This window comes from Dunckerocampus dactyliophorus, chromosome 18 (genome assembly GCF_027744805.1).
Source record: "Dunckerocampus dactyliophorus isolate RoL2022-P2 chromosome 18, RoL_Ddac_1.1, whole genome shotgun sequence".
In the NCBI taxonomy this organism is placed as follows: Eukaryota; Metazoa; Chordata; class Actinopteri; order Syngnathiformes; family Syngnathidae; genus Dunckerocampus; species Dunckerocampus dactyliophorus.
This window is the reverse complement of record NC_072836.1, coordinates 6,773,697-6,844,736: the sequence shown is the minus strand read 5'-3', so window position 1 is coordinate 6,844,736 and position 71,040 is coordinate 6,773,697. Positions and strand designations below refer to the sequence as shown.

At 41.2% G+C, this 71,040-nt stretch overlaps 4 protein-coding genes across 6 annotated transcripts; 3 read left to right on the top strand and 1 right to left on the bottom strand.

The window, feature by feature from the left end:
• Positions 1–13,461: 13,461 nt before the first annotated feature.
• Positions 13,462–14,696, top strand: psmg3 (proteasome (prosome, macropain) assembly chaperone 3). Its single transcript, XM_054759564.1, has 3 exons — positions 13,462–13,621; positions 14,016–14,247; positions 14,319–14,696. Exons 2-3 carry the CDS (start codon positions 14,029–14,031, stop codon positions 14,469–14,471), a joined length of 372 nt encoding a protein of 123 aa, XP_054615539.1. The 5' UTR covers positions 13,462–13,621; positions 14,016–14,028; the 3' UTR covers positions 14,472–14,696.
• A 703-nt stretch (positions 14,697–15,399) lies between these two features.
• tmem184a (transmembrane protein 184a) lies at positions 15,400–28,805 on the top strand. Its single transcript, XM_054759562.1, has 9 exons — positions 15,400–15,804; positions 16,680–16,901; positions 20,239–20,404; positions 22,319–22,409; positions 23,471–23,546; positions 25,598–25,689; positions 26,582–26,751; positions 26,824–27,021; positions 27,812–28,805. Exons 2-9 carry the CDS (start codon positions 16,701–16,703, stop codon positions 28,039–28,041), a joined length of 1,224 nt encoding a protein of 407 aa, XP_054615537.1. The 5' UTR covers positions 15,400–15,804; positions 16,680–16,700; the 3' UTR covers positions 28,042–28,805.
• A 1,186-nt stretch (positions 28,806–29,991) lies between these two features.
• Positions 29,992–44,946, bottom strand: mafk (v-maf avian musculoaponeurotic fibrosarcoma oncogene homolog K). Its single transcript, XM_054759563.1, has 3 exons — positions 44,718–44,946; positions 32,893–32,971; positions 29,992–32,813 (listed from the first exon to the last, which is right to left on the bottom strand). The coding sequence occupies exons 2-3, from the start codon at positions 32,935–32,937 to the stop codon at positions 32,376–32,378; spliced, it is 483 nt and encodes a 160-aa protein (XP_054615538.1). The 5' UTR covers positions 32,938–32,971; positions 44,718–44,946; the 3' UTR covers positions 29,992–32,375.
• Positions 44,947–48,586: 3,640 nt separating this feature from the next.
• ints1 (integrator complex subunit 1) lies at positions 48,587–66,962 on the top strand. Of its 3 annotated transcripts, none has more exons than XM_054760266.1 (48): positions 48,587–48,781; positions 49,023–49,142; positions 49,266–49,556; positions 49,629–49,825; positions 49,912–50,049; positions 50,125–50,284; positions 50,359–50,464; positions 50,544–50,730; positions 50,811–50,956; positions 51,987–52,128; positions 52,206–52,382; positions 52,461–52,569; positions 52,634–52,754; positions 52,833–52,910; positions 52,990–53,147; positions 53,238–53,334; positions 53,421–53,512; positions 53,760–53,820; positions 53,892–54,089; positions 54,164–54,293; positions 54,358–54,537; positions 54,615–54,764; positions 54,835–55,014; positions 55,102–55,206; positions 55,893–56,060; positions 56,149–56,260; positions 56,330–56,488; positions 56,565–56,711; positions 57,392–57,490; positions 57,591–57,715; positions 57,797–58,051; positions 58,123–58,282; positions 58,354–58,485; positions 58,557–58,725; positions 58,803–58,926; positions 58,993–59,108; positions 59,173–59,260; positions 59,336–59,586; positions 60,838–60,967; positions 61,422–61,555; positions 61,940–62,132; positions 62,201–62,325; positions 62,398–62,507; positions 62,583–62,696; positions 62,774–62,844; positions 63,439–63,530; positions 64,529–64,638; positions 65,381–66,961. In XM_054760266.1, exons 2-48 carry the CDS (start codon positions 49,088–49,090, stop codon positions 65,491–65,493), a joined length of 6,555 nt encoding a protein of 2,184 aa, XP_054616241.1. In that variant the 5' UTR covers positions 48,587–48,781; positions 49,023–49,087; the 3' UTR covers positions 65,494–66,961. The 3 variants fall into 3 exon arrangements, with proteins under 3 accessions (XP_054616241.1, XP_054616240.1, XP_054616239.1); XM_054760265.1 differs by having other exon boundaries at positions 58,800–58,926; XM_054760264.1 differs by having other exon boundaries at positions 58,803–59,108; positions 65,381–66,962.
• The last annotated feature ends 4,078 nt before the right edge of the window (positions 66,963–71,040 follow it).

The window sequence follows — 71,040 nt, the reverse complement described above, 5'->3', positions numbered from 1 at the left end:
CGCCTTTTAAGGTCATGCCACAGCATCTCACATCAACATCTCAACCTAACATCAACGTTTTTGAATTCTGAAATCATTTAGCCATTTTTATGCTTGAAATGCTTGAAATTATGCTTCACTTAGGTCAAAAATACGTACAATTTTCTTAAATATGCATTTTCTTTACTAATAGTAGGCCATATTCAACCACAATTCAGCGATGATTTATTCATTTGTATTTTTTTAAAAACCGTGATAGAGTGAAGCTGGAAAATTCAAACCGCAAAGTGGCGAGGGACGACCGTACTTGGAATTCAACTACTGCCGTCTTACGGAGTGAAACTACATCAGGAGCTATGAATTATGTGCCTCAGTTCTGACTTGACTTGTGTCCCCTGCTGCACATGCAAATTCTTATTCTAGCATGTACATTAAAGAGAAAGTGAGCAGTATGGCATTTGAACAAGTAAATATTGCAAAAAAAACCCAATTTAACCTTTAAATGAATGCTTTTAGGAAGGAAACACAGCAACTTCATCTCCCAGGACTTCACTTATATTATAAATGTCACCAGTAACATCCTAACCACACTCTCATGTTGACAAGTGTGGAAACAGCAGATTGATGAAAGCCAAAATTCTGCAGCTATATCAGAGTCCAGAGTGCGTGCGGCAAGCACCACCCTCCCCTTCCCCGTGACATATTGTGGTAACAAAGAGCAGTAATGGGGTTAGGGGGAGAGAGGTAATTTGCTACGCTTCACCATTTTTCGCACTGACCTTTTCCCAGGTGTGTGCAGTGTATCCGTGCGCCTCCTGTTGTTCTAAATAATGCCCGAGCCGGATCACAGACCTGCCACACAACCTGCACTCAGTCTGCTCCAAATGCCACCCGGTCATCAAGCACGCGCGCAACCCCAGACTGATGGATGATTTTTGGGCGATCCGCCCACAAATACAAATACATGTCATGTCATCGTAAAATATTGGGCCTATTATGCCTCATGCATGACAATAGCCAAATTGTTCCATCTATCCATCACATGGCAAGCTGAACAGCAGCCATGTGGGATAACGTGGCTTCTGATTACGGTAATGCCTGCAAAAAGTGTAATATGCACGTTATGTTTATGAAGTTTGACTTTGTTAAAAGTCAACAAAAGAGTGAATTGTTTGTGACAAACGTCATCACTTATAGCTTGTAATGGCAGAACAACGCCAAAACACAATTCATGATAATTGTGAATTTTCTTTTAAATAGAGACATTGATATACAGTGTTCCCTCGTTTATCACGGGGGATAGGTTCCCAAAATAGCCCGGAATAAGTGAAATCCCGCAATGTATGTGCATTGAAGTGTTGGCTTACCGCACTGCTGTCTACAATGAACTGCAGGTTGCTCCTTACCGCTATTACAACATTGGTTCTGTTGCTGCTGTGTTGCGTTTGTTAATAAATGACCACATGTTCAAAGAAAACATTTTTTATCTCCACTTTCTCATGCACTCCTGATCATTATTAAAGTGAAGGAATTAAGTTGGTATAAATAAGTTTTCACATTTCATAAATACTGTGGAGCCTTTCTTGTGTGCTGGGTGCAACCAGGTGCTATTTTATGGGGCTTAGACCATGCCCAGGAGTTGCTAACATTTACTTTTCTTAACATTTAGGCCTTGTCTGAGGTCTTTTTGGAGGATTTATGTTGTAATAGCTCTTACAACAGTGGTTCTGTTGCTGCTGTGTTGTGCAATATGCGTGTTAGTAAATGATGCAATGAGAAATGTTACTTGTTATAGTGTATATAATGAGTTGTGTGGGGTGTACGTGCATAATGACACCCAGCCTCGGTACCAACACCAACACCAACACCATCTGCGTCAGGCCTCCTCTCCGGCAGCCATTGCCAAAAACGGAGCGAGGTGCACCATCTAATCTGTGCGGTGGAAATTAAAAGCAGCCGTTCTCACAGAGGCTTGGGCTTCCTGTTTTATTCATGGATTGTTTTGAGCTTCTTGTCGGCAGCATTAAGCCGAGCGCGCAGCCGATCCCTCGGCCCGCATGAAGTATTCACACGTGAATCGCCTCTTAGTGCTAATGCACGGGCGAGCTCGCCCAAACGCGCACGCCATGTTTGCCTTGATCCGACATGAAACACCTCCCTTTTCCCCCCGCCTGGCTGTGACACCTCTTACAAGCTATGCTATCGTGTTTTATGTATTACATTAGCCTGGATAGACGGGCTTTTTTTGTTTGTTTGTTTGTTTGGAGGATGGGAAGTAAACTAAACAGGGATCCTCACCGGTGTCGGAATATCGTGAGTTTCACTGCGACACGCATTTTTAAAGCTCCTTATTCCCCTTTTCTTGTTAAGGATTTGGAAATCTCTCACCTGTTGACGGAGTCAAGAAATACGCTGCCACCTTCAGACTGCTTCAGATTCGCCTGGCATTGAGCTAATCAATGCACACGGTGCTTTGATTGTACCGGCTGATACGTTAAAGTAGGGATGGAACTGTACGCTATAGTCATGGTTGATTTGGTAAGGGGGCAACGTGTCAAACATAAAACTGTTTAGCGTTTGTGTGAGCAGCTTTGATGATTTTTAAAAGGAAACAAAGAACCGCAGGTAAATTCTAAGTCTTTGTTCGTTTACATGTTTCTCAAACGGGAAACTTTGACAGAAGACGGGTTTCAAGCTCTGGCTTCTCCTTGGCACTTGGACGTTATATATATTTCAAGAAAAAACTGCATCTCAGCTCTGTGATGTCGGTGAAACGTATTATTAGTAGTATTTTGCTGCTTTGTTTTTTTATTTGCCAAATATTTCTACTTTATTCTTAAATAATTGTAAATTTTCTTTTTGTAATATTTTGTTTTATAATATTAATATTTATTTCTCATAAGTCTACGACTTTTAAAAAAAATAATTAATTTTTTCTTTAATATTTCAACTTTATGCTAATAAAATGACATTTTTCCTCATAATATTATGAGCTTATTCTTGTAAAATTTCAACTTTTTTATCTTAATGTTTGGTTATGGTTATGGTTGAATTTATTTCGAACAGGCATGCAGTGTACATTGAATGCTTCATGTTACAAGTCACAGTTGCACATGTCCCAAAAGGAGCAGAAGGAAGCAGATCTTATTTAATCCTACCACCTCTTCCTTTTGACATCAATTGCTAATCCATGCATATGTACAGTATAGATACAAACACACACATGCATATACAGTATACACGTACATACATACTGCATATACATACAAATACACACATACATATACAGTATATGCAGTGCATACAAACATACGCACATATTTATATACATATATACATATATAATATATAATAAATAAACTGTCTGGGGTTTTTTATTTTTCAACAGTCATCTTGTAAATTTTCATCCCATAATTATGACTTTTTTTCCCCAGAATATTTTGACTTCACTCTTACAACATAACTTTTTCCGCAACCTAATTTGTTGTTTTGTTTCTGATAATGTTAAGACTTTTTATAAACATTGTTTGTCTTTAATATTTCAACGTTATGCTTCTAATATGTTATTTTTCCTCCGAATATTATCATGTTCTCGTAAAATTGCAACTTTTCCTCAATAGAATACAACTTCTTTTCTCCTAATAGTTTGACTTTCTGCGATTGGCCGGCGACCAGGCCAGGGTGTCGCCCGAAGTCAGCTGGGATAGGCTCCAGCATACCCCCGTGACCCTAATGAGGTGAAGCGGCGTAGAAAACGGACGGATGGATGGATAGTTTGACTTTATTCTTGTCAAATTACTGAAGATTTTTCCATTTTTGCTGTTTTTGCTGGGTTTTTGTTTTTAGTTTTCTAAATAAATTATATTTTCAGAAAGTGTCGCGGGCCAATAAAAAAAACACAGCCATGGGCCACACTTGAACTAGAGCGTGCACGTCTGCCTATGTATTGTGAAGCAGTAGGACACTAATTAACACCAAGTCAAATCACTGGAAGCGTTGAGGCAGCAGCAAGGGCCATGTCGTGCAGGTTTACCTGATATTGCAAAGAATAGTGCAAATAGTAAGACATAAAAGATCCCCTGAGCCCAAGCTGCTGCTATTGTCAAGTGATGCTTGATTGGAGCTTGCGTGTGTACGTGTTCACCGCCTCCGGACATCCTGGAGGTCAAGGTGGTAATGGGGGAGGAGGCGAGCCCGCTCTGAAAGACGGCCCTGACAGATTGTAATGATATTTAAAGAACAGCAAAGCTGATTGGCTCCGGGGAGACACGGGCGGGCGGCAAGGCCATTTATCAAGATTGGTGACATTGCAAGTGTCAATGCTGGGATTTAGACAGCATGCATAAGCAGAATGAACAGCGAGGGCCAAAATAAATACATGGAAGAAATCGCAGGGCACAGCGGATGTTGAACCACAGAGGAATAAAACGCGAGCCTCTCATTATCAACCTTTGCCAAAGCTTCGCTAGCATAGCCATGCATGGCAGTGGTGGAGCTCATGCGCAATTTACTCAAAGTTCAGCACTTTTCTGGGCGAAGGACTGCTTAAATGCAACACAAGCTCCATGCACGTGTGCAAACGCTAACAGTGGCAATGTTCATCTGAGATGAGGGGAAAAACAGAGCACGTCCCCATCACATCCAGCAGATGGCACCGTGTTGATTTGTTGTTTTTTTTTTACAAAGTCTTATAAGGTTATTGAATTGTAAAATGACTCTATACTGTAAACACAAACACGTCCTTTTTCTTTAGTAGCATATTTGCTCAAAGAGTGCCTGATAGGAGGCGTTATTTGCTCAACTACAACTGCACAAAATGATTATATTGTAATATTAGAAGTAGAGCATTTATGAAAGAAAAGCCCTTTATTTGAGCAAACGCATTTTAGAAATCATATTTTCAAATATTATACAAATTTATATAAATGTCTTAACATATACTGTAAATAATGACACTTAATTAGATTCAAATACATCAACCTTGTTTTTTAGCAATGATTTATTACATTTTAACTAGTAAAAACAACCCAGTGACTGCATGAACACAGGAAACGCAAGGATCAGCGTAGACTGCAGGGGCGGCAAACTCCTTTTTGTTTTGTGGGCCGCCTGTAACTGTGGAACCATATGCTATAATTGCCAAATGATGTTTTTACATATTTGATTACCGTATTAACTTTTTGCCAGCGTTTATCTGTTTGTGTTCAAAATAACTTAAATAAATTTTCAGGAAATGTCGGCAATGGGATATGGAAGAACTGATTACATTTTGGGGGAGATCCGGATCACCGTCTGGATCCAGGAATTTTTTTAAAGGATTCATTGTGAGACAGGACCATTTTGGACATTTGTGCATAAAACTCAACAAAAAATGGTCAGAGCGCTTGGGAAAAAAATACAGGAGAAGTTTCCAACAGGTTCTACAAAATATCAAAGACTGATCCAAACAATGTAGGATCATTGTTTTGGTGTGAATCACAATATGGGGGGAACTGTGGCGCTTGGCGGAGGTCTGCGGGGTCTAGTTTTGTAATGTTTTACCAACAAACTTCCATTAAAACCAGAAGTCAAGGTGCCAAGCACAAATTCAAGCATAAAACTATTGGATGATTCATTTCAAATTGACCAAAAAATATGCAGTGCAAATTTTTTTGTCAAAATTGACGGAACAAATACATTTAGCAGGAAAAATGAAGGTTTTTTTTGTCATTCATTTTAAATATTATCTGAACATATACATTAAAAACTAAATAAATAATTAAATAATAAAAAAAATAATAATACAAAAATAAAATAATAAAAAAACTTCTTTTTGATGTGCATTATTTCCAGGCTTTCATGGGCCGCATAAAACGATATGGTGGGCTCAATCTGGCCCCGGGGCCTTGGGTTTGACAACTGCGGCATGCAGGAAAAATACAGTATATGCGACCTGAAGTAAAAAAAATTTTTAAAATCCCCAGGGGTCACTTTTCTTAGCTAACATTTAACAAAATAATGATACTTAATTCAAATTAAATATAAATAAATGTAATTGTATATCATTTGTAGAACAAATATTATATTATGTTATTATATCTTATATATTATTATAATTTGTAGAACAAATATATTATTATTATATTATTTGTATAACAAATATACTGTTTATAATTTTTATAATAATAATAATGATTGAAATTATTAGTATTTTAAAAATAGATCTAATTTTTAACTATGTACAGTATATACTGTATGTGTGTGTGTATATTATGTATATATATATATATAGTAAATAATAGATAAAACATCTATTTAAAACAATAACTTATATTACAATATAACAAATATAAATGTTAAGATATAGCATTATTTAACATTTTGAACGATGCTCATTTAACCGTTGATTCCTTGTCAGTTCTTACATGGAAAGCAACGACTTAAGTTGATGAGGCATCTCAGAAGTCGCAAGTAGGAAAGAACCCCGCATTCGTCACAGGAGAGGCCGAAAACCAATCCGACTTCACACATCTTGTGCATTTCGAGTCGCTTCTCCTCTCAAGGGCGAGATTAATGGAGGGAAACTCTAAGGAGCTCGCTACCCAAGCGCACATTTAGCTCCAAACGCAGAACCACGTGTCTGCTGAACAAACGTCCATCAAGCCTGGTGCTGACACGTAGCCCCTCTCCGCGGTGATGCAACAGCACATTCCCTTCCTTTTACAGAAGGTGTGCGATCATTTGCATGCCAACGCTTCCCCCTTTCTCGCCCCCACGCCCCACCGGGCGTTCTTGAGTGTGCTTCTGGTATAAATGAAATTTTAAAGAGCGGGGTGAATTTTCCATGAGACCGCTTGGCGACATTTTGGGAAACTAATGGATGCCATTTGAGTGGACTTCCTGGGGCATCAAGGAAGTACAGCTCTGTGGAAATATAATGGATGTACTCTTTATGTACTCCCTCCGCCTGAAACTCATTTGTGTGAAGTTTGACCAGATTGGTCAGGTTTGCATATACATATTAAATATATATGTATATTTAACCATGCAATTAGCTGTTAGCATATATTTCATTTCTCACTTAGATGGCAGTGAATGGCCACCTAATGAGGTGCTGCATCACAAAGCAGTCAAATAATCAGCCCTTGCAAATGAACACAGATATCATTGGAGTTAATCAGGAGACACATTTGCTTAAAGAAACCAAACAACACCGAAGAGGCCGGCCAGACGGGCGGCGTATTCCACGCACGTGCCCGGGAAGCGGCTCGGTCTGATTACGGCTAACGAAGTCATCAAGCGAGTCTGCTCAACAGTTTCGACAGCGAAGCTCATTCATCCCCGCTGACATCCGTGACATTCACTCCATCTTGCATGCACTGTTTCATTCTCATAATTGGAAGAAGTTAACATCTAATGAAGGCCTTTTGGCGCATGATGAATAGCCGCAAATGCGAGACGGAGGTCTAAAAACATCTGCTTCCCATGTGATATGTGAAGAAGCTGATAGTTCAAGTTCCCCAAGCCCAGCTACTATTAAGTGAAGTTCAACTTTCAGCAAAAGTACACAGCCGCGGTTGACCTGAATAGCGAGGAGGAGTGAAGGTGCAGCCGGGGCTTATCAGTTGCGTAACACCTTGCAACCCAAATGATGAACGTCTGCTTGCAACATGATGGTAATATGATGTGCACAATACAAACTTCCAGTCATGTTTTACAGGAAGAAAATGAATCTCAACTGCTGGCACGACTTATAAGGAACAAAAGGTGGCATAGGTCACTCCTTCCTCGCCTGCCGCTATTCTCTGTGGCCCCTTGAGCTGTGACGTCAGCCCAGCAAGTCGGCATATTGTTTTCTATGTAATCGTCTGTAAACATCACATGAGTTTTAAGCTTTTTTGGAAGAGAGCATTGCAACACTTTCTGTCGTGGAAGTGTGCCGAGGAAAAAGTTGAGCTAGACAAAAAAAAAAAAGGGGTCATGGAAGTGGTCGTTGTTGTGCTCGGAGCATTTCAACAATGATTGCTTTGAGGAAGGCTGCGGTGTTGCCACAGAGTCGGGGTACAAGGCAAGGCTGAAACCTTCAGCTGTGCCTAGCATGAAATATCCCTCGATGACGTGTACGTCCGACAAGGAAAAGCAGCCACTTCAACCGTCTCAGTCTGAGAGACCGGGTCCGACAGTCAGCTCACCGGAACCTTTGACATCAACACCTATGGCTAAACCAAGTCGAGGCTTTGTTGAAAAGCGAAAGAGATCTAGAACCAGAAAAGCACTCGGAAAGCGCAGACCTCTGCCAAGCGCCATAGTTCCCCCCATATTCTGATTTACACCAAAAATATTAGCCCTGCATTTATTTTATCTGCATATTTAGATTCCTTGAGCATGAAAACATACCATGGAAGGATTTGAATTACTTACAGAATGCTAACAATGCTAATATGCCAACATTAGCATGCTAACACCTAGCATACAAGTGTTTGTATAAGTGCCTACTTTGGAAAATGCTAAAAATGTTAGTATAATTATGTTAGCATGCTAACACCTGAAAAAAATGGCTAAAAATACTACTATGCTAATGTTAGCATGCTAGCAATGCTAACATGAGCATACTACCATTTTTTGCAATTTTCATGAATGTGAACTTAAGCTGACACTTAGCGCTATCATGCTAGGTGTTAGCATGCTTACATAATTAATGCTAATGTTAGTATGCTAACACCTGGCATGATAGTTATATATGTGTCTACCCATGAAAACAGCTAAAAATGCTATAATGCAAATATTAGCATGGTAGCAATGCTAACACCAAGCATGATAGTGGTAAATGTTTATATATGTGCAAACCCATGAAAATAGCAAAAAAATGCTAGTATGCTACATTAGCATGCTAGCAATGCTAACATGAGCAAGCTAACACCAAGCATGATAGCGCAGTGTATCAGGAAGGCTAGATGTCGGCTAGATTTTTTTTTTTGAGTTCTATGTGCAAATGCCGAAAATGGGCCTATCTCGCAATGTTAACAAACCCGACGGTGATCCGGACCACCCCCAAAATTTAATCAGTTCTTCCATATCCCATTTCTGACAATTCCTGAAAAATTCATCCAAATCCATTCAGAACATTTCCAGTTATTATGAACCCAAACAGACAAATGCAGTAAAAACCACAACCTCCCTGCTGTGTGTGCGCTTTGTGCTGCGCTTGGTGGAAGTAAAACAGTGTCATTTTGTGGTTTGAATTATTAATATTGGATGAAACAGTTTACATTTTTGACCAAATAGTTCCTGAAGAAAGTACCTGTCACATGTTTGGATTTCTTTATGATGAGCGAACTCAATAAAAGGCTTCAAAAAACCTAAACTTCAAACAATGCAGCATGAAGCATCCTTTCAGTGTATTGTAGTGCGCCAACAATATGGAGTGACTGATTAGGGTGAGGTGGTCGTCATTCAAATAATGGTCCAGATAGGGAATTGGAGATGTTAGGGCTTTCAAACAAATGCACGGAGCATGTCGTCGTCCCTCCTGCATTGTCTTTTAAAAACACTCAGTGGAAAGTGAAATCTCCTGTGGACTGAGTGCAACTTTCAAATGTCACAGCAAATGGTCCATCTGCAATACAGCACAGCACTCTAGTGGCCACCAGGGTAATAATGATGTGTGTGTGTGTGTAGAAAGTGTTTCTCCACCTCCGTGAACTTCTCCCATTGTTGAGAGCAGGTGTGAGGGTCCGCCGAGGTGATTGGGTAGAATTTTCCCAAAAGAACCCATTTTCGACCGAGGCGACATTTTGACACAGGCGCCTGCAGACAACAGTCATCCGAAAAGATTGGACGTGTTCCGAGCTCCCTTTGAGAGTGTTATTGACTGCCATGGTCGAAGTTTTACTTCTCAACTGCTGAAAAATGTCTTCATCGCCCAAAGAAAAGCTTGCATAGACTCACTTTACAAAGACCAATTGTTGTGGCTTAGCGTGCTGGTATGAAACAATGACTTTACTCAATGCTTCTACCAGTTCCATGCCATCATATTTTCTTGCTAACAATACCAGGTTAGCATTATTCATTTAAAACCAGAGCAAGTGAAATGTATTATGAGAATTTTCGTATAATATAGTTTGGCTATTTTAAGTCATATATTTCAGATTTAGGTATACAGGTTATGTAAAATAAGCGTATTGGTCAAAGGTAAAAGTGTCTATTTTTTGTCAAATGAATGAATTTGTATTTTAATCTTGCGTAGATTTCCACTTTTGCAGCATCGACATTCCTGAAACGGATTTTGTTCAGCATTCATCTCTTGTCGGGTCAAACTGTCGCCCTACAGGTGTAAAAAGAAGATAACGCCTTTTAATGTCAGGATGTTAAAACTATATAATAATTACAATGCAAGCAGATAACACTGTAAAACAGCAAAACAATAAAAAAAAACTATGTAACAAAAAACGATTTAACGTTAAAGACAAACGACAGAGGCAGTGGTGAATTACCAGCTTGCTAACTTCAGGATGAATGGTAACAGTTGAAGAATGTGTTTTCAAATTGCAAACTGTTTTGCAAGTGTAAAAAGAAGTTAGTATTAGGATGTTGGAACAAATGATGAAGGCGCGATTCAAATGTGACCACTTATGAACTGCTGTGCAAGTGTAAAAAGAAGCTAACCGCTGTAAAACGTCAAATTAAAACACACTACACTGTGCAGTCGTCCCTCGCCACATCGCACTTCGAATTTCGCGGTTTCACTCTATCATGCTTTTTCAAACTATATTAATTAATAAATCATCGCTATTTTGTGGCTGACTAAGGCTTATTATTAGTAAAAAAAATACATATTTAAGGAAATGTTGTCTAGTTTTTGCCTAAATGAAGCATTTTCAAGCATAAAAGTGGCTAAATGAAGTAAAATACAAATATGAGGCATTCAGGAGACGCATTCAAGGGTGTTGTGATGATATGTAGTATTCTACACTGGTCACTAGGTGTCAGTAATGTCACTGTAATGTTCAGTGAGACACACAAGCACCAAAGTTGATCACTGGAACAACAGGCTTTTATTGCAGGTTTGAATTATCTCACAACAGGCACGGTAATCCATTCATGACACAGGCTACTGTTACGGCCGTAACCCACACCAAGATAACTATGAAGCCCCGACATTACTTCTGGTCCGCCCCCACTCAGCTCCCCGAGCGGTGGAACGCATTTACAGCAACACACACGAGCATGAGTCTTATTTATGTCTTAGATGTCTTATTTGATGTTAATAAGTCTACCATGTTGGAGTATAAAGGTGTTATGTCCTATTTAGAGGGCTCCAATGATGTTAAAAACATACGAGGGGTTTATGAAAAGTTTAAAGCATCGTGCATAAGAAGCAATGATGCGTGGTCAAATCTATGATTTTTTGGAAAGTTCAACCTTTTGGAAGTATTCCTGCCAAATTTTAAGATTCTAACATGCTTCTTGTATTTTTTGCAGATTTTTGAATAAGCAAGGGTCAAGGATTCAGTGAAAAATGGAGAAAACAGAAATTCGCGCAGTGGCTCAGTGTACTCAGTTATGGATTCCAACTTGTTCCCCATCCACCTCATTCGTCAGACCCGGCCCCCTCCGACTTCCATCTTTTCCCCCAAATGAAAAAAGCCTCGGCTGGTCGCCATTTTGCCAGCGATGATGATGTTATAGCTGCAGTTGATGGGTTTCTTGAGTCCCAAACAAAATAGTTCCGCTACACCGGGATAAAAGCGCATCAGTGCCGTTGGAGCAAGTGTTCAGCCCTTTGTTGAAAAATAAATGATCAAAAATTTCTTATCCCTTTTAGTTTTTTTGATGCTTACAACTTTTCATACACCCCTCGTATTTAGAAGGTTATATAAACACTATAACTATGAAAAGATTCCATTCTTAAATGAGGAATCCGATCGTGGTCGGGTCTGGAAACATTTAACGGTGATAAATGAGGGATTCCCGTACATCACAAAAACTGTGTAACATTCAACGGTAACTTTAAAGACAAACGATGACGGCGTCATTCGAACGTGCCGAATGGCAAGCAGTTGTGCAAGTGTAAAAAGAAGCTAACCACTGTAAAAGGTCAAAAGAACAAAAGTGCGCTGGACAACAAAAATGATATGACACTCGGTCTTAACTGTAAAGACAAACCTTTTTTTAAAGGTGACAAAAACTGCCATTCGAGTGTAAAAAGAAGTTCACCTCATTTGACTTTAGCCGTCCCACTGTATAGAGTTGGTGTATAATTCTGTGAATAGGGTGAACCTTTATCAGCGTGAACTTTAAAAGCTTTTTACTACAGTATAAATACCGAAGCGGAAATATCAGTTCCGAGCACCTGGTAAGTTAAAGTCTCTGCTTTGAAAGACTTCCTTATCTTTTCTCAGTAAAATCCATTCACTAGCAAAATGTCCCGGCGCTTCACACGCTTCCATGCACTACTGCCGAGATGTTGTTTGTTGATATTTGACTATTTCGGCATCAAGATGATCAGTTTTGTCCTACCAGTTCCAAAGCTGCCTGCCACCAGCGCATCGCAATTCTGCTGACTCCAGCCTTCTGTTGTGACATTGTGGATGTGTCACAGGGACGGTCACTGCCTTTCGGATCAGCCTGATGCAGCACTTGCAGACTTCACTTGAGCTTCACATCCACCTGGAATTTAAAAAAAAAAAAGTCTTGTAAGCACTTTTGATGACTGTGAAATTTCCTAGGGTGCTTGTCTGGCATGGAGCTGCGTCTGCTTATCTGTGGCCTCGTTCTGTTCAAATGTCATACAGTTGGTTTTCATCACGTCTGTGTAAAGCGGTTATTAGCCCGCCCATTACAAAAGAAGCCAGCCGATAGAAGGAGTCATGCAGATTATAAATTCTCCTGCCCCCTGCTGTGAGGGGCTGGTTTGTTTTTTTTTTTGCACAACTCTGACGTTAAACAACAAGCCTCCAGTTATAGGTGGACTTTTTTTATTGAAATAAAATGAGATCACAGGCCTCATATGACATCTAGCATTAGCTCAGCTCAGAGCATATCTAAGCATCCTGCCTCTGTGATTTCATGGCCCACTTTGCCAGTATTGACTGAAGTCTGCAGCATCAAGCAAAGTTAGAAAACAGTTTCAAATAGCACTTTCCATGGCATTATGCAAGAAAACTAGCACTTAAACTTGAGCAAAGCTTATTTATATTATTTTTCGCATCAGATATAATTAAAAATGTTAGACATGGTCTTTATGAACAACATAAACTAGAATAATACCTAAAATATAGTTATATTTGTCATTATTATTATGTTATCGTATGTACGGTGACGAAAGCAACCAGAAAATTAGTCGTAATGATGGCAATGATGACGCAGTTGTGCAGTCACTCAACGCGAACAACCAAGAAGAGTTAGAAACCAAGACAAGATCTTAAAAAACAACCAAGCCGTACACATACCATTAAAAAACTTAATTTAAGTTATTTTTATTGTTTATTTGTCTTATTTCGGTTTGGAAGGCAACCCGGAAGTTTGACATTACGTCATTACGCAGCCGCAGCTAGCGAGGAAGCACTCATTGAAACTGAAAGCAAAACAGGTTACACTAACTTTTAATGGAAAAAAACGTGGGCGATTGCTGAAAGTGAAGCCTCCCGGTGGGTTTTAAGAGGTAGGTAATCTCTACATGTAATTCTAAAAGATGCTTTTTTGTTTCTAGTGTTCTCTTTTTAGCTAAAGGAGTCTCGTTGTTAATGTTAGCATGATGAATGCTAACGCGAGGTTAGCACACCAGAGGGGAGCAGATGATAGATTTGATCGAATTATGTGCAGGATGCGTTGTGAAAATGGGTGAGACTTCTAGAGTGCCCCTCCCTTTTCATTTGGGAATCAGCTGTGTAGTTTACAATGCAATGAAAGTAGCGAAGCCTCTTGATATTAGCATTCTTTCTGCTTTGCATGAAGGAGTGAATTTTTAGTAGACATAATGTTTAGGTGCATCATATCACAGACACTGTTCTGTGTGGCCTGCTTAGTAATACTCCACGTGTTCTTTTCCTCCTCAGGATTCAATAAAAAATGTCTGCAGCAGAGCCCATCATCAGGTCCAAACAGATGCAGAAAGAAGTCAATGGCATTTCCACGCAAGTCGTATGCACAGAGTTCAGTAACTACATCTTTGTGGTCATAACCCAGTACGGCAAGATCGGAACGCTGATATCTGTCACACCTGAGTCCAGATGCGACGACTTCAGCACCCCATTATTCTCCACTAAAGTGCTGTTGGGAAAAGACGAGGTACGCTTTGGTTGTATGTTAAAACAAAATGTGCTACTGTTTTTGTTTTAAATATATGTGCTTGTTTTCAGCCTATGACACACGTGTGTGGCAAACACCTGGCAACATTTGTGTCGCAAGAGGCCGGTAACAGACCCGTCTTACTGGGACTGGCACTGAAGGATTCTTCGGTGGACGCTATGAAGCAAATGAAAGATGTCGTCAAAAGTTGTCAAGTGTGGTAGGAAATCAGCAAAATGGACAGGAGGATGACTTTTCTATTTTTTTAGTTATCATCATTAATACCACACTGTCAAAAATGGGTCTGACATTGTACTGTTATTTTCACCAGTTGGCAAAATAATGGCCACTTATTTGTCTTTGGTCATTTCACGTGATTATTGTTATGCTACTTGCAGTGTAAATATCCTAAATGACCTCATAAGAAGAAATGTACATTAAAACGCATAAAAACATCTAAGGTTTGTCTATTTGTCTTTGCAATGTACAGTAATTATACTGAATTCACTACACCAGTAGGTATACCCACGCATTCTGATGAGATCCAATGCAATACTGTATAAATTATTGATATTCTATGCAGGAGTAATGCTAACAAAAGCATTATACAATGACTTAATAAATACACAAATGATAGCCTATTAATAATTCATGAATATGGTTCTCAGCATTCTTGTAAAAAACACTATTTAAATGTTAGGACATACGTTCTCTACTCAGTCTGTTCCATCATTTTTCTTTTTTTTTTTTTTAAGTTTTAAATGTTTTAAAGTTATATTTTCCCTTAAGCCCTACTTTCACTCACTCAAACGTAGAGGTTTAAGAACAGCGCCATCATGTGGTGTATTTGTCAGAAAAATAATATTCTCACCCGTTTGAGTGTAGCGGTTCAGAAGTAGAAGAGTTACACCACGGAGTGTCCTAATTTCCTTTCACATAACTACAGTATGTATTGTTGGGAAGCAGGGTTACTTTAGGTGTTTGCAAATAATGCAACGGCTTCCTGTATGAAGCAACGCCAATAACAAACCTTTTACCTATTATTCGTCACTTTAAATTGTGTACGTAGAGTTTTGTCTTGTCCGAGTCGTCTTTTCGGGCCCTTGAATGCACCGCCATGACGTCAACGCGCTTTAGCTGTGGTCACGTGACGCATTCACCTGTTTCCTCAACCTGTTTCTGTCTCCACCGCCCCTCGAGCAGGCAATACCAAAAACCTGATATTTTTAGTTTATAGTTGGATTTAAATCTACTTTTTTGGGTTGAGAACCCTCAGCCAGTGACGGCAGAAGGTAGAAGGTTTTGTGTTCGTTTCGGGATTTTGGATGTCTTTTGCTTCGGACTCCGACCTCAGTGCAAGCTAGGCCTCCCTGACACAAGGAAGTGTTGGACCTCCGGTTGCTTTGAACTCCACAACATCCTCGTTATTATAAATGACGCCTAATGTGCTCGGGCGGCAACCCTGAAAGGCGATTAAATTTCGATGGTGATCTGTTGACAGTGGACCCGGGACGCTTAAGAACGTTTTGTGGATAGTAAACAGGATAAAGGGACAAGGTGAGCTCCTTGTGGCACGTATAAGTGTATTTTTTTTATTGGCCCTTGACACATTCTAAAAAACACGATTTAACAAGAAAACTAACAAAACAACAGTAAAAATGGAAAAAAGAGCATTTATCTTACAAGAATGAAGACAAGACATTGAGAGAGTGCTGTAAAGTCCTAATATTAAGAGCAAACAATTGCATAAAGTTGAAAAATGTAAGGAAAAAAAGTCTTAATGTCTTAATACATATAGCAACTTATTAAAAATGATTAGACCAGCCTTGTTTCCTCAGTTTGTTGTTCATTTTAATGCCTGATACAACTAAAGGTACATTTGTTTGGACAAATATAACAATGACAACAACAAGAGTTGCGAGATATAAGCTATATATATATACATATATATATATATATATATATATATATATATGTGTGTGTGTGTGTGTGTATATATATGTATGTGTGTGTATGTATGTATATATATGTGTGTGTGTGTGTGTGTATGTATGTGTGTATATATATATATATATATATATATATATATATATATATATGTATATGTGTGTGTGTGTGTGTGTCTGCATGTCGGCATGGGTTGGTTTAAAAAGTGTAAAACTTAGATTTTTCAGTATGTGGCCCTCAGTGGAAAAAGTTTGGACCAAACTTCTAAAGTTTAGAGGGATGACAACAGTTTAGAGAGAAATAGTTTTATTGCTATGCTAAATGTTATAATGGACAGGTGTCCTTAACACAGTGTCCTGTGTGTGTGTGTGTGTGTGTGCGTGTGTGTGTGCGTGCGTGTGTGTTCCTCCAGGTGAGAGAATAATTGTCATACAAGTTGTGTCATCTTAATCCATATGCATTTCCCCTCTCTTTCTTGCTCTCAGGTGAGCATCTCTGTGGAGGACATGGACCTCTCAGTTGAGAACACCTCCATAGTCCATCTGACTGCGCCCATACTCCCGGACAAGGCTGACATCTCCAACATGACCATCCTTCGCACAGGCAACGGCACCATCGTGGAGGACCAGATGTTCTTGAACACGATGCCCGCCCGCGGCCTCTCTGGCATCTTTGTGTGGTCCGCCTTGCTCATCACCTGCCACCAGGTAAGTGTATCCAGGATGCTGATTTGTGCTTATAATCCATTTACACGCCCCCCATAGGATATAATGGGAATGGGGTTTATATGTTCAAGGGTCAAACATAAAACCTTCATTAACTGCACGGACAATAATGAGGAAGAAATAGACAACAGCCTGTGTTCATTCTTCTTCCTCCTATTATTACAGGAGTATTGCTAACCTAGACATATTGTACTGAGCAGCCAGGACAGAAATGGAAAAGGACAGAAGGATTAACCTTAACCTTATTAACCTTGGAACTGATCTGTACCAAACAACCAACCTTGTGGCTAATTTGGTCACTTTTGGAATTTTGTACTGAGCAGCCAGGAGAGGTATCGCTGTTGTTGCAATAAGTTCCATTTCCTGTTCTATGGTTACTATCACATTTTCCTCTGTGTCGGTCGCTTCAGGAATTTTGTACTGAGCAGCCAGGACGAGTAGCACTCTCGTCGCAGTAAGTTTTATTTTCTGTTCTGTGGTTACGATCGCATTTTGCTCTCTGCCGGTCGCTTCAGGGATTTTGTGCTCAGCGGCCAGGACAAGTGTCACTCTCGTCGCGTTAAGTTCCATTTCTTGTTCACATTTTCCTCTCTGCTGTTCTGAAAGTCAGGGGAAAAGAACACACACACTTGTGGGGTTAATCCAAGTTTTTGTGTGAGGTATAGTAAGGCATGTTTTTCCTGAAAGTTTGAATTACGTAAAACATTTCTTATCGACTGTTCATATCCACATGAGGAGTGTGCACCATATAATGTCAGGTGTAACCAGAGATGGCTGAGAGCTGACACGCCGCACGCACCGCCACCGCCACCACCACCACCACCCCCCGCTAGAGGACGAAAACCAATTGTTACATCCATTAAGGTTTATTACCTCACACTTCACCTTTTGTGAGCTCGATGTCTGAGGCCGTGCTCTGCTGCAACCAAGAGTCACATCGCTTGGCTCGCTCTCCATTCACTAAATATATTCACTCTTTCACTCATGATGAATGCACAATGTGGCGCTTCATCAAGGTTAAAAAAAGAAGAGTGAGATGTTTAACAGAGCATATTTCATCATGTGCGTATGTCTCAGCGTGCTGATAGCTTATCGTTATGGTTTGATGATTGACTTACCATGCTCCACTATCAGCACTGACATCAGTGTGGGCAGGGCACCGAGCAGGGTTAAAATTCTTATTGTTGCATTTTCAAGGTTTGACAAGCTCTACTTTAAAGTGTTTGGAATTGCAACTGCCAGATGATAGAGTTGTGTATTCTCTTTGGAAAACACTTTGAGCCTATACAGTAATTTCATGCTCAATTAGTCCACTAAAGGCCAATAATAACTATAACCATCATCTCGGTTGACTGGCTGAGAACTGTATTGTTTTTTGGGTTTTTTTGTCTTTTATTTTTAATACTTTTTGTATTAAATTATTTTTTCGAAGGACTTGTATCATAGATTGAGAATAAATAAATGCACATGCAGTCGATAAGGGTTAGTATGGTGTGGTTTATTTGTTTCAGACGTGCTTAACAAGTTAAATTAAGGAACATCACAAAGTTACATTTGCACAATTCAACGTGTCTGAAAAGGAGTAGGAAAACGCAGAGTTTATTTAATCGCATCTAGACCTGCAGCAATTAATTGATTAATTATTCATCAATTATCAAATTAATTGACAACTATTTTGGTATTCGATTAATGGCTTTGTTATTTAAAAATGTAAATATCCTCTGATTTCAGCCTGTGAAATGGGAATATTTTTCAATTTCCTTAGTCATCCATGAAAGCAGACCTATTATCTTTGTGTTTCAGGCAAAACAAGATATTCACACACATCAGCTTTGACTTTGGAAAACATTGATGGACATTTTTGCCTCTTTTCTGACATGTTGCGGACCAAACCACTCTTTGTGTTTGTGTTATATATTGATTTGGTCTGTCTAGGGCCTCACCCATTACTTGATTAATCGAAACAAGAAGCTTCAGATTAATGCAAAATAACCATTAGTCACCGCCCTAATCCTACCGCTTCTCCATTACAATATTTTGATTGCTTAAATGTTGTCGTTTGAATTTTGTTCACTTTTTAATCACTTCATGTGTGAAAAGAAGAAAGGTGTTCAAAAAAATAAACATACACATAAGCAAATAGGAGCTTGTACGGTGTTCAGGAAAAGAATAAAGAATACAAATGTTAATGGTGAAAATAAGATTAACATTTTTGAAAAGAAATAAAATAGGAATGCATTTTATTTTCATGTTCAAATAAACGTTCAATAAATAGAAAATCCATGCATGAGAATGAGTGGGGACATTAAATAAGGATAACACATTGAGAAAATAAGTATATGAATTCTGGATGAAACATTTTGACTGAAAGTAGAGTTGTTGTTGTCAGTTGTCGATTTGTGAGTTGTCTATTATTGTAGTCAACATGCTCATCTTCAATATTTGTCCGGTTCCTTGATGTCCTCTAATAATACAAGCGGCCCCATCTCCTGCTTTTCAACTGCAAAGCTCCTCTTTGAGTAAATAACTGATTTATATCGTGACAGATTGCATCTGCAAGAACAAGCTGTTGGTGTATATGCACTGTTTAATGGACCTGCCCTTTGCTCACACAGTTGTAAAAGTATCAGAGGTTATTGATATGTCGGTTATAACTGTTTAATGCCCAGTAGCAAAAGGCTGTGCCTAGAGGTGCATTCTTTCCCAGCAAGAGTCTTCAATTTGTCCAGAGTTTTCCAAAAAGTCAGTTTTAGTGACGTAAAACATATGCAGTATATTGTATAGTACTGAAACTAAGATAGGACAGATACAAATAAAGTGTCAATTGTGTTCCCATATCAAGAAATAAATTAGAACCAGCAATGTTTTGGACAATTGCTGCTGTAGATATCGGAAAACGTGTTTTCTTTGTGGACAAAACATAATTGGTGCTTGCGTGTCACAGTGTGCAGGCCAAACTATAAATCAGTGAACTGGGAAAAGAACATTTCAGGCCCAGATTTTTATCTTATTTTCCCTCTAATAAATCAATTTATCTGCACAAAGCAGTGTGAAAATGTATTATTTATTCTCATCTGAATATTTGCCGCTGCATTTGTTTTGGCAGCTCTTTACACAAAAAGGAATAGAAATCCTGCAATTAATCACAGCCGGGCTGGACTGACCAAGTGCATTATTCATTTACAAGCAGATGCTCTGCATACTTGTAATAAACGCAGAATATAACAGCAGCAGTCTGTTATTTTGATTTCCATGCAACTTTTGTAATGTTACATTTTTGTTTGCCAGTGCTTATATTTGCTTTGTGTTTTCCTAATAGATCTACACGCACCTGCGCTCCTACACCGTCCCCAACGAGCAGCGCTACATCATCCGAATCCTCCTCATCGTGCCAATTTACGCCTTCGACTCCTGGCTCAGCCTGCTCTTCATCAGCAACAACCAGTACTACGTCTACTTTGACTCCGTGCGAGATTGCTACGAAGGTACGTGCACTGTGGCGTAGGGACGCACCAATTCACATTTATTTCACTTCTGAATTTGGATAGTATGGCAAGTATGATATTGTGGCGACCCGGAACTTTGATAAGTGATAAGTCAGTCTCTACGAAGTAGAATTTTTTATTAATAAATGGAATATTCATGTAGTTGAAGCATAGAAAACCAGTTTACAACCTTCTCAATATGTTTTTTTAAATTATTAGAGTCATATAGACCTGAAGGAACACCCCTATAGTCACCTTTACACTTGTATTACCCAATATAGTAGACATAATAAGAAAAATAAGCCATGTAAGACATAAATGACACTTGTGCTCGTGTGCGTTACTATAAATGTGTTCCCCTCAGGGGAACTGAGTGGCGGGTGGACAGGAAGTGAAGACGAGGGTTCCAAGTTGAGTTTCAGCTTGCCGTGGGTTCCAGCTGCAACAGTAGCCCGTGTTTTCAATTGGGATTTTTATGACAGATTATTGTGTGAAATAATTCAAACGTCTAACTGAACATTTTAGCATTACTGACACCTAGTGACCAGTGTAGAATATTACAGCTTAGTCACAGTGTCTTTGAAGGGGTCTTCTGAATGCCTTATATTTGTACTTTAGTTCATTTACCCAATTTTTATGCTTGAGTGCTTAATTTACCTAAAACAATGTTTACATTTGCTTTAATATGCATTCTTTTTGACTAATAATGAGCCGTATTTAACCACAAAACAGCAAGATTTATTAAGTAACATATTTTTGAAAAACCATGATAGAGTGAAGCCGCAAAATTCGAACCGCCAAGTGGCGAGGGACGACTGTAGCGTTAAGAGTTTGTGATGTCCAACTGTTTTGTGTGGCCGTGAACGTGTCAAGCAGAGGGCTTGTGAGGACCTGGTTTTGGATGCTGAAGTGGTTCTGGAACTTTCCGATACGGGAATTATGACGGTATCGGAACCTGATACCGATACTGTATCGGATCGGCTCCATTCCTACGGTGCAAGCGTCCTCCTCACTCGGATTTCAACATTTGCCAGGAAAGGCAAGGAACTCACCAAACTAGTTCTCGTGTTAATAGAAAGTTGACACGGCATCTATCTACAAGGTGTTCATCTTTTTTTACTTTAAACAATACGCCTTATTTATTACAGCCACAACATGAGGTACACATGCAGGCCCTAATACAGTAAGAGCCAATGCCAGAGCCGTATCAAAAATTCTGCCTTTACAAAGATAATAGTACTCAGTTTTGATTGACACTGTCAGAAAGGCATTCATTGTCTCCCACCAGAATACTTTGGATTTATTGTTTCAGTTCGACAGGCCACAGGTTTAAATGACATATGCGCTCCCCCTTATTAATAGAGTTTATGACATTGTCTGTCAAAGGATTGAAAAACTGGGATAAATCCCACTAGGTTGATTGAGCAACTCGGCATATTGGAATGGATGACAAAATCCAGTAAATGAGACCAAAATGAGGCTACAGTATATAATTGAGCAGATTAGTTTCAAGTTTGCAGGCCAATTTAGTGGCTGATTGATGGTGCGGTCGCATCAAGGGGCAGGAAGAGGGGAATCCCACGCAGCCAGCCCTCTCCTCTCTTGACTGGACACCATCTGCATTAGCTTCATTTAATCCCTCCTTTAAATAGCAACAAAGGATCAGGAAGGGATTTCCAAGACACACAGCCTTTGCAAGCTTCTTAATGTAAGAAGCGAAACATTTATTGTTCCATAACGTCGCACTAATTATCCTTTATCGCATGGAAGTTGTATTGGCTTCTTTGTTTAAATGAAGTTATATTTAAATGGGATGGGAACTTAGTTGACACTTTTTAAATGACTTGCATATATTGGTCTATGTGTAGTTAATTAATTATGAATGTAAAATGAAAATCTGCTTTTTTGTTGCAGCATTTGTCATTTATAATTTCCTGAGTCTGTCCTTTGAGTACCTGGGAGGAGAGAGTGCAATCATGTCCGAGATCCGAGGGAAGCCAATACAGTGAGTACTCTGCATGATTTGAATAGAGTCTATGGATAGAAGGTGTGCTGTTGTTAAATAAAGTACATTAAAGGTCCCATATTGTCCTATTTTTCAACAATTTTAAACAACTCTGTGGTCGTAATAGAGTATATTTGTCCAAAATCTAGCTCGACTGGGAACACGCCGTTTTGTGTGTCGGGAGCTTTAATGCTAATGAGCTGTGTTTGTCCACACCTGCCTCTGGCAGCATGTGTTTTTGCCCTTATCCATTTTTTACGTATACCAGTGTTCCCCATACATTAATTTATTTGTGGTGGACCGCAACAAATAGATTGGGCACTATGTACCTGTTCACCCTCGCTCATAAACGCATTATAATGGGACTGTCTGCAACACCACCACACCTCATACGCACCTGGTCTGCTAGAGAATAAGAAGATGTCGCTCTAGGGATCACTGTTGCCAACTTAGCAACATTGTCACTATGTTTAGAAAGTAATCAGACCTCTCGAGATCCTCTTTCAAAAAAAGTGGCTGGTGACAAATAGAGTGAAGAGACTAAAAGGCAGGGCCCCCCAAAAGGCTAACGTGTCTCTTGGGATTTCGCTGGTTTAGAGTGGCAAAGGTATGGATAGAACACAGCAGTTTGTCTTCTATTTGCTGCCAGAGTAATCATTTGTAATAATCGATGCCATATAAAACCCACAGCGCCCACGTCTGTTGCTGACTGATGGATAGTTGGCAGAGCTCCAGGCTGCATTTTAAGATGTGCAGTGAAGCCTGCTTATTTTGTTTGTCGTTTGTTTTGCGACGTGTCATGTCCACGAGGAAGGAGGTGTTTCCTTCATGATGTCATGAAAAGCCGCAGCTTCAAAAGCGAGCGTTTGAGTGCCTCCTCTCTCAAAAGTGGAGCAAACAAGTCGATTTGTCTCACGTTTGGTCTTCATAAACAGGCTCGTGGGACACGTGATACTGTAAGAACATCATTAATAAGTGACTGCTGCTTAATAGGGGACCTTTAACTTACGTGTATGGAGCTTCTACAATGAATTTGAATGGTTCTCTTGTTTCCTGTGCAGGTCAAGCTGCCTGTATGGTACCTGCTGTCTGGTCGGAATGAGCTACTCCATCGGATTCTTAAGATTTTGTAAACAGGTGAGCGGCAGTTTGTTGCCCCTTTGACGTAAATGCCAACACACAGCTGAAACAATGCTTGTCCTTGCAGCACTGATGCTCAGATTAGCATATATAGCAATAAATATTACAACAAAAAAGATACCCAGTGATTAAAACACTCTTTATACATTACATTAGTACATTATAAATTTTAGATGCTGAGCTTTGGCTTGGGGGGTTGTACTGTAAGTCAAAGTATAGTAGCTTTGCTCTTAATTAATACTCAGGAGGACATAACAAATCTGGCCCTGTTGCCACCAGTCAACGAGGAACTATAAGTGCGAACAGTATCTGGAAGAGGGGGAAAAAGGCCTTGGGTTGTTTCAACCGAGGAATTGATAATGAAAAATTTGATTTAGTCATTTTTTAAATGTAAAATGCCAGCAGGTTGCCAACACGCTTAGAATGTTGACTTTTTCTTATCGAGTCACTTGAGTGTTTGATTCACTCATTTCTTTGTAAAATATACCTGCGATAAAAGATGCGAATGAAATGGCTGCCAGTGAATAATTAAATGTTAAAGCCGTGAAGTAAAGCCGCTTTGCACGAATGCCCCCTTTCGCCCTTTCTCTCTCTCAATTAATGTGAGCCAGGAGACACACAGTTGACTTTTGTACGTGCACCGTGTCCCCCTGAATGTCACGCTTGTCAGATGCTATCACGCAAGCTTGTTTTTCTTTGGTGGCATCAAAGCAGGCAATAGGAAAGTGTTTGTAATGGTTTGTAAAGTAAAGGCTCTATTATAAAATTGACATTTTTATGCTACTGCCTGTGGTAACCCGACCCAACCCAGCCCACGTCAGTGCCGGGTGGTCTGCTCTCCACGAGTGACCCTTGCATTTAAATCCTCTTTGGATTTTTTTTTTTTTTATTTAATTAATGGTCGTCAAAGTTGTGAACTGCTCTTTATGTACTCTACACACTGACTGGACGCTTCATTAGGTGCAAATTAACACCCTCCTAAAGGGGTGTCCAAATGCGGAGTCTGCATATGGTAAAATCAAAGGATACGGGGGCCACTGTGATATTTTGCATTTTGATAGCTTAAAGGTTATAGATGACAAAGTGTATCATTACTATGAACTTTTTCCTCCACTGCTAGTTTTCCATTTTTGCTCGTGTTGTTTCTCAATTTTACACATATTTCAGCTTTGTTGTCGGAATTTACACTGTGACTTTATTCCCATAATATTTTTACTTTATTTTGCAATTCTACAATTTCTTTCCCAAATTTTTATTTTCCAAAAATTGCAACTTAAAGTTTTTTTGTTTCGAACGACTTTAAAATGTGTTTAATATATCAACTTTAGGCTTCAAACATTTTTTTTCCTCATAGTATTGATTTTATGCTCTTAAAACAACTTTTTTCTCTTTATATTATGACTTTATTCTAAGATTTCATAAAATTACTGGTCTTTTTTCCACTTCCTCTGTTAATTTTGTTAGTTTTCTTGTTTAGTTGTAAATTTGACCGCTGTCAGGCTCTACAACACCTGCACCACCTGAACCATGTTGTAGTCAATATGCATTCTTTACACTGTACTCTTTACTTGCGTATCTTGCTTGCTGCTGTAACAAGTGAATTTCCCCGCTGTGGGATGAATAAAGTACAAATACAAATACAAATTTATAATGTACAGAGTGCCGATTTAAAAAAAAATAATAAAAAAAATAAAAAACTTTGGACACCCCTGCCATAGTACAAGACTTGTATCAAAAGGCAGCCTCTACAAAAGATAATATCGTTTAGTTGTATTTGTGTGCCTTTTGTGTAGCTAAGTGGGGTAATCAAAATATTGGAAACAACTCTCAGTATGATGCAGTGAAGGAAAACATCTTGCGTTGAACAAAGTAAACATGCTGGTCCTTTTAATGGCAGAATTTATAATACAGCTCTTGTATTGGAATTTGCTTCATTATGCAGGTGTCCAGTAGCTATACTTGGCTACTACATGTCTTTTTCAGATTAATAAGCTATATAACAAAACGTATTCATTGTGTCATTGCATGTCTGTGCACATGTTTCACAGGCAACGCTTCAATTCTGCATTGTCAAGCCCATCATGGCCGCCATCACCATCATCCTGCAGGCCTATGGAAAATACCACGATGGGGATTTTAAGTGAGCTTGCATTTTATTCATCACACAATGCATATTAAATGATCTCATTCATGCTGTCGTCAGTCCCTGGGTTGAGTGCATATATGAGGAGAGCATACAGATGGAGATGCTTCACATATCGCTGCATATGTCCTCTTGAGCTCTCAAGTCAAGTGCCCAGCCCTGGCAGTGTCTTCTTTTTATATTCCCACTTTGGTCTGTCTGTCTGGAAAGTTTGGCTGTGTTTTATCTCTAAAGTGACTCAACAACACTTGAAGCAGATCAGCTTTGTATCACCCGCCCCTAGAAAGCTAGACTCTACTTATGTCTGTCTTTGCCTGACTGTTTAAGTGAAGTGTCTGATTTCTTTTCTAAATAACCTGATGAGTCACATACTGTTTACTGAGGCGCAGAAGTTAGTCTATTCAGTCGTCAGCGAGGTCCTCTTCAACCTGGAAAGGCAGGCTGACAATTAAATAAACACTAACATTGATTTGATGAGATACATGCAAGAATAAGATGTATAAAGAGAGTCTATTAGCTGCTTGTTGAAGCACCAAGACACCTGTGATGTCTGGCTGCAATTACCCAACAGCTTTGTTTGCTCACTAGTCCAAAAAATACAAAGAAGAAGCAAATCATGCAGCAATAATACTGTAGATACCTGCTTTCCACAGGAGTTCCATTCAGACCCACCAGCATTTGGTGAAATTTCTCGATGAATTATAATAAAACCAAAAATACGATATTTTCCGGGGTTGCAAATGCCGAATTGCGAGTTTGCGAGGATCCACTGTACTTGAACTGAGGCAACCACTCTCACCTCGAAATGTTTATTCCACTTCTGAATTGTAGAACCATAGGGACGTCCAAAGGTGAATAAATGACCTCAAGTGTTTTCTCTTGTGTGCAGCGTGAACGGAGGATACCTGTACATCACCATCATCTACAACTTCTCCGTCAGTCTGGCGCTCTACGCCCTCTTCCTCTTCTTCTTTGCCACCAGCGACCTCCTCAGGCCGTACGAGCCCGTGCTCAAATTCCTCACCATCAAGTCTGTCATCTTCTTATCCTTCTGGCAAGGTAAATGGTCCTCTCTGCTTTTTGTGTTTCCTATTTGGAATGACAGTGTAGATAACCAGTCATGTCTTTCAGGAATGGTTCTCGCCATCCTGGAGCGCTGCGGCGTCATTCCCAACGCTCTGTACATCGACGGGCAAGAGGTCGGCGCCGGCACCGTGGCAGCGGGCTGGCAGAACTTCATAATCTGCATAGAGATGTTCTTTGCTGCCATTGCCCTCCGATACGCCTTCACATGCACGGTCTACCAGGAGAAGAAGAACGATGTGCCAGGTGAGGCGCATCGTCCTTCTCCCCTATACCTGTGAAATGAAACATGTTTGGAGTAGTCAGTGTACAGCTTGAATAGCCGTGTAGATTTACTATACACTGGAAATGACACAACACACAGACATTATTGTCTAAATAGCTGGTCACACAAGTGAGTACAAATCATTATCTAGCACGGCCTTGATCCCCTTGGGCGTGGAATTGACCAGAGCTGCACAGGTTATTACTGGAACACTCTTCCATTCCTCTGTAATTACATCACTGGTAGAGCTGGTGGATGCTAGACACCTTGCACTGCACCACCTTCCTTGCTTCTGCTTTGAATATGCCCCACTGTTGCCCAATCAGCTGTGGGGGAGACATACTTGGCCATCCGTCCCCTTCACCTTCAGCAGTTTGGGCTTGTTATCATGTACACTCCCCTCCAAACGTTTGGAGATGTTCCCAAACCTTTGGAGGGGAGTGTAGGAAAATTGCTATGCTGCCCACTTCCCCAAGGGAGGGGCTCATGCTCTGCTTCACAATGTCACAGTACATCTTGGAAAGAATCGTAGCTCCCCTAGTGCCGGCAGCACTCGTGCACTCAGCCCCAGATTGACACTATCACCACCATGTTTGACTGTAGGCAAGACACAAGTGTCTTGCTACTCACAAGTGTTGCCAGATATTTAGATAATAATGGCTGTGTGTTGACTCCTTTTCAGTGGATAGTTAATCTATGCAGCTATACACTAACTACACTTAAGTATGTCCCTTACTTATCCTACAACGCCGACATCCCTCGCTCCCGCAGAGAACATGCCGCCAATGCAGAGCATCTCCAGCGGTCTGAAGGAGACCATCAACCCAGGCGACATGGTCCAGGATGCCATCCACAATTTCTCCCCCGCTTACCAGCAGTACACCCAGCAGTCCACACAGGAGGTGGTCCCGCCCTGTTCCAACGGGAAAGCCGGCCCCTTCGCCAGCAGGTCCCGCAAGCCGGACAAGGTCATGCTGATCACGTCTGACGATGAGTTGTAAGCAGTCAGATGCAGGTGCGTGTGTCCTCGCCGCCACTTATCTCCCCAGCGCCTCCCACCTTAGGGAAAACAGAGTGTCTCAAAGGTCACAAAAACTGTTCAGTTTGCATCCTCTCAGTATTGACGCAAGGGTCGTAAGGAACATTTACTGACACTGGTTTTTAACACCACTATCTCACTAACCCGAGATTTTTCTGTCTTGGCCTTAAAAATACCTCCGGTATCTGACGAGCCAAACAAGCAACATCCAGGAGGATGCCAATGGTTGGGAGCGCCACCTAGTGGACTGCATCTGCCATTTTTCACACATTTGTTCTCAAAACATGGACAGCTTCCAGGAAGAAGACACGTATTTTGGAGCAGGTACTTCAAACTGCAGAATCCTTTATATGTATTTAATGTCAACATCAAATCAGCCCACCTCCTACAAAGTGGGAGTTGTATTGGTCTTTTTACTGCTTTAAATAGTCTAAATAGACAGCTGATTTTGTACCACCAGCATTAATATTATGAATACTAGTATGCTTGGCAAAGCCTTTTAGTGTCAGGGGTCACTATTTATAATTTTGTTTTCATTATGTACAGAATTGATTCATGTAATTTTAATATCAACTGAAATCAATACAATTTTGGTAGTTACCACGTTTGTACACACATTTACAATTATAGTACCCATTTGTGCCAATGATTGCTGTCTTGACAGTAGAGAACAAAAATAAACTAGCATGTGGGTCCTTTGGATTTGAATTCACCCAAAAATAAAAACACGTGTGTGTGTGTGTGACTGTTAAATTGAAGTGAGTCCTTCTGTGCATCCTTTTCAACGAGGAGGAAGCTTTATTTGCAAGTACAAAAAAATAAGACACAGCAAAACCCATTGTCATGGAATAATTTAGCATAATTTGAAAATACGGCGCATAGACAAAGCGATTTATACACCTGGGTCGCTCATCGGGGGGGAAACGCAGGCAGAAAGGAAGTGAAAGCCGAGAAAAATAATTTAGGCATTTTTAATACAGTTAAACAGGTGAATGAAATAAATATTCATGAGCAGAGTAATGACATTTTGTAGCTCTTCAAGCCTCCAGAAACTTAGCAAGGACATGTTTGAACCTACAATGCATTCCATCCATTACAAACACATTCTTTTGTGCATCCGACACATTAAACACGTGTGTGTGTGTGTGTGTGTGTGTAGCTTGTCGGCCTGGTTTAGCTTGTGTTTGGGCAAATTTTCATTTAGCAGGAAAAGAACCACCTTTTTGACCCATTGTCATTGTTACGGCGTATGTCCGGATGTATGTGAACAGAAGGACGGAGAGGACCAAACATCCACCACAGGTAATATTTTTATCTTTGTATAATGTTCAAGGGTGTTTTTGTTCAAGTGTCACCCGGAGAAGGGTCCATCAGTTATTTTGGTGCATTCAAATCTTTGTATTATTATTATGATGAAATTCAACTCTGCCTCAATTTCCCACAAGAGGTCATTGTTTCACTCGTGTCTACTTTTTTTTTTTTTTCCCACTTTTTTCCCCTCAGTACTTGTAGATGGACAGAATGTAGCAGCTACTGGAATTATTCTTTTCAGGTAAGGTTTCTTAGCTGTTTATAAAATCATTACCATCATCATTAGGAGGAATTAAGAGTCCACAATAACATAAGAGGTGTGCATGCTTTAACCCACATCAGGTGTGTGTTTTGGTTGTTTGTTTTTTGCACTTTTGAACCAAAAAGTGAACCGTCACAATGAATCTCAGTCGTGCTGACTAAAAATAAAAATAAAAAAAACAACTGTGCTGAGAGCAAACTATCCGTGGCCTATAAATACTCACAAAGTCATGAGAATAGTTTTTCTCATTGTAAATGTCGATACGTCAGCATCAATAACGTAAAGGTTGCATAAACACACCACTCCCAAGATAGTAACATAAATATAGAAAAATATGTCATATATATATATTTATATAATGTATGATGCTTATAAAACCTATGGAAGAAGGAACATACAAAATGAGAGTAAGGACACAGCAATGCCCCTGCTGGAAGGTCACAGCAGGTTGTACAGCAGCAAAGTCCCCCCGGTGTAGATTTTTCTTTATCGGGGGGACAACAGTCATATCCTCTAGACCAAGAGAAGATCCTGATAAACATTTTTTGTCCTTTCTTAAGAATGGCTTGAGTTGTAAGAGCATGGGTGTTTACAGCATCGGGTTGCCATGACACCAAATTTGATGGGGGTTTTTCTCCTCCTCCCACTTAGAGGCAAGCATCAGGAGTCCTCGTGCACAAGAGTGTGTCAAAAGCAAAGCCAAAAATAAAATTAAATTAACAAGAAAAGTCACTGTGTGTGAGTCACCAGCAGCAGCAGCACTTGGCCTGACCCCGCAGTAGGAATGACGTCTTTATTTTCTCTGGACGGAGGCGAGTGACCACAGCTAAAAGGGGTGAGCCTGAAGTCTCTAATAAGTACAGGAAGTATTTCACTTGCAAAGAGCTGTTATTATTTTATGTTGTTTATAACTTTATCCAATATGGATTACCTTCCAAAGAGTGGTATTTAAATGACGGGAAAACTGCAATGTCCTCAGAAAATAGCGTGAGAATGCTGAAAGATGTAAATGCCATTGGAAAAATAACTACTTCACAGCATATCATTGCAATCCCTACATACACTGCACATATGCCCCCGAGTGGATGACAGTCGGCGAATGCTTGGTCAATGCTGTGACATCATTACTGTTCTCTACTTAAGCTTTTTTGTTTGTTTCCGACAACAGTCCAATATTTTGGAACCAATAAATGCTGGGACTGACCACAAAAAAAAAATTAAATGGCTCAAATATGGCACATTTTATTATTTTGACTTTAAAAATTATTTGGACAATAAAAAGCACTTGTAATTATACAAAAAAAATTCTATTCTTACAAGAGTTAAGCTGAAATGTGATGAAAAATGTAATATGAGAATGGAGGAAATGTCATTTTACAAGAATAAAGTTGTAATTTTAAAAATAGTTTTTTAATTTTAAGCAAAAGATGTAGTAATACTGTAAGAATAAGTTTGGAATTTCATGGGAAACATCCAAATTTTACCAAAAAAAAGGCATAATCTTCACATTTAGAGAATAAAGTTATAACTTTACGTAAAGATCATATAACAAGAACGATGTTGGGATAAGACGACATTATGTATTTTTTTTTAATTGCAACATTACGATAATAGTCATAAAGTGATTTTTTAAAAATCATTTTCTTACAAGAATAACATTGACATTTTTCAAGAAAGTCGTGATTTTCCAAGAAGAGGAATCTTTCAGTAAAAGTCAAGATTTTTCCATAGCTATTTGATGCAATTTTGTAATTTCATTACTTTAAAAAAATCGAAATTGTGCAAAAATAATGTCCTAATTTAACCAAAAAAAAGCCGTTACTGATGAAGGAGGTTGCAATATTATGAAAATTAAGAAAAAACGTGAGAAAGTTGTTCATTTTAGGATGAGAACATTGTCATATTATGTTATGTATTTGTACAAGAGTAAAGTCATTTTTTTCCAGTGGCATTCACATGAAAGCAATCACACACAGTAAGTGCTGTTGTAACAGGACATGGCTTACTTAATTGGAAGAGCATCTGTTAGCTTCTGAATACATGTGGGTAGCACTCAGAACTGTTGCTTTCTGTTTTATACTGCGACTTGACAGTTTTCTCCTACAGTAAGTGCTCAAAGAGGTGGTATTGAAATACCTATTTGCTAAACTATCTCCATGTACTCCAGCAAAACCTCCTCAGAACCTAATCCACTGTGTGACAGGACGGACTCAACCTGAACAAATATCTGGTATTGCTAATCCAAGGATGCGTTAAGGCAACACAGTTTAAAGGCTGGCAAAAGGACAAGGTGTGCTTGGAAATTCTAAGAAAGTAGATTTTTAAGTATCCAAGCTGTGTCTGGTGAGTGCTGCTTTCTTCTTCAGTTTGGTGTTCAGGGGCCAGACTTTGTAAAAGGCCCCTCTTACACAGTCGATAAAAAGTCGGGAATGTTGTGCCGTCGTGTAAACTGCGGGGACAAGGCCCCAAAGCCGTCCCGATACTGGATGGATGTCTTGTATGTGGACACCTTTGTCATATAAATGAACATGGGCGAGGTGGACCCACTTTGATGGCCATATTGCCGGATCTCTGTGTAAAAGGGGCAACAGAATAAGGAGGAGGCGGTGTGTGAATGCAGCATAACATCACATGGCGCTTGTCATTCCATCATCCTCCAGTCTTACTACTGAGCTTCCCCCCAGTGCAGGATGAGGGTTCAGGACAGCTCAGTCCAGTCAACACTAGGACGGGGCAGAGAAGGGGGCGTGGCCAGAGTTGTTGTGGTTGGCCGACTTGACGATGGTGATGACGCTAGTGGTGGCCACTTTGCCCGGCGACAGGGGCCCGCGGGTCACAGTCCTGGCAAAGCACTGCAGTGCCTCGTACTTGGCCCGCAGGGCGTCCAGCTCCAGCCTCATGCTGGCGTTCTCCCGGGCCAGCTTGTCCACCTCCTGCTGCAGCTCCGTCTTCTGCCGCTCCAGCTCCTCCTTCTGGGTGACGCGCTTGATGCGGCAGCTGGCGGCGTAGCCTCGGTTCTTGAGCGTCCGCCGCCGCTGCTTCAGCCGCACCACGTCCTCCTTGGTCAGCCCGCGCAGGTGCTGGTTGAGCTCCCGCACGGACATGGCCACCAGCTCGTCGTCGCTGAGGGCCGGGGCATTCTCGCCCGCCTCCTTCTTGACCTGGAACCAAACCAACCCAGCGTGAGTGCGTCTGAGATTGATGCGGAGATGGCGTCTCATCTGGGGGGGGGGGGCTTACCTTTAAAGCTTTGGTCGTCTTGAAAGGAGTCGTCATTCCCTGCATGCAGACAACTGGACACACTCTCACAGCAGACACACTGGGGACGGACAATAGGAGCACATGTTACAGTACTTTGTCAAAGACCAGCTGAAGAATTAAGTAGGATTTTGCACCCCAAAATAATAGAAAACTATTACTTAAAACAGCTTTATTTATTATTATTAATAAATAATACAAATAAAATAATATCTTGTACATTATTATATTTATTTTGGATGGCAAAATAGGAAGGTGTCATCAGTCATATTCTCATATTCAGTCATTTAATCAACTACTGTATACCCTGACATTTTTGGAAAATAAAAACAAGCAGTAATTCAATATTCGGTACGATAGATATATGATTTTCTTAAGCATCATGCAAAGGTCAGAGCATACACATTTTATTTATGATCAATATATTACCAAGAATTTCTGTTTTATACTTTAACTGAGTAACTGAAAGATTGGATGCATTCAGTTCATTTGTATGATAAATCCGTAATCAACTGGTAGAACTGCCCATCGTTTTGACAGCAACCAGCTGGATTTGTACAATTTATAAGCCACAATATCAACTAACATTTGCCACAGGTGAAGATACTCCGTTATTTCTGCTCCACAGTGAGGAAATTCGCAGTAGTGACACACGAGGAAGCTATTTTCTGTTAAATAATGTAATTTTGACTAAAAAATTTTTTCTTATTTTTGAATAAATGCCCCAGCTGTTTAAATTTGTAAAAGTAGTCCGTAATGAGGATAAGCGGCACAGAAAATAGATGGATAGTACCGAATTGGGGGTGCAACTGCCGTTGCCGTGTGTCAACGTGCAGCTTTGTACCAGCAGAGGGCACCGTGGGTTTAATTGTGCACAACCTCAACAAAGTAGTGAACTAGAACAAGAATCCTCTCACTCAAGCCTTCTACTCTTTTTAGAAAAGCCCTCCTGGTCACGGAGACGCTTCCCATGGCCAAAAAGAGAGAGAAAGAGGAGAGGCTCCATTTCGGGACCTTCACAAGTGCTGTGTTCCATACTCAGCGGCTGCCATGGCGACGCCCCTGCGAATGGGCGTGGGAGTGTGAGTCACATGGTCAGCGAATGGGTAAACAAGGCTCATTCATAACCGCAGAGGCAAGAGCTCATGCTGAGTACAAACAAGAGTAGCCTGCCCTTTTTTTTCCTTTTTTTTTTTTTTTTTAGAAGGCGAGGGGGTCCTCTGAATCTGTACAGTATATGCCAACCTGCCATACATTACTGTCACATCAGCAAATAACATTTACAGTTATGTTGAACTTTACCAGGGGCAGCGTGTGGAAAATTCCCGGCCGTGGAGCATGACGGAGGAATAGTTTCCCTTGTAGTCACTGATGTATTTTTACAGTCAGACAATGTACGCTATCAGCACCCTTGGATCCTCTTACGCTGGGCTTTCCTGAGCCGCTCCATGCCCTTATTTAACTCTGACGGATAAATTTAGTCCGCCGCGCTGACACCCATTTCTGCCAAGTTGACAATTTAAGTAAGCGATAAGTGACACCCCGGGAAGGCGACTAATTTTCTCTGTAGTCCTTTTTTATATCAGGGTTGTTTTTAACGTCCCTGATTTGAAGTTGCTGACACATTCTGTTAATTTTTATTTGTTAAATCCTATAATTCAATGGTACGGTTGACAGGAAGTCGTGTGTCAAAATGACTCCTGGAATGCTGCACACATAAGGGTGACATTTTGTCAAAACATGCTCCCCTACTGTGTCACCTGTGCTATTATTTTTCTTTTAAAAAAATGCACCACGTGGCTGCACTGTTATTAAACCCCATAAATCAGATGGACTTGAAATTTCTCACACAGCTCAACACACGCTACTAAACACAGGCCGTTTAGTCGGATCGCTCCCAAATTTAGTACATACCTTTAGGGGACTGACAAGCACACGTGTGTAAAATTTGAGCAATATTGGTTGTAAAACATGACCGCCATCAAGCAAAGCGTCTTTGCAGTGGCACATGTGGGACCCGGCAACTACTGTAATTGCGCACAAGTCATTGACCAGTGGTCTAACGGTTTAAAAAACTTTCAGGATATCTGTATTACATGTATGCTAGTATATATTCCACGGCACAAAACGCCCACTGTAACTTTAGAGTGTTTAGCCAAATCAACATGAAAGTTGGTACACACCTTTATGGTAGTGACAAGCATGTCTGTACAATTTCAGCAAGATTGGTTAGGGAAAAAATATGTATAAATATGCATAAATAATTAGAACAGTTATATATTGTGATATTTTTGCAAGTAAATTTTTTTTTTTTTTAAATATACAGTACACAACTTTATTCTCATAAGATCACTTTCTTTATCATAACTTCAACTAACTAACTATCTACACTTTAACATAAATATATGGCTTTATTCTCATACGATTATTAGTTGTTTTTCTTTTGGGGGTTGGGGGTGTATACAGACCCGGCCGTGATGCAAAGTAGGAGTCCTTATTTATGAATCAAATATTTTTGTAGTTCGAGCATAGAAACACTATTTATGGCCTTCTAAATATGTTTTTTAACATTATTAGAGCCCTTTACACATGAACTAACAACCCTATAGTCACCTTTACACTCGTATTACCCAATATAGTAGACATACTTTGTGAAAATAAGCCTTTAAAACATAAATAATACTTGTGCTTGTGTGTGTTGCAATAAATGTGTGGAGGACTGAAAGTTGGGGGTTCAGAGTTGAGTTTCAGTGCAACAGTAGCCCGTGTTGTTATTGTTATTATTGTGATGTTGTTATTATTGTGCCTGTTGTCAGATAATTCAAACCTGCAATGAAAGCCTGTTGTATCTGCAATCAATTCACCTCAATTCACCTCACCTAACATTACAGTAACATTATTGACACCTAGTGACCAGTGTAAGACTACATAGCATCAATCCGATACTACAGAGCATCCATCATGTCTTTGAATGAGTTTTCTGAATACCTTATATTTGTAGTTTAGTTCATTTAGCCATTTTTATGCTTAAATGTTTAATTTAGGCCGAAAATACGTAAAAATGTGTTAAAATATGCATGTTTTTTGACTGATAATAGGCCGTATTCAACCACAAAACAGCATAATTTATTGATTAATATATGTATGAAAAACCTGTGATAGAACGAAGCAGTGAAATTTGACAACTGTATTACACATTTTAACTACAACCCACAGGGGGTGCTACAAGTGGTATAATATACAGTCATGTGATAAAATTCTAATACCAAGGGGTGTACTCCTTTTTTCACGTGACTGCAGATGGACATTAAAGTTTCCAGACTTGGAAAGTTGCACAAACAAATGATTAAAGTCAAGTCCTCCCCCGCCCCTGATGATTCTGCACAGCAAACAGCTGCAGAACCAAAATAAATACATGAATCTGTGGCATACCTTGTGTGCAAGTAGGCCTAGAATGTCTCCTTTTAAGAGGCATTGCGTCAGCGTGGGGGTCCCTGGGTATATTCCTTGCACACATTATGGAAAAGTGGTACATGATGGCTTGGGGGCCCCCCCTCCTTTTCATGCAAGGGGCCAAAGAGGCCGGCTTGTTTTCCTCAAATTCTTCAGGCATGTGCATGTGTTTTTCTAAGGTTTTCCTGATCAAGACGCTGACGTTTCCCCTGTGATATAATGCAGGCGCTCGTACAAATGCAATTTTTTTTTTCCTCCACACCCGCAATCAAGAACAACAACTTAACTTTCTTTTCAAGACAGTACGCAAAAAGGGAGTCTGGGAAAATACCTCCAAAAAAACAATGCCACAGATGGCGGGCTCAGAAAAGAGAACAAAACCACATTCCTGAGTGAACACACATGTGTGCACAGCCTCTCATGCAAATGTTCACCATGTTCAATATGTCCCGCCATGCACTCGCACACAAGAAGAAGGAGGAGGAGGAGGGGCGGAGATGCTTCTCACTTGTTAAACAACAGATGCAAAGTGTACAAAATGTCTGGAATTCCGAGGTGTCTCGCATCGTTCACGTGCCCAAACAAATCAAGCGGCGCCTGTGAGCACACGCGAGGAGCTCGGGTCCAACACATTACGACATGCAGTTGCACAAATTTGAACTAAACGTCAGGCGGGAAAATGTGCCTTGAAAACAAAACAGCAGCGCATCAAAGGATTGACACGTGTTTTGTTGTTTTAGCATTTAGCAGTGGTTAACTTCTTTTTACACTTGTATGTCAGGTTAGAATGTCAAAAAGTAAGATACCCTAAGTGCACCTCTGACACAGATTTGCAAATTTTACCTTTGTCATTAAAGTTAAGACAGATTTTTTTATTGTTTTGAATGGTGGTCTGCTTCTTTTTACACTTGTATGTCAGGTATGAGTGAGTGTTTTATTGTTTTGTGTTTTTGGATAGTGGTTAACTTTTTTTTATACTTGTATGTCAGGTATGAGTGAGTGTTTTATTGTTTTGTGTTTTTGGATAGTGGTTAACTTTTTTTACACTTGTATGTAGGGTAAGAATGTAAAAAAGTTAGATAGTCAAGGTGCCCCTTCGACACAAATGGCAGATTTCGCCTTCATTATTAAAATGAAGAGTGTTTTGTTGTTTTTATGTTTATGGAGGGGGGTTAACTTATTTTTACACTTGTATATTGGGTAAGAATGTAAAAAAAAATACAACTTAAGGTGCACCTGCAACACAAATAGCAGATTTTGCCACTGTTGTTAAAGATGGACCTTTTTATTGGAGTTACGTTTTTGAAAGGCACAGACTTTTTTTGATTGCATTTATGTTTTTGGAGGTGGTTAACTTCTTTTTCCATTAGTATGTCAGGTATGGGTAAGTGAATGTTTTAGTGTTTTTATGTGTTTGGATAGTGTTTAACTTCTTTTTACATTTCTACTAGTTTTTCAGGTAAGAATGTAAAAAAGTTAGATACTCGAGGCGCACCTGTGACACAAATTGCATATTTCATCTTCAATATTAAGACTGCGTGTTTTATCGTTTTTATATTTCTGGATGGTGGTTAACTTCTTTTTACATTTGTATGTCAGGTATTACATATCAAAAAGTTACATGCCAACAGCGCACCTGCGACACAAGTTACAAATTTCGTCATCCTCATTAAAGTTAAGACTGAGTGTTTATTGTTTTTATGTTTTTGGATGGTGGTTAACTTATTTTTACACTTGCATGTCAGGTTAGAACGTCAAACAGAAACATATTCCAGCCGCACCGGAAACACAAATTGCAGATTTTGCCTTTGTCCTTAAAAGGTAAGACTGCTTTATTGTTTTTATGTTTCTGGATGGTGGCCATCTTCATTTTACGCTTACGTACTTAGGTAAGTGTAAGTGAGTGTTTTATTGTTATTATATTTTTGGATGATTTTTTTTTTTTTACACATGTATGTTCATAAAAATGATAATCAGTAAGATCACAGATTTGGCATTTGTCCTTAAAGTTAGACAAATTGGACAGTGTTCAACCTCAGATGTCCCACTGCTTTGTAATCCTCCCTTTAAGTGTCAAACCTCAGAAATCCCCTCATTTCCAAGCCAACAATTGTCATCGTAATGATACAATGCAAGGAATGATTCACTGCCACAAGATAAAAAGCAGAAAAGAGCAAATTACTCGGTGAAATAAACACTGATTGATGTGGAGAGCAGAATAAGAGAATGTTTTGGTACGTTTTGGGTGGACACGTTACTTTGAAAACGAACTCTTTCAAGACTATGTTTGGCCATGTCAGGACAATTTTCAGATGTTTTCACGGGACAAAAACAGGCTCGACAGGACTGAACGTTGTTTGGACCGGCCCTTTAAGCAGGGCAAAGTCCGCCCAGATTTATTTGTTCTACCAGCTGTGAAATAATGCTAAGAGTCTTGAGTAATGTTTACAATTTAATATTAGGAGTAGATACAAGCAACTGCAATGCCAGCACTGGAGAGAATCAGTCAGCCCACTCGCCACGTCTCAGTGGGGTCCCAGTGATCTAATCTGCCTGCTGAGAAGGCGGTCCCGTTGATCAGGAAACTTCCAGTTAACTGTGTGTTGGTGCACTGCTCTGATCTGGTTTCAACCAATTCTTAGCACTGAACATCTCAGCCAGACAACAGAAGGGATGGCTCATGATAAAACTGTGTGCGTGTGTGTGTAATTAATTAAAAAGAACAGGGTTCATTTTGTTCCAAGTCAAAGGTCTTGTAATTGTTTTATCGCTCTGTTGTAGATAAGAACGTCCGGAACAGTTTGGGAAAATATTCCCATCCTAACAACGTGCACAAAAACAAATAAGATGCTTCAAAGCTGTGAGATCTCAAATGGAGCCACGCCACTTGACTGATCGTTGTTATGATTCTGATGCTGATTCACTGCATCTCGTTTCAAAGAGGTTCTTGGATTGACAAACTGATGGAACAGAAATGAAACAAAATGCCAAAGACAAAACTAAATTGAGGACTATAACACTGGTTAATGCAACATAACATAGCAAATTACACATACAGCCGTCCCTTGCCACTTTTCGAATTTCGCTGCTTCCCTCTATCACGGTTTAAAAAAAATATTCTAATTAATGAAATCAGTCTGTTTCATGGTTGAACACAGCCTATTATTAATACACAAAAAAATCATATTCTAGCACAACAGTCAAAATAATCCCTAATAAAAACACGGGCTATGGTTGCGGAAGTAACCCACGCCAAGCTAAATCTCAACTCTGAACCCCCGGCATCACTTCCTGTCCGCCCACCACACCACCCCACTCCATTCCACTCCCCTAAGGAACACACAAAGGTGACTAGGGGTGTCAGTTCATGTCTAGAGGGCTCTAATAATGTTAAAATCATATTTAGAAGGTCCTAAACAGGTTTTCTATGATCTAACTATGATGTTTTCCATTTATAAATGAGGAATCCTACTTTGGAGAAATTCACTAATTAATGTCTGGAACCAATTAACCGCAATAAAGGAGGGATTATTGTTCCATACAAATATGTATCTTGGTTGCTATGAGTAGTCTTCAGAATGGAATTATTTCCACTGTCCTGGAGGGTTATGCAACATGTATGTGCTTATCTACAGCAGAGAAGACCTTTCACTTGGAACAAAGACACACGACACAGATTGTTTGAAACCAGATAACACCAATACACCAACAAACACTTAACGGGAAGTTTTCTGATCATTGGGACCGCCTCCACAGTAGGCATATGAGGAAGAGGAGCTCAGTTTGACTTTTGAGACCGCTTGGACCTTGCGGTCAGGGGCTGACCATTCCCTCCAGCAATTGTTTGTATCTACTCCATTTAATATTACATTGTAAACCTTACTTCTGACTCTCAGCATTATTTCACAGCTGAATCTGGGTGGACTTGGCCATGCCAAAAAGGGCAGGTCCCAACAGTAGCACAGAAGGGGTGACATCAGACATGATGCTTAGTGTGTGTGTTTTCCTGGGATCCCAACTTTAATGTCTGCATCGCAGGTGTGCCAGACACACTGTCATACAAGTGTAAAAAGAAGTGAACCACCCTAAAAAGGTAGGAACACTTGCTAGTGCTAGTCTGGTAACTTCCTGGGTATGCGTTTCATCTTCTCTTATCACATTCTTCTCTAACACCCATATACACCCATTTTTTTAAATGATTGTCCCCTAAAAACCCAAACAAAAAGCACAATCTTTTGATGCTTGTTGAACTGAGCTCTCGTGGCTTAAAATGAGTTCTGATTTGAAGTTTTTCTTCCTAAATTTTGGGTCAAGTTTGGAACTGCACGTGTTGAGCATTCAAGAGGCTGTCAGTTGATTGAGGACAAAACAAGACTTTTGACTTCAGTCCTGTGTTTGACCACACAGCTATGATAAAACACTTGCAGCTTGTGTTCATTGATGCCACATGTTGATGTTTTTGCAGGCCTCTGGTCAAGTTCAAGGCTGCAGTAGGTAACCACTTAGAAAATAAACACCACAGCAGAGACCGGGCCTTGTTGATTCCTTTTTCTTTCTGTTTGCTAATTCAAAGGGCAGCCTGGCTAGATAATCTTCGAACTCGCGTCGCTTTCCTTGCATTTTTTTCTCCCCAGGGCGTCTCATCCAGATCCCTCCGGTACACCCTGCACGTACTCTGCTCTTTCCCCCAGCGCAGCACATTTGGTGGGATCCGATATGAAGGAAACGGCGCGCATAGCCGAGCGGTGAGTCACGCTGTTTACTGGTAAAAGCGACAAGCGGCAGGCAGGGAATCACACCCTCCCGAGCTGACGTTTCCTGGAAAATCCCGTTGTTTCACGAGGAGGAAGGAAAACTACCCTTAGGAACAGTTGGCATGACCACCACAGGTTTTTTGGTGCGGAAAGGGAGGAGGACTCGCTGTAGTCCAAAGACAATTTCAAGAATGCAGAACGGCTGGGAAGAAAGAGCCAACATGGAAACTGTATGAGAATAATAGGAGACAAAAGCACACATTATCTCATATTACCCATTCTCTAACGCACAATAATATCACACATTGTTGCATGAACACATCAAAACTGAGTTATTCTATTTGCGGCCCAAAACAACCAGCTCAGGCATTCTAGACGTTTGCATTTGCTGCCAGCTTGCAGTCACTGTGGAATCAGGAAGTTGCGACAAAAATTTTGCATCAGCAAGCTGCCGGACAAGGAATTCCCAAAAACATCCCACAAAATAAATAAACTGTGAGCGAGCCACGCCTCTGAGCACAATGAGGCCCAGCCAGCAGGATGCACAACCTAATGAGAGCTTACCTTTACAAAGACAACAATGGTATTGGTGTGCAACTGCACTAAATCACACAGAGACATGTTTGTAATAGCTTCCCACCTGATTTAGCAGCACAATTCCTTTAGAACTGGGTCACAACGGCAAAAAGTAACTGCATTCAGGACTATAAAGCTGGTTTGTACATCCTCGAAAGTCCAACACAACCATGGGTCCCAAAGGTGTAAAAAGAAGCTAACCATGCGTCAATATTAACACTCAAGTCTTTAATCACGAAAGGGGGAACGTTGTGTTACAGACATGCCTTATTTATTTAAGACATGCTTAACTAGTGACATTAAGGAACGTCACATGGCTACATTTGCACAATTCAACACGTCCGAAACGGAGTAGGAAGAAGCGGAGCTTATTTAATCTTACCCCTTCTCCGTGTCTATTAGTGATCATTCATTAACACCATATCTTTTACAGATATTTCACTTAGCTTTGATCATTTCCATTTTGTTCACTTCCTGTGTGAAAAAAAGGAAAGTGTTAAAAAGACTTAAAATAATGATAGTGTCCTATAATGGCACAATCCTTGTGCAGTGTCAAGGAAAAGGAAGAAATAAAAATTGAAAAATAAGGATAAAATAAGATTAAAATTGAATTAAAGTGATTTAAGTCGAAAAATAAATAGAAATGAGTTAGAATAAATGAGACATTAGATAAGACATGTCAATCAAAAACATTGATAATTATTTAAATATTGGAGTAAAAACGTTGACTGAATCACACAGTTTAGTAATAATTGAGCAATAGCTTATTGTTGATACTCAGTAAATTAAATGAGTTTCTTAATGTTGTTGAATTTGGCATAATCTCTGTTCTTGTGGAGTTATTGTCCAGTTCCTTGATGTTTTTGAAAACAAGTACTACTTCCTCGGTGTAAGTGTAAAAGTGTAAAAAGAAGTTAACCATTGTAAAAAAAAAAAAAAACAACAACAAAACAATCTACCTAACTTTGACAACAAGCAACATAACATTCTTCCTGTGTATATTCTGCTTCTGACACTTATTGAGATTAATTTGGGATTACGTGTCACCAAAAAGTGCAGAGTTGCTCCTCTGGTGAAGACATAAACACAATAAACGTCGTACATTTACCCACGAAAGCTAAATGCAAAGGTAATTTGCATCACACATGCACTTCACACATGTCATTTCGTTCACATTTTTAACTGTCACACAAGTGCAAAAAGAAGTTAACCACTGTAGAAATATTTAAAAAAAAACAGCAGTAACTTACTTTCTTAGCTAACTTCCTGTGCATACTCTTCATCTTCTCTTCACGCCCCGTCTTGAGACTTCTTTTGAAATAAGCGTTGCAGAAAAGCCAAAGAAGAAGCAAAACATGCAAGTTTAATCTGATCGCGGTCTCACGCCATGCAGGTTTTATGCAACTTTAGAGGCGCGCTGGTGGAATTCTGAATTCTAGGCCACTTAATGAACTTTTATGATCGCATTAGTATGAATGCTTGTCTCAGCATTCACACACCACCACAAACTACAACCACAGTAGCACACATTTGTGAAATGAATACCTCTAATGACCTTTATTATCTTCGTAAAGGAAGGATTTTGGATAGAGCTCTCGCAGTGGGTTTCTTGTTTTGATGTATTACTAGCTGTGTACATGATATTTAATCACAGGCATGCAAAGCAGATCATCAAAACTAGATGTGCCCCCCCCTCTCTAGTGTGCACATGAGAACAAACATCCCAGTGAGTCATCACATTGCTCACCGCAGCTATGTCACTTTCACAACACTCCACCACATGTACTCTTTCGGCCTTCTGCGCCGCTCTACAAACAAGACAAAATAGTAAATAAGCGCTGTCAATTTAAATATATCCCGCGTCTGGATCTTCTTCGCTTCATCACCATCACGCCATACAAGTGGAAAAGTGACTCAGCCTGCCACCCAAAAAAGGTGTGGGGTAAAAAAAAGAAGAAGGGTGGGGGTGGAAATGGAGCCATATGTTCACCTCATGACAGACGAGCGCACCCACTCCCACATTCTATGCGCCCACCCGGAACAAAGATTGGAAGTTTGTGACATTTCAAGTGCAACGAGTGGTGACTCAAACACTTATGTGCTCTCCTAGACATGAAACCACAGAGATCGGTGTTGACTATGAAGAAGGAGAAAATAAGACTTGTTCTTTTGCCCCCCAGTATTGTTTATGGATATATCCCCCCCCCCCCCCCCCCGCCACACACACACACTCCATTCTCTGTGCCTGCCCCGGTGGTCTTGACTTCTCATGGTGCCCTTTGTCCTACATGTCGAAAATGCACACCACGTGTTGTTTCCAATGTCAAAGGGGCAGCTTGGGATTTTTCTGCATGAGAATAGCCTGTTTTTCCCTCTCACACTGAGGACTGGAATGAAAACAGTTCAAGTGGTGTGAACATGTTTCATCCAGTTCATCTTTTCCATTAGAATAGAACGGAATAAGCCTAAGGAGCAGGTTGCAAAAGTAAGTACTCAAAAAGATCCAGACTATTAAGCAGTGTACATAACTGAGCACACAAATAATACATGCAGATGTAAATGGGAACTGTATTTTACAAAATAAATACGACACCTGCAGATGTATACCACCTGTACATTATAAAATGAGTACACTAGCACCAGGCAGCAGGAGTTATAACAACAGCATTGTATGTAAACTACAACTTGTATGTAATTTTCTTGCATAAATCCACATTCCTACGTCGTAAAGCCAAAACACAAGTATCATTATTTAAATGGTAGATTGCATACTCACTGGATTTATAATATTTTAAAAAACATACCAGTAACCTTTCACTAGAAGCCAAGTAGAATCAATTTGATTTCCCGAGTAACTTTTTTTTGGCCATCTTGTTTTTAATCCAACACGTGTCGACTTGTTTTTGTAAAAATAAGAAAGAAAGTCAGTTTTTTTCGACAATCAGACCTGAAATGTACCTAAAGAAAGCAAACAAGAGTGGAATGTCCAAATATATTCTGAGTACACAAAAAATACAGTCTTACCTCTGTGGACGTGCTTAAAACTCCGTGGATCGGAATGCGTGGAAAAACAAAAACAACAAGAAAAAAAAGTGTAAAATATGTCCGGTTAGGTGGGACCCTAACCCTGAAAAAGGGGAAGCCGGTTAAGGGTGCCTCGACCCCGCTTGGTACTCCGTCAGACGGGCGACCGAGCGAGAGAGCCAGCGAGCTACTAAATGAAGTCCAAAACAACAACAATATGTTACTAACATTCCACGCTCCAGCTTCCGCAAGCACTGACGTCACCGCGTCCTCGTGACCGCCCCCTCCATTCATGAAAATAACTTAGTGCTGACGTCAGCGCGGGAAAGGGAGGGGGGTGAGGGGGCGCCATAAATAGAAGGCTTTTGTTGTTCTTTTTATATATATATAAATATATATATATATATATATATATATAAAGCTTTGCTTTAAAACAACTTAATCCGTTAAGTAAGGTGGAGAAATGAGTTAAGTAATTGTTGGGATTGTTAAAATGTGCTGTAACAAGTGTGTGTGTGTGTGGGGGGGGGGGGGGGGGGTCTCGTGTCTGCCTTGGGAGCAGCAAGCATTCCATTCCTGAAGAAAGTATGCAGAGCACAGCAGTCACAGGATTTCTCTTATTGGAGCTGCTACACTGGCAGGTTATTTCTGGCCTTTTGGTAATGGAATGCTGAATGTCATAATAAAAAAAAAACAACGTGGAACTGCTGAGCCTTTTATGATGTTCTCTTGTTTGTGTTTAGATAGATACAGTACTCTAAACAGTACTGTACTGTACTGAACTAACATATTTTTTTTCAACACGCTTATCTGTGATCAATACATAACGAGAAGAAAGACAATATGAACAACAAACCAAAAAAACACAGATATTTGGGAAAATAAACACTGACGTCATCACGCTAGCATCGAACCACTAATGACGCTACCCTTGGTATCACTACTATCGATATCGGAATCGACCCACCAACCCTTGCTAAACGGTGCAGGCTGCATAGTTCAAGCAAGGTGAACAGGGAGAGACACTCGGCCAATAAAGCATATTTTTATGGACCTGTTGTTATCATAAGGCCAGGGCCGCCGCCAGGAATTCTAGGCCCCATGAAAAAAAATCTCCTTGCCAGGGGCCCCTGAAATTGTCCTAACATTTCCCCTGTATAAGTCTCACTCGCTACATTAGCATCTTTATGCCTGAACAACAATGCATTCATTCTAATACAACATCCAAACTATTTAGCTATAACTTGCACTGTACTATAACTTGTATTTGTACATATACTGTATAGAAGACTCACTCCAGGCCCAGCTCTTTCACCTGGTTGCCTCTTCGCTACTGATTGAAGTCGGCCTCATAGTGAGTGACTCAACAGCTAAACGATCTTCTTCCTCTGTGTTTAGCATGTGGTGGAGCTGCTGCTTGACTGGAAACCTCGCATCTGGCCTGCAGTGCATTTCTTTAAGAAACATCATCAGATGAGTAACCTGCTTTAATTTCAGCCATCATTTGGCCATCACGTGGGAAGTAGCTGAAGGGTACTGCTTCCGTGCAGAGCTAGAGCTCAACACCAGTCCCCAAATTGCACCTCATTCTCCCGTTTTGAGGGGTTTATGATATTTCCAGTCAAAATCTACATAAAACTGCAATTCACCAACTACTTTTCCCCGCTCACTTGGGTATTAGAGCACATGAGGAAACCTAGCAGGTGTCCGCTGATATACATTGTGGTCATCTACATCAGGATATTATTTGATTGTCACTGACTGCAAACAAATTTCTATTAGATTGTGTGCTATAAGATGTCATAATAATATTAAACATTACTGTGTCCGTATTCCTTATGTATTATATTAAAGAAAATAAATTCACAATAAAAATCTTTTATCTTTATCTGTAGTTATTGTTGTATTTTTTTTAAAATAAATTCTAATTCGACTTAATTTGAATTTTAAATAATTTTATTATTTTATTGCATGGTCATGATGTGTATATTTGTAACCATTGTTTTATTTAAATAAAATAAATAATACAAATAAAATTAAAATACAAAAATGTGCAATAAAAATCTATATATGTAATGATATAATATGACCATATAGCGGTATCTTTATATTTATATTATTTTTAATATATTAATATATTAAATTGATTTATATATTTTTATTCATGTATATTTAATTTATTAATTTATTGTGTTGTATTGTAGTACAAGAAGCAAAATAAAAATATGCACTACAAAAATGTATCTACAGTATTATAAATATATCATTTTAGACTTATAGTACTAATAATTATTATTATGTACTGGTATCATTCATATAGAATTGCTATTTTATTGTATCTTGATCCTAAAAATACTCTCTTGGCAGCTGTAACTTTCACTTGCACCAATGGTGATGTGTCACTTTTCACATCACTTTACTCATTTTCTTCCACAGATGACGTGGATCTCACAGGCTCTGTGTCCACCTCCACCAGAACACAGAGAACCAGACATCCGAACTGTGCGGTCCAGGCACTCACGGCCAGTTTTCGATTACAGGAAGTCACATTGAGTCACTAATCTTACTTTTTTGTCTGACTCACACTTAGTTTGAAATATGATCTGGCACCAAGAGGCCTCCCGGTATACCACCCTCACCATCACCCCCCCTTGAGCTTCAAACGAGGCTTGACACTGACTATTCATGACGTGGGTCAGCAGCGTAAAAAACACACTCAAATCACTTTTTCCCCCATCCAGATGTTTTGGCATTGTCTTGGATGTGTTGCTAAGCCAGAGACATAATATCATAAGTACACTGGTGGACTCGGGCTTTCTTTTTTGGACTATGTACTGAACATTCCGCTGACTTCACCCCAAAAAAACACATGAAAACACTTTACGTAACCGGCTGAATGGAAACTAGCATTTTACATTGGAAGCCACTGGCAGCAGCTATAGCGGGACTATTTAAAGTATTTAAATCTCGGGAATACTGTATGTTCAGGATATTGGGAACTTGTTGATCATATCCGAAGGAGAGACTTGCCAAGCTTGTAACGGCTAAGCAAGGTTTGAGGAATGAGCAAAGCTTCTGACTATGGGTGGGACCACTTGAAGGGTGGCAAAGTGTTGTTTTCTTTCTGATCAAGCAGAATTCAGACCCTCAGGGATGATTACGCCACCGATGAAGACTATTACACGCACAATGAACTCATCTGACTGAAGCGTCCTTTCCAGACGGCCGACCTGCTTCTGTTCACTTTGTACTTTGCATTCTACAAAGGCCACATACACATCAAAAAGTAACCTCAAACATGCAAGAAACTGCAGACTCATTAAAGTAGAATGGAAACGGCTGCCATCTAGTGTTAGATTAGCGTAATTAAAAACATATCACGTTTACCTGTGCAGTACCTTCTTTCAGTCAAACAAGATATACAGTACACTATATTTGAGTTAATAATACTAATACTGATTTAAATAGATTTAGTTTAAACTTAGAAGACGGTAAATATGTTCCGAAAGTATTTTGACTATGGCTGGATGCCAAATCATCAATGTGTGTTAATAATAATGCTACTTTATAGTCTATTAATGTATGGCAATCATGTCATCATTATGTAGTGTAATAATATGACACAATATGGTAGAGCTGCATGATGTTGGCTCGCTTTAGAATGGGAAGGTGTACCTTAACTTGTAGTTGGTGATTATGATTACAATATAGATTTTAATTTAGTCCTAAAAAGCGTCAAGAAAGTTGAAAACTCGTGTAAAAGTAGGCTTGATTTTACTGTATATTATCTAAAATCGTCAGTTTCATTTACTGACGCTAGGTGGCAGCATGTCATTGCAATGCTTGTTGCCTTCCATGTTTAAGTCAGCGAAGCAGACGCCACCAGCAGTAACAACGCTGCACTTCTTCAATATCTGTGTGACAATTACCGACATTATATTAATATAGTGAGGACTAATCACGATCATTTTTTGAGGCGGTTTAAATCCCTTAAGCTATTTTTTTAATTGAGTTGGCTGCAAACCATCGACTTCGTTTGGTTAGCTCAGAAGTCCCATGAAGCTGTGAGTTAGCCTTTCTTGTTGTCATTAGCCTAGCATCTTTTCACCTGTACTACAAATCTTGTACTACAAATTAGCAGCAGCTGTCAAATGACTTGAAATACTATTATAACCTGACAGTAAATCTAATGTTATGTATGATTTTTACAGCAGTATTCTAGACGCAGCTAACTAGTTAAATACGCTATTCGGCGTGTAAACAGTAATGACTTATAATTAAAAGTGTGTGTTTTCTCACTCTTAGACCATATTATCATTTGAAATCATACATGGACCACCTGCTTTGCTAATTTGAGACACTTGGTGAAGATGAATCGTCCAAAACCAACAGCCCTGCGGCGTCCCAGTGCTGCAAAAACATCAGGTAAGATGCTGCATTTGATTGTTAAAGAAGACATGATTATTATCGGCTTTACGTGTGTTATTAAAGGTATATGAGATGTAATAGTGGTGTAAGCAATGAGATTCAAACTTTATCTTTCCCTAGGTCATCCCCCACCTGGAGATTTCATTGCTCTGGGCTCCAAGAACCAAGGTGGCGAATCCAAAGCCCCCGCGGTCCTCCTGAAGCCAGCTGCCGCAGTTTTACCAGCAGACCGGAAGAGAGAGACTTCCTCCGCAACCCCATCCTCATCGGGTCTCTCCAGCCTCGCCAAGCGGCCCAAGCTTTCCACCACCCCGCCAATCAGCGCCCTGGGACGGCTTGCTGATGTTGTAGCTGCAGACAAGAGGGCCATATCACCCTCCATTAAGGAGCCATCGGTGATACCAATTGAAGGTAACTCACAGACACAGCTTCCACGTATTTTAAATGCCTCAAAATGCGAAACAAATGTATGGTGATTGTCAGTGTCACCGGCGCTGCTGCTGGATGAGATCGAGGCCGCGGAGTCGGAGGGAAATGACGACCGCATTGAGGGGCTGCTGTGCGGAGCGGTGAAGCAGCTCAAGATGAACAGGGCCAAGCCGGACATCACGCTGTACCTCAGCCTCATGTTCCTGGCCAAAATCAAACCCAACGTGTTTGCCACAGAAGGAATCATCGAGGTACGGGCTTCATTTGTGGAATGAACAATAATGTCAGATTTCCAAAGCCTTACTAAACCTGAGAAAGTGGTTCTTCTTGTCCGAAGGCCTTGTGCAGCCTGCTGCGACGAGATGCTTCCATCAACTTTAAAGCAAAAGGAAACAGTCTTGTGTCTGTGCTCGCCTGCAATCTGCTGATGGCCGCCTATGAAGAGGACGAGAACTGGCCTGAGATATTTGTCAAAGTGAGACTTCGCTGAGACCCCGCTGATCTTTTGTGCTGTTTTCTTGGAGGTTTTCATAGGACATGCGTGTTTCAGGTGTACATCGAAGACTCCCTGGGGGAAAGAATCTGGGTGGACAGCTCTCACTGCAAGAACTTTGTGGACAACATTCAGACGGCGTTCGGCACCAAGATGCCACCTAAAAGCATGCTGCTGCAAGCCGACACGGGTCGAGCCGGTGGCGATCTCAGTGCAGGTGCAGTGCACTGACCTAAGGCATTGAATTGTTTTTTTTACATGCCGTAAATACCCTGTTCGCCTTGACTGTAGGTAGCAGTCCTCATCCATCAACTCCTGATGAGGACGACAGCCAGGCCGAATTACTGATAGCTGAGGAGAAACTCAGTCCTGAGGATGAAGGGCAGGTTATGCCAAGGTATAATGTCAAAAATACTGTTCAGTAGATTTGTTTTTTTATTAATTATTTCTAAGGGTCGCTCTCCGGCTCAACGCAGGTATGAGGAACTAGCGGAGAGTGTGGAGGACTACGTGCTGGACGTCCTCAGGGATCAGTTGAACCGCCGGCAGCCGATGGACAACGTGTCCCGCAACCTGCTGCGCCTGCTGACTGCCGCGTGCGGATACAAAGAGGCCCGACTCATGGCAGTGCAAAGGCTGGAGATGTGGCTCCAGAACCCAAAGGTACTAGGACGTTCTATGTAGCGTCAAAGCATAATGCAGCACTCTTCACGTGGTGTTGTGTTTTTTTTTCCTGCGTGCAGTTGACCCGACCAGCTCAGGACCTCCTCATGTCGCTGTGTATGAACTGCAACACACACGGAGCGGATGACATGGAGGTGATCTCCAACCTAATCAAGATCCGACTCAAGCCCAAAGTGCTCCTCAACCACTACATGCTGTGTGTCAGGTATCTATCAGACTGGGCTTGTTGGTGTAAATTATATTGAAATACAGCGGCACCTCGGTTTTCATCATTAATCCGTTCCAAAATGTCAGAGGAAAACCGAAACTTATAAAACTCAATTTCACACAACACAAAACACATTTTATCGAGAATAATTGTTGTTTTATCATTGGATATACATAAGAATGACAAATGAAATGGATAAATGAACATTCAACACGCCTTTCACCTTAATTGAAGACTTTATTGAAAGAGTGTTCTATGTACAAATAAACCACACACACGCACACATAATAAATATGATTAAAGGATTCCCTGGTCCAAATCTGTCTAGTGTCCCAGCTGTAAAAGAACCATTATCAATTGCTTTGTTTGGGCATTGTTTGGTAATATGAAAACCAGAGACATGTTTTTGGCAATCATTTTCCTCAAAAACTACGAAAACCCGGATGTATGAAAACCCATGTTCCACTATAGATCACTTCAGTTGCATAGATAAAATTCTGTGAGCTTTACGACCCTAGATTTTTCATTTCTTCTCCCATAGCTGTTAGAAAACTCAAATGTGCTTGCTTACATCATAGTAAATTATTCAGTTGACTAAGTATGAATTAATTCATATTACCGCAGCTTGAAAATGTTGCCGAAGCTTGAAAATGTATTATGGAAGTTCCTCAAAAGTACTTTAAATTGACCTCTTGACAGTGTAAACATATACTAATGGTACAGTAGTAAAGAGCAGAACCACACTGCTGTAAAAGAGCTTCAAACTGACTGTTGCTTTGGCCTTGAATCTTCGTCTTTTACTTAGTACATCAGTGGTTTCTTTTTTCTTTTTCAGGACATTCCAAATGGTTGCACTGGCTATGACCAATGTTTGTGCAATGGTTCAGATTTGTTTTCCATCTTCTCTCTGCGTCACAATTGCTTGTTTTTCACCTATAGACAGATGTCTGGTTTTCATGTTGTTTTCACCTCTAAATGCAGTCTACACAGCTTTAAACTGACTGTTGCTTTTGGCTTGACTCTTCAGGGAGCTACTGAATGCACACAGGGACAACCTGGCCACTATGGTGAAGCTGGTCATCTTCAACGAACTGTCCAATGCCAGAAACCCCAACAACATGCAGGTTCTCCACACTGTGCTGCAGCACAGCCCAGAGCAGGCACCAAAGGCATGTTTATTCTTTTGTCATTTCCTTTTGGATATACAATGTCAGGATGTTCAACGCTAATTCTTTTGTGTTTGCAGTTCTTGGCAATGGTGTTCCAAGATCTGCTCACCAACAAGGACGACTACCTCCGCGCCTCACGAGCCCTGCTGAGGGAGATCATCAAACAGACTAAACATGAAATCAATTTCCAGTCCTTCTGCTTTGGCTTGATGCAGGAGAGGAAGGAGGCCAGCTACGTGGACATGGAGTTCAAAGTAAACGTGTTATCCCTGATTCTCGTCATACTCATTCGCTTCCACATTCTAGGCTGACTATGCTTGACTGTCCTGTAGGAGCGCTTTGTGATCCAGGTGACCGATTTACTGACCGTCTCCATGATGTTGGGCATCACAGCTCAGGTCAAAGAAGCTGGCATTGCTTGGGACAAAGGAGAGAAGAAGAGTGAGTTCTGATTACATCTTTTACACGTGGCCTCTCCGTGAATCAGCCTCTTGCTTTGGTACAGATCTGGAGGTCCTGAGGTCCTTTCAGAATCAGATTGCCTCCATTCAAAGGGATGCCGTGTGGTGGCTGCACTCCGTGGTTCCTACCATCAGCAAAGTGGGCGCCAAGGACTACGTCCACTGGTTTGTATCTGTGTGTCTGAGCAGCGTTTTTCAACTCAATCCACTGTCATGGAGCTCTGATTTCTCTCGTATTTGCAGCCTTCACAAAGTGCTTTTTACAGAGCAACCAGAGACCTACTACAAGTGGGACAACTGGCCGCCAGAGAGCGACAGAAAGTGAGTGACCATTTGCTAGCTGGGCTTGGATTTGTTGACTGGACTGAGCTGTTCGGTGAGTCGTTTTTCTGCTCCTCAGTTTCTTCCTGCGCCTCTGCTCCGAGGTGCCCCTGCTTGAGGACACGCTGATGCGCATTCTGGTCATCGGGTTGTCCCGTGATCTGCCACTGGGCCCGGCGGATGCCATGGAGCTCGCCGACCACCTGGTCAAGAGGGCGGCTGGCGTTCAGTCAGACGGTGCGTAAATACCCTCAAAAACCTTTTACGGAAATGAGGCTTGATTTTAAAAACTCCAACACTGGGATTATTTCACCTCCTGTCAAACAGATCTGGAGGTCCTCGTTGTGGAGCGGATCCAGCTCATTGATGCCGTGCTCAATCTGTGTACATACCACCACCCAGAAAACATCCAGCTGCCCGCAGGGTACTCAGCTTTTAGCTTTTAAGGCACTCAACATGTCGCACAGGTTTACACTTTTAAGTATAACAAATGACTCTAAATGTTTAAAGGTACCAGCCGCCAAATTTGGCAATATGCACCCTGTATTGGAAGGCTTGGCTGCTGCTGCTGGTGGTGGCTGCATTCAATCCACAGAAAATAGGTAATGTAGGCACAGTTTATAATCTGCATATTGACAAAAGTATTGGGACACCTGGAAGTTACACCAACGAGAAGTGAAAATGTAAGAAAATATGGAGTTTGTCCAAACCTTTTCCACAAAGGGTCACATACCGAAAAATAAAATGATGCAAGGGCCACTTTGATATTTTTTTTCCCAACTATTTCCAACACTCACCTCATCTCTCACAGCACAGGGTGTGTTTACCATCTTCTATTTTATTCTGCAGGCTTGGCCGCCTGGGATGGTTACCCCACCTTAAAAATGCTCATGGAGATGGTTATGACAAAGTAGGTGCCTTGGTCCCTATTGCATCTTTTTCTCAAAATGATGCAAAAGCTTAACGTTCATGCCTCCACAGTAACTACACGTACCCGCCGTGCACCGTGGCGGATGACGACACGAAGACAGACATGATCAGCCGCGAGCTGCAGATCTCTCAACGGGAAAAGCAAGAGATTCTGGCCTTCGAGAGCCACCTTGCCGCCGCCTCCACAAAGCAGACCATCACAGAGAGCAACAGCCTCCTGCTTTCACAGCTTACCAGTCTGGACCCGCAGTACGATCACGTGACGCAACCCGAACACACATGTAGCTTCTAAACATAAATCAGTGCGTTTTCTTTGTTTTCAGGGGTCCTCCTCGTCGACCTCCACCTCAGGTGCAGGAGCAAGTGAAGACACTCAACCAGTCCCTACGCCTCGGCCACCTTCTTTGCCGTAGTCGCAACCCGGACTTCCTGCTCAACATCATACAGAGACAGGTCAACTTGCAAACGAGAAGAGGGTTGAAGAGAAGAAGAGCTCTAAGTTTCACTTTTCATACAGGCCTCCTCTCAGTCCATGCCATGGCTGGCTGATCTGGTCCAGTCCAGCGAGGGGTCCTTAGATGTGCTTCCTGTGCAGTGCCTGTGTGAGTTTCTCCTGCATGACGCTGCGGATGACAGCCTGCAAATAGATGACGATGACGAGGGAGGGAGCAAAGAGCAGAAGGCCAAGAAGAGACAAGTATTGTCATCATTCCATCACACTTTTCATGCATTTGTCTCCATTTAACTGAATCACAAATTGTGGTTTCCCACCAGAGACAACAAAAACAAAGACAGCTCCTTGGGCGTCTTCAGGATCTTTTGCTAGGACCAAAAGCTGACGAGCAAACGACATGCGAAGTGCTGGATTACTTCCTGCGACGTCTCAGCTCCTCTCAGGTGGCATCAAGAGTGCTGGCGATGAAGGTAATCCTGTTATTATCAATTAACTTGTGCTCAAAACCTAATTTATCATACACTGCGCACTCGCCTGCAGGGTTTGGCACTGGTTCTGACTGAAGGAGGCCTCAAAGATGGAGAGGAACGTGACCAGCCCATGGAGGAAGATTCTGCTGATGCTGAGCTCCTGCCGGGGTACCAGTGGCTGTTGCAGGACCTCCCGAAGCTGCCCATGTTTGACAGCGTCCGAGGCATGACGTCCACCGCCCTACAGCAGGTCTGCATTCCTGGCATCTAAACATTTGAACAGGATCAGCAGGAGAGAGTTTGCTTTTAAAGCCTGTCTCTCCTTCCTCGCCACAAGGCCATTCATATGGAGACAGATCCTCAGACTATCAGCGCTTATCTCATCTACCTCTCCCAGCATGCACCAGTGGAGGAGCAGGCTTCTCACAATGACCTGGCTTTGGTAAACACTACAACATAATGTGAACAATATGAATTGTAATTCATCTTTTCCACAATTTTTTGCTTTCAACTTTATGTGAACATTTTGGAGAAGGAAAGGTTTAGTGTGAGTGAGTGACCTCTGACTTGACCATCTGGATGATTATGTTTAAAATTCAATTAAATGCTTTGCTCAGACGAAATGCATTGTGGGAAAACTTAAAAAGTGTGTTTTCCATTGTAAACTCGTTTTGGTTTGTATATTTATTAGGTACTTCTTTTGAGTGTTACGTTCCTGTGTAATGAGTTTAGTGTTGTTTGTAAAATGACACCATGAGTCAGACTGAGTAATGACCTGCAATTTCTAATGGGTTGACAAGCTTGTCGTGAGTTTTTTCAATATTTTTATTTATTTATTTATTTTTTTACAGTAGCTCATGATTGGCTCCTGTCAAAGAGCTGTCCGGTCCTCACGGACTTGTGCGCGCCACAGTATTCCTTTTTATGACATGGGCATGTGCGGCTTATGTGCGGCTTATATATGTGCAAATATGTTTCTTCTAAATTTAGTGCTTGCGGAATTTACGGTAAAAAGGGAGGAACCAACTTCATGTTGTCTTCCATTTTTCACTTCCTGTTGGTGGAATGGATGTTTCCAGTAGGTTTGTCTCTATAATGTCCTAACACAGATGCGTGTCTTCTCTGCAGGACGTCGCCCGGCTCATCGTGGAGCGCTCGACCATCATGAACAGCCTGTTCTCCAAGCACTCCTGTAGACCCGAATCGGAGGCCGTTCTCAGCGCTTTCCTCTCCATCTTCTCAGCCTACATTAGGAGGATGAGGAAGACCAAAGAAGGGGAGGATCTGTATAGCTGGGTACAGTCCTTCTCATGAAGATCAAGTTTGATGAACTCACTGTTGGATCTTTTGCTGAACGATTTCTGTTTGTTTGGGTTTTTTCCAGTCAGAATCTCAAGATCAGGTGTTTCTGCGATGGACCACAGGGGAAACCGCCACAATGCACATCCTTGTCGTCCATGCGATGGTCATCCTTCTTACACTGGGACCCCCTAAAGGTAGTTTTAAGAAATCTGAACATGTTTAGTTTATGTGTATCATTATGCCTGTCTGTGTCATCGCTACAGGGGAGAGTGACTTCTACAGTCTTTTGGATATTTGGTTCCCTGACAAGAAACCTTTACCCACCGCCTTCCTGGTGGACACGTCAGAGGAGGCCCTACTGCTGCCCGATTGGTTGAAACTGAGGATGATCCGATCCGAAGTGTCTCGATTAGTGGATGCAGGTACCTCTTTAGGTGAAAATCTGCGTCTTCTCCCATCGGTTTGCCTTGTTTTAACACTTTCGGTGTCCTCCTTCAGCTTTGCAGGACCTGGAGCCTCAGCAGTTGCTTCTCTTCGTTCAGTCGTTTGGCATTCCGGTCTCAAGCATGAGTAAACTGCTGCAGTATTTGGACCAGGCTGTCTCTCATGATCCACAGTCACTGGAGCAGAACATCATGGACAAACGTAAGAGTCGGCTGCAAGTAATACTCCTAATTAGAGATGTTCAGTATGGGCTTTCATTACTGATATCAATTGATACTGACATAGGGAGCAGCTCTTCCCTCAAACACATTATGCTTCTACTGGATGCTGTTCACAAATGAACACTGTTTGTGTAAAACAAGACAAATACTGCAGTGCTTAATCCAAGTTTTTGAATAAGTGACATAACGCTGATTAGAATTATTGCAGGAACATGCCTTAATCCCCCCCGAATAACCAGCGCTTTATGACTTAAGTTTTGGTTTTCCTGACTTTTCATGTTGTTTCCTGCTTTGTGCTATTTTTGTGGTTATCTGTTTTCTGTTTGGTGTGAGGCACAGCTGCTTTGCGGTCACTGGAAAGTGCGTGCAGCGGTGTGTTTCTCATTAGTAGTCAGCGCTACTATTTAGGTGCAATGGAATTACATGCAAAGAGCAAACTTAACACTAATTGCAAATTGCATATTTACAAGCCAAAGGTGAAATTTAGAAATAATTCCAGACAGCAGATATGCTGAGGTTGTTGCTCAGTGGGGTACAGTGAAGTTTGATGACAACTCACTGGTGCACCGTCAAATTTGATACCAATATGATGCAATGCTGAATTTTTATGCCTACTCCTCATTGAGATTCATATTTAAATGTGTTTTTTTTCCCCAACAGACTACATGGCCCACCTTGTCGAGGTGCAGCATGAGCGTGGTGCCACCGGGGGGCACACTTTCCACAGCTTGCTGAGCACCTCTCTTCCTACGCACAGAGGTCAGGTGCCTCCAGCTGCTTATGCAGAGCCAATGTCAACTCATAGTATGTCAAAAATGAATGAAAGCGACTTATATCCTGCTGTCACTGCTTCTCACAGATGCCGCTGAAACAAGTAAAGCCAAAGTTACAGTGGAAACGCCCCATGGTTCTATTAAGATGAGAGCAGCCGCTCAGCTTCCTGTCGTCGGTCCTGATGATGATCTGACAGGATTGATTCTTCGGGTGTGTATCGCAATAATATCTTGTCACATGTTACCCTTATTCTAAACCTACGGAGCCACCCCGACCTGACTTTTCCTGCAGATATTCCCATTGAAGGCGGAGCCGCGCTGGCACGGCCCACCTCCCAATCAGCTGTCCCTGGCCTTGCAGCAAGCTCTGGCCAAAGAGATCATGCGAGCCAAGCAGGGCCACATTCACCAGGGCGGGCTGGCGTTCCGTCTCCTGCAGGCCATCGCAGCTCTGCTCACCTCAACCCACGCTGGACAAATCGTCCTGTCCATGCACCGTAACCATGCCCTCTCCTGCCCGCTCATGCGCCAGCTTCACCTCTACCAGGTAAACACGGCTCACTTCAAATCTCAGTTTCTATTGTTTTACACCAATTTAACCCTCTTTCATGTTGCCAGCGCCTTGTGCTGCAGGATGTTTCTTTCTCCTCACTGTTCCTCAAGGTCAGTGTTGAGATGCTGATCTGGCTTGACAATCCATCTGTGGAGGTGGGGCCACTGAAGACCCTGCTCAAGTCCTTTATTGGCCAGAACTCTCACACACACAGATACAATGATGGTGAGCACCTTTCTTGCATGTTTTAAGATGGACTGTATTTATTTGTAACCAGTGATTTTTATTTTTTGCAGTACGCTCAGGCTTCCTTCACCTGGATGAGACACTGGCATATCGCAGTGACACAGAGGTGCCGCTTAGAGCCATCATAGCGATGCTTAAAGCAGGAGAGAGATGTAACGCGGAGGCGGAGCTCATTGGAAAAGGTATTAATGAATGTTAATGAGTGCTAATTTCAGATTAACTCAGTGTGCTGTTTTATTGATCATTCTTCCAGTGCTACAAGGGCTGATGGAGGCCAAGTCCCCTTATTTGGAAGAACTGCTGTCTCTCTTGATGACTGTCGGTACACAGAATGGGACAGCCGGCCCCGTTGCCATGGTGATATCATTGCTGCTGCAGGAAAGTGAGGAGCGGGCCGTGAAGAAGGATGCAAATGCAAACAGGTGAGCACCATAGAATGTTGTTTCTGTTTGCAGCTCTGCTGATGTAAATGTTATTGTTCTCTCATCTTTGCCAGCAGCTCCGAGGTGGCAAAATCCGGGTTGAGCTCAGGGCTGCTGGTGGACTGGATGGAGTATTTGGACCCTGAGGTTACATCTGTGTGTCCTGACCTTCAGCAGAAACTCTTGTTTGCCATCAATAAGGTGAGAACCTCCCCATCTTGTATCCCGCTGCAGTGGCTGATGCATCTTACTGTGTCTCTGTCTCAGGCACGGGGCACTCCGGCCTACAGGCCTTACCTTCTGGCCCTGCTCACGCATCAGTCCAACTGGTCCACATTGCTGCAGTGCATCAGCGCCCTGCTCAGCAAGAGAAAAGACTACAAGTAATATTGCATAGTGTGCATTTTGTACTACCGTGCTTCTCATATTGACTAAAACGCCTTTCAGATTGGACCCGACTTCTGCTCTGGATTTCCTGTGGGCGTGCAGCCACATCCCGCGCATCTGGCAAGGACGCGACCAGAAGATCTCTCAAGTAGGTTCCAGTCCGGTTGTCATCTCCCTTGAACACCACCCTCCAGTTTCATGCATTTCTGTGTTTTCCCCACAGAAGAAAACAGAGAAATTTGTATTGCGGCTCAGCTCCGAGGAGCTCATCAGCCTGGTGGATCTGATCCTGGCCGAGTCGGAGCTCAACGTCCGCAATTCCACGCACGATGAGCAGAGCGTTGCGGAGGAAGCCTGCTGCTCTCTCATCCAGGCCAGGCTGCCTCTCCTCCGCTCGTACTGTAACGGCCGTCTGGAGAACATCAAGAAAGTGTCCGAGTACCTCATCAGCTGCACCAAGAAGTGGGAGGACAGGTTGGTGGTCTCACTGATGAAATTATGTCTGCTTTGTAGTAAGGGTCGAGAACTTGGTTGAACAGAAAAATGTTGTTATATTAATAAAACACACGATCATGGTCTCAAAGCTATCCAGCAAGTGCAATCTTGAACTAATGTAACTTCTCACTTGTCTGCCCCAAAAGTCGGCAATGTTATCTTTGTAATGTTTTGATACAGCTCTGCTATTGCAGTTTATTAGCTGGTGCAGGTCTACCTTACATATGAGAGCATACTTCACATTGTTGTAGAGCTACAGTGTATTCTTCTCCCCAATTAGCCACACCAGTGAGTGTTTTTATCTCACCACTGATTAACTTGGGTCCAAATCGCACCCGATGTTGCTTCCACGGTGCTGATGAACTCTACAGCCTCCTCCTCTGTCAGCCACAATGCCGCGGACCGGGAAAAAACCCGATAATTAGGTCTATTGGTGTGAAATTAAAACCGGCAGAAGTCGTCGGCACCGTGATCTCTTTAAAAGCTCAGCGTCTTATAATGAAGCCGAGAGGATTAAGGCTGGAGTGCTAAACTCGCCTGTGTTGTGAGCCGCTGTCAGAGATCAGGGTGCAACTCTTTGTGGAGGCCAACCCATTTCTTTTTTTTTTTTTTTTTTTTTTTTTTTTTTTTTTTTACCAACGTGTCTGTGCTTATTAAAAGCGCTTTAATGAGGAAACTTTGGCCAAGGTCAGACAAAATTAGCTCTCGAATTACAGAATTTTTTTGAAAGTCTGGGCAGGAGTGGATGCTGGTGAAAACACGGCCTCATAAACACAAAGTAAAGATGCTCGGCCTTGTATTGAGTGGATGTTGTGCGCAGTCTTCACCGCCAGATAAGCTGCTGTTGATTCCAATTACACAGCAACAACAAGACTCTCTTTACTCAAGGTCGCTCCGGCTGCTATAAACTGTCTCGTTAGCGGAGTTCAACTCTCTTAAGAGGATTTTCATGAAACTGCAACAGACATGAAGGCAAATAAATACGTTGTTGCTTTTCATGTACTTAGTTTGTCTAACTGCATGTGAATTCTTGTCATTTGTGGACGGACACAAAAGATGATTGTGGGCTCTGATCTTGTATCAAGAAGCTGGGGAAAAGTGTCACTTTCATGATGTTAATACCAGTATACAGTCGCGCTAGCTCGAGGGATTAAAAGTGGTGGTAGGGGAGGTCATTTTATTTGCTGTTAGCATGTGACTAACTGTGCTTGTTCCTGTTCAACGTCTCAGCGCCATGAGTAAGCGCTGTCAGAACCTGCTGCTCCAGATCTACCTCCACTTCCCAGAGGTCATCCAGCATGTCGCCTTGCCTGAGGGCACGTTAAGCAGCGGGGGCACAGCGGACGGCAGCACCTGCAAGGTAAACCCAGTGCAGCGCAGTGTCTTAGGTGCCCTTACAGTGACTGTATTCCAGCTGCCTAGAGGCCGTCAACATTCCATTACAGGCTAGATTCCTTTTTGAGTACGCTGACGTAACGCACGTTCGAGTTTTTTTTTTTTTTTGTCAGCTAATGATAGCGATTTGGCAAAGTTTAGCTACTAACATTAGCGATCATTGAATGTGTAGCATATTATAACAACATAATGGACATGTACGTGCATACCAAAAGCCATGAAGTCATTAAGGCCAGTTATTTTATTCGTGCCTAATGAAAATTCACGTCAATTTTTATGCTGTTTAATTTGTAATTGTGAAAATCACAATGATCACACTGATGTTCTTATATTTCTTTGTTTTAAAAAAAAACAGTCACACAGTCCTTTTTAAGAAATAATTTTTTTCAACCTGAAATAACCGTTCTGTATTTTATCAGCTTGATGTCCTGGTCCACCGTCTGGTCACGCTGCTCGCTGATGTAGGAGACTCAAAATCGGCAGAGGGTCGTGTTTCTGATGCCAACCTTGCATGTAGGAAGCTAGCTGTGTCACATCCTGTCCTCTTGCTCAGGTGAGAAGTAGGGCTGCACTGATCCACATGTTTTCACTTCCGATCCTGATGCCTGAATTTGGAAATCTGCGAGCTACAATTCCGATACTCGAGCTCTGTTTGCTTTAGTATGCAGCCATGTCAAAAGAATAGCAGCAAATGTCAAACATCACACATGCCTTCCAGGTCACTGGAGAAGACTACTTTTGCTCATATTCTTCTGGCTATGTTTGCTGACAACATTAAAGGACAGATGTAGTTCATGTGTATTACGCTGACCTCGGAACCCGATATCGATACTTGATCAGATCGGCCCCATCCCTAGTGAAAAGACCCACCAGCTTTTTTCATTTATTCATTTGTGTCCAATCTTTATTGACTTGGCTTTTCTTTACATGTTTCCAGGCACCTGCCCATGATCGCAGGCCTTCTTCATGGTCGCATTCACCTAAACTTGCGTGAGTTCCGGCAGCAGAACCACATGACATTCTTCAGCAATGTCCTGGCTATCCTGGAGCTGCTGCAGCCCCTGGTATTCCACGCCGACCACCAGAGGGCGCTTCAAGACTGCCTCTTGTCCTTCATGAAGGTCCTGAAGGTAGGTGTAAAGCAAAAGTGGAGCTGCTTGGCTGACATTTTTTTAACATGGTCACTGTCTGATTACAGAACTTTCAAAGGAGTCGTTCCCCCTTAGTCATCATCAATAAGTTCCTCCAGTTTACGCAAAAGTACATTACCCATGATGCAGCAGCTGCTATCCCATATTTGCAGAGGCACTCTGACATACTGCAGTAAGTCATCTAATGATACATAATATAAATCATACAACGATACAAATGTGTCTCTGTGACCTCCTCTTCCAGGAGCATGAGTGCTGAAAATCCAGACTTGGTCCAGTTGAAGTCTCTCCTGGCCGGACTCACTCTTCCTGTAAAGAGCTCTTCCATAGAGGTCACTGCAGAAGACAGAGATGGTAACTCAACCTCCATTTCTAAAATGGATGTGATGACCCCCGTAGATTACAATTTTCATTATTCATCAACCCCAGATGAGGTGGCGGCCGGTTCCCTCCCTATGGTCAACATCTCCGCATCGGTTCCTTTAAGTGGCGCTGACATGACAAAATATCTGAAGAAGATGTCGAGAGGGGAGGCCGTGGAGGGTGAGGCACAATCGGCAGCTTTGGCATCAGAATGACAGAATGACTCATGCGGTGTTTTTGCTTTTCTTCCTCCGCAGACGTGTTGGAAGTGTTGACGGAGGTGGATGAGAAGTCAAGGAGGAGCCCGGAGATCATCCAGTACTTCATCGTGAGTCACTGAGCAAATACAACAGAAGAGAGGAGAGTGCTTACACATTTTCACTTGCCAAATCCAGCATGGCTTTTGCTTTGAACTCTAAAATAAAAATCAGCTTTACAGATGCCACGTCTACTTTGTAGGTCGTATGTGTTGTGGTAAAAAAGTGGTGTACTATGACACATGCTGATATCAGAAGAGATTAATTACTGCTACCCAGTGCAGGGGTCGGCAACCTTTTACCATCAAAAAAGCCATTTTGCCTCCTCTTCCAGTAAAAACACAGCTTTTAAAGTTGTAAAAACTGTAATCTTTTTGCAACAGAAAAATTTAACAAACAGAAATGCAGTGTGCATGTGTAGGCCTACTCTGAAATAAGGGAGCCGCAACAAGGAGGCTGAAGAGCCACATGCGTCTCCGAAGCCACGGGTTGCCGACCTCTGACCTGGTGGTATTTCCTGTTGTTTTTTTCTGAATAGAATAAAAGGTGTTTATTTGGGGTCTGACCTTTATCCAAGTGGAGGTTGCATGGGGCATTTAAATGTTCAATCGTAAACAATTTTAATGACGTCAGTGTGTGTTTTCTCATCAAAATGTTCCTGGCAGAACGACCTGCAGAGACTTATGACGTCTCCTGAGGAACTGTGCCGGAATATCGCCTTCAACCTAGCGCTGCGCTGCATCCAGAATAATCCCAGGTACTGTGTGTGGCAACCAAATTTCGCCTGCCTAAAGTGGAGAGGATTCCATTAAAAATGTTTTTCAGTGTAACCTCTCTTTTCGTACGATAAAAAATGTTTTTCAGTGTAACCTCTGTTTTCGTACGGGCCGTTTTTTGTACGATTCGGTTTTTGACAAAAATCATTGCCAAAAATATGTCTTGGCTATTATCCAATCCACTTTAATTATATAGCATATTTTATAAACACAGTTTCCAAAGTGCTGAACGAACTAGTAAAACAATAAATAGTAAAAACTAAAAGTACAAATTAGTGGAATAAAAGCTAGTAAATCAAATAAAAACAAACATATTTAGACCAACTATTAAAAGCAATAAATAAAACCCATTTTAAAAAATGATATGGCCAAACAGTGCACCTAACACTGTTTTTGGGGAGTTGTTTATTTGCTCGTAGAACCCACACAGAACGACGAGTAACCCATTTCTCTCTCCTTCCTTACTCTAATTAGCACAGTGTGCCATAAGCTGGTGAGGCATTCAAGCGCACTGAATATTTCTGAATGTTAGATGAATCAGAACCTTCTTCAGTAAATGTAAAAGTGACTTTAAATGTTCTTTAATCCATTTCCTTGGTCATTTATATGTATTTTGCGTTGTTTTCTGCATGTAAAACTATAATTATCCATCCATCCATTTTCTGTGCTGCTTGTCCTCACTAGGGTTGGAGCGGATTAATGACAAAAACGGAGGTTCCACTGTATTTTTTTATGCTGCCTTGTAGTGTTCCCATGCAAATGGTGTTTAATCACATTTTTAGAATGTCGCGAGCCAATAAATTACTTATTTTAAGCCCCGGACCTTACTTGGGGCACCTGTGCCCTAACTGATTAATTTTTTCTTTTAGTAACAATGTTTTCTTACGAAGAAAACTGTGCCATTGTTTAATAACTGTACATACAGTATTTCTTATTGTCATACAAGTGTAAAAGAAAAAAAAACTTCTATGTCTTGCAGCTTGGCCACTGACTTCCTGCCAACGTTCATGTACTGTATAGGCAGCGGCGACTTTGACGTGGTGCAGACGGCCCTGAGGAATCTTCCTGAATATGTGCTGCTCTGTCAAGGTAAGAGGACGCATCCACATCAACAGGATTGCGTGTAGCTCCTTGGGATGACCACACCACATACCGTATTTTCCTGACTATATGTCGCATCAGTCGAAAAATGCATCACGAACAGAAAAAAAACATATATAGTTCCCGTTTATCTCACAAAATACAAGGCCAAGAACAGACATTTAATCTAGAAAGGCAAGGCTTTACAGGCAGAATAGGTGCGTCCCATCCCATTATGTTGATTCTTAGCTGCTTCTTTTTATCTGTTTTTATATCTTTAGAATGCACAGAAAACAAATATGTGTGTTGTCCCACATAAGGATTGTGGATGATGGCCAAAATAAAAAAAAAGTGCACATTTATTCAGCTACGCAATAGCAGAAACAACATACCTGGGAGGTTGAATAGGCAAAAATAACATTAACAATTAACAAGTCAGCGACTCCAAAGTTACTGGTAAGAAAGTTCACCGAGCTCTCGATCTCATTGCACATCACCAAATCCATTAAATTCTTCATCCTCTGTGTCGCGAGCCTAGGCCCATCGCGCCCTCTCGTGGCTGTTGACTCTTAACGTTCACTCCTTGGTTCATAACAGCACAATGAATTAACATTTAAAATGTGGCACCCGACTGAGTCGCAGGGCCAGACAAACTATGAAGAAAGTGTGACTTATTGTCTGGAAAATATAACACACGTCCAAACCTACATCCGTGTGAGTTTTGTTGTGTTTGTTCTCCTCCCTTCTCCAGAGCATGCAGACATCTTACTCCACAAGGCGTTCTTAGTGGGCGTCTACGGACAAATCGACACCAGTTCTATGATCTCAGAGTCCATGAAGGTCCTTCACATGGAAGCAATTTAGATTATTTTGTATTTTAACCACACACTTCTTTGATTCTCAGTGCCAATTACATTTTTACTCTCCCAAATATGAAATTAGGCTTTGGCCAGGGTTTGAATTTATATGAATTTCAGTCACCGAAACATTTGTGACTTTTAAACGAAAAACCACAAAGCCATTCATTCCTTTGTCCCCAAGCCGCAATGTTTTCCTGTCACCTAAAAAGCATTTATGAAGCACACCCCGGTGAATAAAAGGACTGACACAATCTGCCTTTGAGTGAGTAGTGGAACAAATTTTATGCAGCCGCTCATTGCATCAAAAAAAAAAAAGATGACTTGAAATTGTAAATAAAACATCCTACCAGCTACCAAACCCAATTATTAACTCTGTGTCAGAAGGAAAAAAAAATGATGCTAAGCGGGCGCCTTTCAATTGGTTGCAGACAAAGCGGCAAGCAGCTGTCACGCTGCGTGGCGGCTCGCTCCTCACCGGCGTGCGGCAGACAGATTAAAAGGCGCGATGAACATGCTGCGATGGAAACCATTTTGCCATGAAAGTGTGTCTTGTTTAGAGCTGTGCTTCCGACTTCATCTGAAAGACTCCTGATGGAGCGCAAAGAGCCCAGTCAAACAATGCAGGCATGCGGGCCGAAAACGAGGAAAGTGGACTCCCCCTTTGGGGACAAATTGACCGTGGCGGTAATTGTTCAATCATTTCCAGCCAAAGGTCCGCTTTGATGACGTGATACGAGTCAGACCCTCAGACTGCCACTGGGTGTTGTGTTACACGGAACATGAGGATGAGGCTGAGGCATGCCCGCACTCGTCACTCAGTGGAAGCTGTCACTCAGAAATAAAAGGAAAATAACATACATTCAGCTTTTAGCACTTTACACCCCATTGTATTACACTGTAACGTAGGAACAAGGCTTTCTCCCCCCACATAAACCTTTTAGTACATTACTCTCAACGCGCAGTGTATCATTTCTACCACTAGGGGTCTCTGAAACAAAAGAAAGTAGTCCGGTGAAGCTTTCTGTCATTGATGTGCTTTACCTTTTTTGCTAAAACCAATGCAATGTAGTTTTAAGATGAGATAAGCAGTTATATACTGTATATAGCAACTTATCAAAGGGCCGTTTATTTACCTAAATTGCAGTTAATTGGAAGCAGGCGGTAATTGGAGATAATCTTTCTTATATGGGAAATTATTTTTACAGGGTGATTGAAAAGTAACTCCCTATTTTAAAATACTTAAAATTCTGTTGTTTGTTCTTTATTGCATGACCTTTTGTGACTTTCTTTGGGGCGGGTGGTAAGTCTACTGTACCAAACATAAGATTTTGGAGGGCAGATCTGAGAACTCATCTCTTCCATCCAATAAGAGTTCCTGATGAAATCCGTTGATGCGATTCCTGGGTAGCTCTAGAAGAAGCCGGTAGCGATTTCTGGTGCCCACATCGACTTTCAACTAATTTGAACAGTTACTTGTAAAAAAAAAAAATATATATATATATATATATATATATATATATATATATATATATATATATGGTTATTGCGAACATGCATACAGTTTACATTGAATGCTTCATGTTACAATTCACAATTCCACATGTCCGAAAAGGAGTGGGAAGCAGAAGAGTTTATTTAATCCTACCCCCTCTCCTTATCACATCAATTGCTAATACATATGTTCACTTCCTGTATGCAACATACACTAATTCACTGTATACTTATTCTTCCATACAATAATTTATTATTGTTATTGTTACTATCATCACTATTATCATTACTGTTTTTTTTAAAACAAAAACAAAAAAGTTCTTTCTCTTTGCCCTATTGATATCCAAATCTGTATGTGAGTGTCATTGAATGTAGATACTTGGGTTCCTAATTCCAGTACCTCGTTGAGCAGGCCCTTGCAACGGTGATACCAAAAGCCAAATGTTATTGAATGTAATCCTTCCAACTGCATGGTTCTTTCTTTGTGGGTTGTAACCTCCATTTTTCTTGTTGCCATGGTGATGTGTTCTTTAGTATTTATCAAGATTGTAGATATCTTTGACAACCAACACTCTTACTTCTACTGGACCTCCATTTAGGTTGATGTAGATTTTGCTGTTGGTGCTCCAAGTGCTGTTGTACCTTTCTCTGCTTCCCCAATTCTCATTCTTTCTTGGCGATGTCAGCGTTGCCAGCGTTGCTTTTTGTCAGATGCTCATTCATGCTCACACATTTGTGCCTCTCAGCTTCTTTCCCTGTTTCAGCAGTGCAGTTTTGACTTCCCTGTTGGTGAACTTCACGATGATGACAGGTGTGGTGTTGTTTCTGCCATATAGTGGGATGCAAGTGTCAATGGTATTGATAATCTCCATCCACCTCCTTTGATTGTAGGAAGTTGTCAATCTGTTGCTTTGTTGAAGGAGCATCCATTCCATCTGGTTCTCCTCTGTTTTGGGCTGCCCTATTTTTTGACCTGGGTGTAATACGAAGCCCTGTGAGGATCACTTTGTTCATTTGTGCATTCTGATCCATCTCATTAATTATATTTTTCATTTGTTCAGTGATATTTTTCTTTGCTTCTTCCTCTTCCTCAAGAGTGGCAAGGCAGCATTATCTACCAATAGTGCCTTGATATCATCCTGTAGACCATTTATCAATACATAATGCTCTAGTTTTTTCCATATATATATATATATTTTACCTTTTAAGAGTAGCGCGCAAGGCAGCATTATCTTCCAATAATGCCTTGATATCATCCTCTAGAACCCTGACATCCTTGCGTGTAATGCTCTATTTTCTTAGGGTTAAGAAATAAATTAGTATTTTAAAATTAGGAGTTACATTTCAATTACAATGTACAACAACGCAATTGTTTAACCTTCCCGCATGCCTCCCTGGTGAGGTGTTCCGGGCATGCTTGGCCGGGAGTTGGCCCCGGGGCAGACCTAGGACACGCTGGCGGGATTATGTCTCATAGACGGCCTGGGAACACCTTGGTGTCCTCCCGGTGGAGCTGGAGGAGGTGACCGGGGACCGGGAAGTCTGGGCTTCCCTACTGAGACTGCTGCCCCGCGACCCGGACCCGATTAAACGGAGGAAAATTGATGGCTGTTTAACTTTAATAATGATTTGGAGTGCATTAGGGCTGCAACTAATGGTTATTTTAATAACCGATTAATCAGTGGATTAAATGTTTTGATTAATCGATGAATTGAATTTTTTAAAAACACATGTTTTTAATTAATAAGATTTGAACTGACAGAGGAAGTAAGTGTACAAACACCAGGTTGCCGCTTGAATAAATATCTTTACTAAAACAACAAATGTACACAAAAATACAATCGTGATCATTTTCTGAGTCGATTAATCTGAAGCGTGTTGTTTCAATTAATGGAGTAATCGGTTAGGCCATAGATGGACCGAATTAATATGAAGCAAACACCTACAGTTAGTGGTTGGGTCCGCAGCATATCAGAAAAAAGGCAAAAATGCCCATCACTGTTTTCCTTATTCAATGCTGATATGTGTGAACATCTTGTTTTGGCTAAAACCAAAGATAATAGGTCCGCTTTCATAGATGACTAAGGAAATTTAAAAAATATTCACATTTGAAAGGCTGAAATCAGAGGATATTTACATCAAAAAACTATTAATTGATTACCAAAATAGTTGTCAATTAATTGGGTAATCAATTAACCATCGATTTTAGGCGACATTGAGTATTTACGAGGAACCGGATTGCACTCAAAGAGCAAAACACTTAATAGTCATTGCAAATAGCAAAAAGGCGAAACTTGGAAATAATACCAGACCATGGACATACTGAGCCGATATCATTATCCGCAGAAAAAAACGTACCGATATGAGCCGATATCTCATTTTTATGCCAATATCTGCTGATAGCAGATCATGTTGGACATCCCTATCATTTATTGACACTTTTGTACATCAAACAACACAGCAGATGAGTTCATTGCGAACAACGGTACGGCAAGTGTAACACACACGAGTGACACGGCAACAGTTTAAAGCGCATGTAGAGGTAGATGAAGCTGCTTGATTTTGACAGCTCATGATACTTCAAATGCAGCAACTACCATCTAATGGAGTTCATAAAAAAGTGCATCAGGAGGTTTCCCTACGGACACCTCTAATTGAATAGTGGCCTTAATTGGACTAAAAGTAGAGTATTCCTGAACTATGAGTCATTTTGCTCATAAGAGTAAAGAACGACAACCCTGCCTTACAACGTCTGCTTTTAATGACTGTATTTACACTGTGTGTAGAAGACGAGATGTCGTCCTACCGTTAATTGCACCTGCATGGTGTCCTATAACTAGCCGAGAGCTGTGTTTACAGTTATCCATCAACCTGCTGCACAAGTCCTGACGGCTCTTGGTCAGGCGCCAGCATCCTATTGGCCGGGCAGCAGCCAGGTGGAACGGAGATGAGTGACTGCAAGAAGCGTGGCAGGATGAAGGGCAGGCAGGGAGTGGCAGCTGAGAAGTTGTAAAACCTGCGCCATCATTACCATGGTGCCAGGCTGCATGCCCTCAGCTGCCCATAGCCTCGCCCACTTTAGAGGTGCCAGATGGTGGGATTGATCACAGTGATCAGCTTGGCAGGAATGCAAACGCTGCCTCGTGTTTCAGCTGCAGGAAGGAGGGGCCCCTGCGATGTGCTGCTACCTGCCCCTCGCACATCTGTCTGCTCTTCCTCTCAGTGGCACCCCCGGCCTTAGATCATCTCCTCGTCCACGCTTCAGTTGCGCTCGGCCCACGTGGAAAAAAAAAAATGTCTCATTCACGCTGCCACTTTGATGTCTCAAGTGTGATTTGCTGTTGCATCGTGGGCCGCTTTCACCTTGGTGACATGAAAAGCAAGGCCGGGGCCTCTTCTCGAGTTCCCCCCAATGGTCGCCGATGCACGACTAAAACAAAGCACCCGCGCTCTGCCGGGGATACAATTACCAGGCAAGAGGGAGGCACCAAACATTGAGGCCTCCTCAGGCATGACATCCACTTTTCCTCCCAAGTTACAAAAGACTTGCTTTTAATGTGTGATGATTGAATTATGCCAATCCACATTCCTCACGGGGCTTTTTCTGCAAAAGACGTGAAAGCCTTTAGAAGTAGAAAAGCAGTCAAGGTTGAACTCAACTGTCCGACCGCACGGTGACGAGCAGCCGTTTGTGCAATCAGCAGCGTGTGCTCTGACAAAGAGGCAGAAGATGACCTTCATCATGTCAGTTCGCTTTATGGAATCACGTTGTTCAGCTCAACATACTGTAAGTGATCATCAATGACAAGGTTTACTCAATAATGATACTTTGTAATAATGGTTAATAAAATAAGATGACAGCGCCATCCTAAGTAATGCTAATGTCTCAAAAGGAGTATGAAAAGGAGTAAGAGGAAGCAGTTTGTAGATAGCTTATTTAAATGGAAATAGTAAATACAGGAGTAAAAACTCACAAAAAATATGTATATCAAATAAACGCATTATATATGATAAATAGTACCTTAATTCAATGATAATAAAGAAAAAATACAGGTATAAA

What these genes read in the sequence shown, in the direction of transcription:
- psmg3 (XM_054759564.1), top strand. Translation starts at nt 14,029, where the DNA reads ATGTCTGCAGCAGAGCCCATCATCAGGTCCAAACAGATGCAGAAAGAA. An exon ending in TGCTGTTGGGAAAAGACGAG is followed by an intron (nt 14,248 to 14,318) that starts GTACGCTTTGGT and finishes GCTTGTTTTCAG; the next exon opens with CCTATGACACACGTGTGTGG.
- tmem184a (XM_054759562.1), top strand. Translation starts at nt 16,701, where the DNA reads ATGGACCTCTCAGTTGAGAACACCTCCATAGTCCATCTGACTGCGCCC. An exon ending in ATCCGAGGGAAGCCAATACA is followed by an intron (nt 22,410 to 23,470) that starts GTGAGTACTCTG and finishes TTTCCTGTGCAG; the next exon opens with GTCAAGCTGCCTGTATGGTA. An exon ending in TCTTAAGATTTTGTAAACAG is followed by an intron (nt 23,547 to 25,597) that starts GTGAGCGGCAGT and finishes CATGTTTCACAG; the next exon opens with GCAACGCTTCAATTCTGCAT.
- mafk (XM_054759563.1), bottom strand. Translation starts at nt 32,937, where the DNA reads ATGCAGGGAATGACGACTCCTTTCAAGACGACCAAAGCTTTAAAG. An exon ending in AGACGACCAAAGCTTTAAAG is followed by an intron (nt 32,814 to 32,892) that starts GTAAGCCCCCCC and finishes GTTTGGTTCCAG; the next exon opens with GTCAAGAAGGAGGCGGGCGA.
- ints1 (XM_054760264.1), top strand. Translation starts at nt 49,088, where the DNA reads ATGAATCGTCCAAAACCAACAGCCCTGCGGCGTCCCAGTGCTGCAAAA. An exon ending in CACTACATGCTGTGTGTCAG is followed by an intron (nt 50,957 to 51,986) that starts GTATCTATCAGA and finishes TTGACTCTTCAG; the next exon opens with GGAGCTACTGAATGCACACA. An exon ending in CAAGAGTGCTGGCGATGAAG is followed by an intron (nt 54,765 to 54,834) that starts GTAATCCTGTTA and finishes ACTCGCCTGCAG; the next exon opens with GGTTTGGCACTGGTTCTGAC.